Here is a 52,118-nt window from a genome sequence, read left to right on the forward strand (position 1 = left end):
ATCAAATTTTTAATTTTATTCATTAAAACTAGAATTTTATTCAAATACTTTTGACAAGAACATATTACCCAACATGACCTTTTATATACTAAAAAGCTATACAAGGTAAGTTATACAAGGCTCATACAATCAAAATCTTTAGACAACATACAATTCAAATCCTATAATAATCCTAATTCTTGCAACACTTCGAATCTTCGCACGTTGTCGTTGTCTAGAATCTAGTCACATACATATTTTTTCCTAAATTCGAGCAACTCTTCTTGAAAATAAACACATCGCACTTTAGAAATTAACATAACACCACAATTTAGTGATTAATCCACACTCATTTCACAAAAGTTATTTGCTTTAGACAACCCAAACATTAAGAAAAACATTATCAGTAACAACATGAAAAAACCTTTAGTTCATGGTGCTATCAACCTCCACAATGTGAAAACCCCAAACCTTGGAGAAAGGAAACACATTTAGCCGTTGATGGTGCCAGACAGAGGAGAAGAGGCAAAATGCAACATTGGGGACGAAGAATGCTGCCAACGAAAACAGATACAGAGCAAAGAAAGGGGGAAATGCTAGCCACAACCGTGCTTATCGGACCAACACACTAGTATAAAAATAGTGTATATCGTCACGCGTTTCACGTCTAACCACTGAATAACCAACGTTAAAAATGATCGGTGACATTTTTGTAAATAAATGCAATTATTAAACGTCATTTAGAATTGTAATTCGACGTAAAAGGATATAAAACATGGAATGCCCCAGCGATAGATGTCAAAAGGTTTGTGAATTAAATAAAAATTTGAGCGGGAGATTGAAAATTCATTCACTTTATCTTAGTACGCAAGACCCTCTTCTCTTCTCAAACTTTCTTGAACGAAGTTTGACGACCATCACATGTAATCTTTCTTTTATTTGATAAATATGCATTTTATTTATGATTTTCGTTTGTTTTGACCGATTATTTTCGTGCTTTTGTTCTTCATAGGTGCATTATGCTTTCTCTGTCACCGGTGACAACACTTTATTCCAACAAACCCACCTTTTGAAGGTTAGTTTTCGTTTTCGTTTTGAAAAACTTATTTATTGAACTTGTTTTTGTTTTTTTGTTGAACTTGTTTGTTGTTGTTTGGTTGAACTTGTTTGTTGTTGTTTGGTTGAACTTGTTTGTTGTTGTTGTTTGATTGAACTTGTTTTGTTGGTTACTGTTGTTTGTTGTTGATTGAACTTGTGTGTTGGTTATTGTTGTTTTTCTGCTTTTGAGATCTCGTAGAGTTGTAAAAAAGGATCACAATTAATTAAAAAAAACAAAAAAAAAATTGATTAACGTCATATATTAACAAAATTTGACGTCGTATATTTACAAAATTCGACGTTAATTTGACGTCGAATTTTAAAAATTTGATGTCAATTTAACGTCTCATAATATGATATCGTTTGCGAATTAATCGTTAAAAACCCAAAATATTCGATGTTGTACGCGATTTTTGTACTAGTGACTTCAGCACTGATAGAGAGAGCAAGAGCAAGAGCAAGACAGAAAGATATACTCAAGGTTTTGATGGAGAGACATTGAAAAATGGTGGAGATATGGTGAACCAATGGTGCTTTTCGCGAGACCAAGGAGAAACACGCAAGGTTCTCTGATATAAAAGCACGAAAAGTTTTTTTCCTTCCAAAATAACTCTCATTCACCTTTTTTTTTTAAAAAGAACATTAAAAAAACCAACCAATAAGTGTCACGTGTAGTTGTTAAAAATTTGGCAAAAAAATATTGTCAAAGAAAACATTTTCCATATATATATATATATTCATATATATATATATATATATATATATATATATATATATATATATATATATATATATATAACAACACTATGAAATTTATTCACACACTAAGAGGAGTAAAATACCACTTATTAAACCACAAGGCCCATCACGAAAGAAACACAACAAAGTAGTACAAGATCAAAATTGCAGAACACTCATAAAAATTAAATATAAACACCTGTGTCTCCTACTGTAAGAAAAACTATTCTTAAATGCACTAAAGTTTTTGAAACTTGCATGTCATCCTATAATTTATCATAGAACAAGGAATGGAAAAAAGAATTGGTTCTTTATGGAAGGAAAAAAAATGTCTGCAGCAATAACGAATGGCCAACGAAAACTCAATCAAAAACATCTCGTTATCCTTAATCAAAAACAATAAGGCAGGACCAACGCAATAGTAAGACACAACTCGACAAAAGTAGATATACCAAGCATACCATTCAACGTAAGATACACAAAAATTTTACTCAACCAGAACAAAAAGATATAGAATCAACATAAAAGTTTCGCACATCATAACAATCACAAAACAGAAAAGTTTAACTCCTTATACCTTTATGAAGTCATAATTGATATATTTATAAAGTCATTACCTACAACGTTATTTCACTAATTAAGAAAGTTAATCAAAATGAAAGAAGAATAAATTTAAGTTTATGGAGAGTTTTGTTGAGTTAAACTTAAATTTTAGGGGTTTATTAATAATTTTGTTTAAATCTTATTTTATTAGTTTGGGTGTAGTAATATTTATTTTGATTTTGATAAAGATAAAAATGAGATAAGTAGTTTTGATTTTCCATTTATTTAAGTGTAATATTATTTTATTTTATTTTGTTGATATAAGATGGAGATAGATGAAGTATATTTTATTTTGAGTCTATTGATATTTTTTCTACAGTTTTTATTATTTGTACTTAGCCTAAGGCCCTATTTGTACCTATTTAAAAGTTTTTAAGGTTCAATTAAAATAACCACAGTGAATTGAAGAGTCCAATCATAGTATGGGTCATGTTTTTTTTCAATAAAATAACACAAGGAACAAAAAACATACCCGGATCCTTGTATTTTCGTCGTATTTCAATATATTTCTTAATCAAGATAGACATATTCCTTCCCAAATTTTCTACCTCATTATCTCCGGCAACGACCCCAAATTTGATACGTTGTCATTAAAGTTATCAAATTAATATTACTTTTCAAGGCAACTTCGGTATTGCTAAGTTAGTAGTCAACAAACTAGATAGGGTTAAAGTAACACCGAGTCGTTTTTCAACGAATACAAAATTGTTTTCCAATACTTTATTCTTATGGAGACTCTGAAAGATTAGTAAATGTTGTCCAATGGTTAAAAACAAAAGTGAAAAGTTAAGCTAATGAAATTAATGTTTGAAGAATGTTTGAGTTTATTGAAGAACAAATAAGAAACTTAGAAACAATTAAAATAAGATAGACTAATTCCAGTCCTTTTCCAAGATAGATTCATTATCGAATTAAAGTACATTCGTAATTAATTTGAGGGCGATCTTACAATTAATCAAAGTAGATTCTCAATTAAATGCAAGACCTTTCTAGATTATTCAAAATAAATTCAACCAAAGTACATTCTCAATCGAATCCTATTGTGTTTAATCATGTATATTCTTAAACCTCCTAACCAAATTAAAAGTTAATTAATCAAAGTACATTTTCAATTAATTATAGTTGAAATTCTACCACCAATCAAAGTACATTCTCAATTAGTAGCAAAAACTTGTTTAATCATATAAAAGTTCCTAAATTCAATCAAAGTATATTCTCAATTAAACCTATAAACTCTTGAACTCATATGATCACACTAGTGCAGCGAGGGGCTTTTACCGCGGTTGATTTTCACTATACGTCGCGGTTCATGAACCGCGGCATATTCAGCCGCGATAGTAAGTCAGACACTTTATGCCGCGGTTCTAACCGCGGTATATAGGCTGAGGAATATGCCGCGGTTCCCTAGACAACCGCGGCATAAATTCATTTTTTTTAAAAAAAAAAATTAAAAAAAATTAAAAAATGCACTATATGCCGCGGTTCAACCGCGGCATATAGGCCGACGAGTATGCCGCGGTTGGCGTCAAAACCGCGGCCATATGTCTCGTTTTTTTTAAAAAAAAAAAAGCACTATATGCCGCGGTTGTGGTAGAACCGCGGCATATTCCCCTTATATGCCGCGGTTGTGGTTAGAACCGCGGCATATTCCCCTGCAGTTTTTTAAAATAGCAGGTCTGTTTTTGTGATATCCACTACCACAAAAACAGACCTGCATATAAAAACATTTACAGAAATTCAATTTCAACAGAACAAACACATGTTCAAATGTATTTCAACATCAAATAAAGTAGAGAGTGTAAGAAAATTCTATCTAATCAAATGCATTGTTTAAATCTAAATCTAAGAGCTATTGTATAATCTAACTATATACTTCGCAGCAGCGTTCCTAATGAATAGTAGTGACTTCTCAGGAACTGGTGTAGTAGTCTTGAATCTCTGCAAAAGACAATTCATTTTAATTAGTGTATATGAATTCAACATTTGTTAAAAAATCAAAATTTGTTAAAGTTAAATATTACCGTTTCCCAGCTTCTTGTGATGTGAGAACGAACAATATGGGTCATCCAATACATTACATAGTATCCACACTCATATGACCCATTTTGTCTGTTACACTACAATATATCATCACAGTTGATAATAGTTAGTGAATAACATTTGTTATAAAACAATTATAACAAAGTATGACTTTAGCATATGTCAAACCTTGAGAGAAATCCAAGCAATCTTTCTACTCTTAACAATTGATCTCCCGTCCATCATCATACTTGCTGGAATAGAACTGTATATAAAAAAATGTTTTAGCATTCAGTTATATAACAAAGAAAGTCCAAACATTGAGGTTCTTACCAATCAATTGCTTGTCTGAGTTGTGTGGGAGGAGGCCTGTGCAATGAGCAGAACCACAAAGCATAGTTGTCTTGCACATACATAACAAGAAGTTGCCAATGGCGCCTGAAATTCATAATAACGTAACTATTAAATATTAAAATCACATATGGAACATTATTATGTTAACAAAGTTCACTTACCCGGATATATAAGGCAAAAAGTATATTTTCTTGCCCCTTCGAAAACTGCTTATCATTCTCGTGTTGATATGATCAAAATCATTTGATTCATGAATGTCTTGGGGATCAATGAATCCATAATCATCAGAACGCCCCAACTTATTAGTGACCCCAGACATATACCTGAAATCAAAAATTAACTTTGATATAAGGATACTTGATATATAAATCAATTTTATATATAAATAATTGGTCATAGACTTACATCGTCCATAGTTGAATAATTGAAATATTCAACTCTTGTGTTCCCGACGCAAGCTCACGGACATCTTGGCTATTAAGGTATATTGGGACCTCAGAGCCATGCCCAAATACATTAGCATCATACTGAACCTCCAAAGGCTTATCATCAAGGATGTCAGCAAGTAGATGCAATGAAGAAAGAGGGTCATCCTCAGATAGAGGAATCTTCTGTTGTTCCTGCGTCTGTTGTTACATGAAAAGATAAGATAAGTTTTGACATCAAAAACCTTTAAAATTGAGAAGTGTAAAGAAGAATTTCATACCGAGGGGTCAGAAACTGGTTTAACCAAAAATTTAGGCCAAGTGATAAACGACTTATATGCTTGTTCCACAGTGAAAATCTCTTCCGTGGACAGTGGAACCGAGGCATCTGGCATGATCATTTCATCCACTGATACCTTCACCTCATCCTCTAATAGTTGCATACCATGACATACAGTCGCTGACCTAAACTCTGTTCCACGAGCTACCAGCACCATCTCATCTTCTTCTAAAATGTATAGCAGACATGGACTACCATCGTCCATGTCATCCTCTGGGATGGCTGATGCGGAACAACTTCCTTTGCCGCTTCTCCCTGTCAGAGTAAATGTTAGATTATACAAGAGATAGAAATAATTGCACATAAATGTTTATTAAGTTTACCTGTGGGAGGGGGAGGGACCACATGTTCCTCTATAGGAGACTGCATCGGGCGCATGCTCTGAAACTGCTCCTGGTAGAGCATCTGGAATTCAGCCCTCACCTCGGCCCTGATCTCCTGCATAAGGTCTTGTCGGACCTTTTTTGTGATCTCTTCTGTCATCCTTTGTGTATCGCTGTACGAATATGAAGGCTGACGAGAAGAGCTCCCAAAATAATCCGTAATGCCTACTCCAGGACCTGCAGCACGTACACGTCCAGGGTGCTCAGGTCGTCCAATTGCAGCAGCAAGAATATCCTGGCGACCCTCTGGAGTGAATTGGCCTTGGGAGCTCTGCTCAACCAAGGCGTCCTGTAACATTACAAAACACCATTATTCTTTAAATAGTTTAATGTAGTATGTATAATGACAATATTCATTATTTTAGGAACAGTGATAACTTACAATTTTTTCAGAAATCTCTCGTGCAGTGTCGGAAGAGTAGGTGCCCGATGGTCGCATACGGGCCAACTTCCATTTCTCATGTCTAGACGGTGGAGAAGGAGGCTGAGGAGGGCTACCACTCTGAGATGGTGGTATAGCATCTGCCTTTTGCTTGAGGATTTTCTCCTCAAGCTTCCTATACCCACCACGAGATAATAGGTGGGGGTTTTTGTTCTTAGCACTTGTTCCTTGTGCTTTGCTTCTAATTGCCTGTCACATACACATTAATTAATGAGTTCATATGATATATATTTGTTAATGAGGAATTGAATAATATGAACTACACTAACCTGCCATTCCTCTGACATCCGACTCTCTTTAAAAACCCGCCAAGTCTCCTCATCAATGGACTTATATGCATTACATGGAGTTTTATGTTTAAGGTGTCCAAAGATGTACCTTGATGTCAACTTGCTTTTAAAGTTTCTGAAATTTTCTGCAACAGTTGACAAACACTTATTTCTAAGTGTTGGGACATTTGGAATGTCAAATGTCATCTGAAAAAAACATAATAAAGTTGTATTAGTACAAAATTATCAATATAAACAAATTATAATTCAAATGCTATTAACTAACTTACCAATATATCTTGCCAAATAATGTTCCTATCACCCTCGGACACATGATCAAAAGATGGAATGAGAATGCTAATCTTATTACGTGCCACTACTCCAAGGTATGATCGGAAGTCATCTGCATGGGGGCCAGTTGCCACACCCGTGGTGACATTCACATTCACCGGAGTTCTTTCACCACTATTTTTCCTGATTAATAGTTGTTTCATCCTAGTGGGTCCTCTAGTGGATCTGGGTGGGGGAGCCTCATCCCCTGAAGAATGTGGATGATCAGCCATATATCTGTCAAAATAAATAACAACATTAAATTTTCTTTCAAGACTTATGTAATATCATATAAATTAACAAAACATGTAATAGTACAGAAATTGAAAATTCATACATAAAGATATGGATTCATCATATGTATATTCCCTCATCATGATCTGACCGAATTGCATGTACATCATCGTCAACTACAGATTGGTCATCCAACTTTGTTGTAGTTTGAAATGAATGGTTGTCAGCAATATCAATATTAATTAGATTGTCTTCGTTAACTTCAATTTGTTTTTTGCCTTGAAGAGCAACATACCAATGGTCAGACGAAGGATCTTTGACATAAAAAACTTGAGATGGTTGATGTACCATGATAAACGGTTCGTCTCGATAACCCACCTTGCGAAAATCAACCAGTGTCATACCCGAGTCATCTATTTTCACACCACTCTTATTGTCAAACCACTTACACTTGAACAATGGAACGGAAAACTTGGTGTAATCAACCTCCCATATCTCTTCTATTATACCATAATATCTCATTGATCCAAGTACAGGAGATTGATCTTTTGATGTGGAAAATTGAAGTGACTCAGCTTCTAAACTGACTCCACTATTTTGTACTGTGCTTTTATCATCCAAAGTCTTCGTATAGAATGTGCAATTATTGACTTCATAACCTGTACAACACACGACATCAAACTTCAAACCATTTGCAAGCCACAATAAAGTTTCAGAAGAATGTGGCTCTTTGTCAATTTCAGATTTGAACCAAGACATAAATGTTTTGTTATGCTCCATCAATTGCCATTTCTCTGATTGTCTTGGATTTTTATTCTTAACAATGGCTTTGTGTGCTTCCAAAAAAGGGATCACCTCATCTGTGTTGTTCAATATATAAAGATGCGCTTGCAACAATTCTTCGCGATCTTTTGTCACCACATTGACACCTCGGATGCTTTTACTTGTAGAAAATTTATTCAACCATGCTGTGCGAGGAACTCCTATTGGATTCGTTGATGTCATGTAATCTGAACAAAACTCGATACTTTCTTCAGCAATATACCTTTCAATCATCGAACCTTCAGGATGATATGGATTTTTAATGTACCCTTTCAAAATCTTCATATAACGTTCAATAGGATACATCCATCTTAAGTATACCGGTCCGCACAACTTGATTTCTCTAACCAAATGAACAAGTAAATGTACCATGATGTCAAAAAAAGATGGAGGGAAAAACATCTCTAGTTGACACAAGATGATAACAATCTCGCCTTGAAGTTCATCTAACTTTGTAGGATCGATGGCTTTACTACATATTGACGAGAAAAATGAACACAACCTGTTTATGGTGTGCCTAACATTTTTGGGCAAAATTCCACGAATAGCCACCGGTAACAACTGTTGCATTAAGACGTGACAATCGTGAGACTTCATGCCAACAAGCTTTAAGTCCTGCATTGACACTAAACTCTTCATATTTGAAGAGTATCCTTGTGGTACTTTGATACTCTTTAAACATACACAAAAACTTATCTTCTCTTGTCTAGACATTGTGTAACAAGCAGGGGGCAAATAAGTACGTTTACCAATCTCCTTCGGTGCCAACTCTTCTCGGATATTCATGTCAACCAAATCCAAACGAGCATTCACTCCATCTTTTGTCTTTCCCTGAATGTTGAGTAATGTACCAATCAAGCTATCACACACATTCTTTTCTACATGCATCACATCTATGCAATGTCGAACATCTAACTTTGACCAATATGGAAGATCAAAGAATATTGATTTCTTCTTCCAAGGGGTCGTTACAGATGACTTCTTCGATGTTTTCCCAAATACATGATGTATTTTATTAACTTTTTGAAGAACTTCAAGGCCAGTAAGTGGATTTGGTGCTTCGTCCCTCTCTTGATCTCCATTGAATGCTTTTTTTAACCTTCGATATGGATGATTACGTTTTAGAAATCTCCGATGACGCAGATACACCGTCTTTCTTCCATGTTTCAATTGATGAGCTGCAGTGTTTTCTTCACATATAGGACACGCTTTATGACCCTTGACACTGTATCCTGACAAATTACCATAAGCAGGAAAGTCATTAATGGTGCAAAATAACATTGCACGCATCATAAAAGTCTCTGAAGCGAATGCATCAAATATTTCAACCCCGTCAACCCACAAAACCTTCAAGTCTTCAACTAGTGGGCTTAGATAAACATCTATGTCATTTCCAGGCTGCTTTGGACCAGATATCATCATAGACAACATCATGTACTTCCTCTTCATGCACAATGCAGGAGATAAGTTGTAAATTATCAATATAACTGGCCAACAACTGTGATTGGTACTCAGATTACCAAATGGGTTCATTCCATCAGTGGCTAAAGCAAGCCTAAGATTTCTACACTCTTTACCAAATTCGGGGAATTGTCGATCAATATTTTTCCATTGCTTTGAATCAGCTGGATGACGAAGCAGCCCGTCAATTTTTCTCTCATCTGCATGCCATCTAAGATTTTTAGCATCTTTGGGATTCGCAAAGAAACGCTTAAGTCTGGGCACTATTGGAAGGTACCAAACTACTTTCAAAGCAGATCCATTTTTTTCTATCTGACCATTATCTTCACTATTGTTTTTTGACTTGTATCGTGATAAGCCACATTTTGGACACTCTGTCAAAAATTCAAACTCTTTCCTATACAAAATGCAGTCATTGGGACAAGCATGTATCCTTTTATACTCCATACCCATTGGACAAAGAATTTTCTTCGCATCATAATTACGAGTGGGTAGTGTATTTCCATCTGGCAACATTTCATTCAACAACGTCAACAGTTCTGTAAAACTCTTATCAGTCCATCCATTGCTCGCCTTCAAATTCATGAGCCTTAACACCGCTGACAAACGTGTGAACTTAGTTGAACCGACATACAAAGGTGTTTCTGCATCAGTCGACATCGTCTCATACACATGAGCTTTGGCAAAATTTTCTGCTCCAACATCGCGGATCATGTCCTCCAATTTGTCTTCATCCGGTCGATCTTCTTCCATGGTGGAATCAGTAACATTTACACTTTGAGAGTCAGTGGGAAAATCCATTTCTTCGCCGTGCCAGATCCATGTTGTATAGCATCTTAGAAAACCATCACATATAAGATGTTCTCTAATTTGAGTTGCGTTCAACTTTCTCTCATTCAAACAGTTCACACAAGGACATCTAAACTTCACTTCATCATTAGTTCTCCCCTCATTACGTTGCGCAAATTGTATAAATTCCTCTACACCTCTCTCGTACTCAGCACTAATACGTGGTAAATTAATCCAATTTCGATCCATATTCCTAAATATTACATAAATAATATTTTAAGGTTTATAAATAATACAAGAACTACAACACACATTACCAAAACTATAGCAAAAACCATATCATACATTACCAAAACTATAACAATTTCATGCACTATCAAAATTAAAGCAAAAATTATACCAAAACTATAGAAACTTCATACATTACCAAAACTATAGCATTATGCAAAAATTAATGAAGCAATCACGTTAAAAATGCAAATGGACATAAATACCTGGAAGAGGAACGGCGGCGGAGAGGGTGAAAAACGCAACACAACGGCGGCGGCGGCGGAGAGGGTGAAAAACGCCAGAAAATCACGATTTTGAACGGCTAAAACTCGTTTTTAAAGTAAAAAACGAATAATGACCGAACAATTTTGAGTTTAAACGGTTAAAAACGCAAAATCTGAGATGAAGGGTGGTTCGGAGGAAGAAGAAACGCGAAATCAGAGAGAACGCGCGAGGAAGACGATGCACTGTTCCAAGTTTTGTTTTTTAACTCTGAACGGGGGAATCTACCGCGGTTCACTACTTAACCGCGGTATAAAAGGGTTATATGCCGCGGTTTAACCCCCAACCGCGGCATATACTAATTTAAAAAATTATCAGAAATGGCATTTTTGAAATTATATTCAAACTATATGCCGCGGTTCAGCGGGCAACCGCGGCATAAACATCGAAATATTTCAAATTAATATTAAAATAATTTCATATAGGAGAATATGCCGCGGTTCCCCAGAGAACCGCGGCATATACCCCTGAAACGTGTTCAACACAACTGTCTCCCCAACTGCCTTTCAGAGAATTTCAGAAGTTACAGGGGGTATATGCCGCGGTTCTCTGGGGAACCGCGGCATATACCCCCTGTAACTTCTGAAATTCTCTGACTGGCAGAGAAGTTGAGACGTTACAGGGGTATATGCCGCGGTTCCCCAGAGAACCGCGGCATATACCCCCTGTAACTTTTCAAATTCTCTGACCCAGTCAGCACCTGCAATAAATTGGCAGGGTATATGCCGCGGTTGTGCAGAGAACCGCGGCATATACTCTGTTATTAAATTTTTTATTCATACGTGGCGTCAAAGGCAATGGTTGACTGGGGTATATGCCGCGGTTCCCCGTAGAACCGCGGCATATATGTTCGTTTTATTTACAAAACTGCCACCGCGCACCATTATGCTGCGGTTTTCGTTGAACCGCGGCATAATGTGCGCTGTAAAAACCCGATTTTTTACTAGTGTCAATATGCATGTAAATTCAAACACCTTATGATGCAAAAATTATTATTTTTAATGTTATTGAGAGATGGAAGACACAGAAAAAGGATAACTCAAATCACTAATCAAAAGAAACAAATACATTAATATAATGTACCAATTCAGGGTGTCACGAATCGTATTTAAAGTAAGATGTTTCAAAATCCTTTTAACGCTAAAAACAGTCCTAATTAAATATTTCAACATTTAAAACATGCATAATTAAAACAAGGTTTAAACCCTCATTTGGTCCTCATATTTGTGTGCCAATCTCAAGTGGGTCATCATGTTTTTTTCGGTCTCAATCGGGTCCTTAAACTTGTTAAAATGAGTTAATTAAGCCCACTCCGTTAATTTTTCAGTAATGTCGTTTGCCTTTGATTACATGGTGCACAGATAATGAACTCAGTTTAAAATATTTAAATACGTGGATAATAGTTATTTGAAAAAAATGAAAAAAATAAATATACGTGGCAGGGAATGAGGGATTTTGCTGTTGATTGGCTTTTTTTTAAGTTAAATAGAAAAACTGAAATGGGAATTAGGGATTTCATGAGTAAGGGATTTTGTTGGGGTGAGTGAGTGTGAGAATTAGGGCTTGGTAAAATGTTTGCAAAGACGAAGACAATCACGTTGTGGTGGAGGAACGGAATTGAAAGTGGGCTACGAACAGGACTGTTAATACCCAATTTCGTCCGGGTAGTTAAAAATGTATATAGAGTTAAGAAGGGATAATAAGATAAAGTAGACGAGCAAAGATAAATTTAATACGAAGTCTCAAAAATGATTTTGTTCCGTTTTCCTTTTTTTTATTATTTTTGTCCTTTTGTGTTTATTTTGTTTCGTCTATTCATTTTCTCTTCTATTTATATTTTATTTTTCTTTATTTCATTTGGTTTTATTTTATTTTATTTTATTTTATTTTACTTTATTTTATTTTATTATATTTTATGTTATTTTATTTTCTTTTTATGTTATTCCATTTTGCTTTATTTTATGTTTTTTTTATTTCCGTTTTTTTAGGGTTTATTTTTATGTATTCTACTTTCTTATTTTATTTTTTATTATTATTATTTTTGTTGTTTCCCTTTTAATCTCGTTTTTATTTTTATTTTTTAAAAAAAAAATTTCAAGAAAAGGTTATCTTTTATGTAAAAATTTGCACTGCAACAAAAAAAAAAGTGAAAGAAAAAGCAAAGGGAAAAATAAAATCCCAAGGTCAACTCTTTCCCTCCTCTGAAGTCAGTTGCAGTGAATGCTTAGAAAGTGTTTGCGTGGTGGCAGCGTGAAAAAGTGCTTTGTTTTTCTTGCTGAAATTCTTAAGCGGCAACGGCAGACATACATGGAAGAGGAAAACGTTTTGAACGGGCATCAAGCCAACGGCAAAATGAAACATGAAAATATGAAAAAAGAGAAAAAGGAAATCGGGCGCCAGAGAAGATCCCAGGGGTACAGCAGGAGGAGGGGGGTTTGTTTTTGAAAAGGGGGATAATCACATTGGAGAGACACACGGACCACCATCACTTAGAGAGGGAGAGACCTTAGACGAAGAGAAAGGAGAGTAAGCAACGAGTGTTAGGTGAACCTAGCTATCTACCTCACTTTCCGGTACCTGCGAGATCATTTGGGGTTTGGTTACTGAAAAAGAAGTTCGTCCGAGGAGAGCAAAGGGGATTAAAATCCAAGAGGAAAGACATCTTGAAGCTGCGAAGGTAAGTCTTCATGTACCTAAGCTCTTTGGTCATGCTCCACGTATATATGCTTTCCTTAGATACACTATCCTCATGCGTGCTGAGTGTGAATGATTGATGCTGGATCAATGTATATATTTGCGTTTGTTCCCCTTCCTCTGTTAACCAAAACTGCACCCAAAATGCAGTTTCGGTGCTTTCATTTATTTAACTAACGATAGAAGATCGGCATACACTTCCCTAACGTCAACACTGCATATCCCTTTAGCACCCATTAACACACAGGAAACACGTAAGTAAAGAGTAAACAGCAGCAGCAAATATAGTTCTCGTCCCATCTCATACCTCTATCAAACGAAATGGATAAACCAAATCTCAAATCTAGTATAAACTCAAAGCTTGTCCCTGGAATATAATTGTTATATCTTGCGTCTTCAATCTGAGATAGCAGGTTAACCTTTCGAGCTCCATGCCTAATTCCCCCAGGACCCATGATCCCAGTATCATGCCTCAGATGTTCGTTATCTTCGACCTGTAACGCAAAACACCCTTCCAGTCACCTTCTCCTTCCACTCCCATTTTTCATAGACCGGGGACTAAGCCTTCAGGCCTCCCTTCATTTCCAATCATCATTACCAGCAAAGGATTTGAACCCCTGAAGCTCGAAAGAACATTCAATAATCATCTCACACAAAATTGATCTCTTTTTATCCTCATGACCATCATTTTCACTTGCCCATTGAATCGTCTCCCTCAATATCCATTCATTTTTCATTTTGTCCTCCATCTGGTTCAATACATGAAAAACAGAGAAGAACTCATTCGGTTTCTAACCTCAACCATGTTTCCCATCACATAAACTCATCTCAGCACCCAAAACAGAAAATAGATATCAGAGGGGTATGGGAATAATCGTCGGCTGCAAGTTCTAATCTCAAACGGAGGAGGAGAGATTTCGCCTCGACTGGCGACGGCTCCGGTGGCTCGCAGCTGCCAGTCGGATGGAGGTTGGGCGTGCGGCGGGGGCTGGAAGCAGTAACGCCGTGGCCGCCGTTCGGTTTCGAGCACTTGCTGTCGCCGGCGGTGTCAAGACTGGTGGAAGTCGTCGGAGCTGCGGTCAGTTCTGACTAAGGCGTGAGCACACCGGCAGCGAGTAGAGAGCGACCTTGGATCTCTGGAGCTGAGTATGAGTGTTGGGAATGAAAGGGGAATGCTGAACCCCTAGGGGATTCTAGGTCAGAAAGGCGACCCTGGGCCTGTGCTAGGAAAAGCCCAAAGGTGGACTTTACGAACGCTCGTTACTCCCTCTTTTCGAACGCTCGTTAATCCCTCTTTTCGAACGCTCGTTTTTCAACCCTTTCCGAACGTTCGTCATTCGGCCCCCTTTCCCAGCGTCCGTTTGCCAACTCCCCAACGAGCGCTCGTCCCCAACGAGCGCTCGTCATTCAGCCCCTTTCCCAGCGTCCGTTCGTTAATTCCCCAACGAACGCTCGTCCCAACGAGCGCTCGTCCACAACGAGCGCTCGTCATTCAGCCCCTTTCCCAGCGTCCGTTCGTCAATTACCCAACGAACGCTCGTCCAAACGAACGCTCGTCCACAACGAGCGCTCGTCATTCAGCCCCTTTCCCAGCGTCCGTTCGTCAATTACCCAACGAACGCTCGTCCAAACGAACGCTCGTCCCCATCGAGCGCTCGTCATTCAGCCCTTTCCCAGCGTCCGTTCGTCAATTACCCAACGAACGCTCGTCCAAACGAACGCTCGTCCCCATTGAGCGCTCGTCATTCAGCCCTTTTCCAGCGTCCGTTTGCCAACTCCCCAACGAGCGCTCGTCCCCAACGAGCGCTCGTCATTCAGCCCTTTCCCAGCGTCCGTTCGTTAATTCACCAACGAACGCTCGTCCCAACGAGCGCTCGTCCACAACGAGCGCTCGTCATTCAGCCCCTTTCCCAGCGTCCGTTCGTCAATTAACCAACGAACGCTCGTCCAAACGAACGCTCGTCCCCATCGAGCGCTCGTCATTCCGCCCTTTCCCAGCGTCCGTTCGTCAATTACCCAACGAACGCTCGTCCAAACGAACGCTCGTCCCCATCGAGCGCTCGTCATTCAGCCCTTTTCCAGCGTCCGTTTGCCAACTCCCCAACGAGCGCTCGTCCCCAACGAGCACTCGTCATTCAGCCCTTTCCCAGCGTCCGTTCGTTAATTCACCAACGAACGCTCGTCCCAACGAGCGCTCGTCCACAACGAGCGCTCGTCATTCAGCCCCTTTCCCAGCGTCCGTTCGTCAATTACCCAACGAACGCTCGTCCAAACGAACGCTCGTCCCCATCGAGCGCTCGTCATTCGGCCCTTTCCCAGCGTCCGTTCGTCAATTACCCAACGAACGCTCGTCCAAACGAACGCTCGTCCCCATCGAGCGCTCGTCATTCAGCCCTTTTCCCAGCGTCCGTTCGTCAATTCCCCAACGAACGCTCGTCCCAACGAGCGCTCGTCCACACCGAACGCTCGTCATTCGGCCCCCTTTCCCGGCGTCCGTTCGTCAACGAACGCTCGTCCAAACGAACGCTCGTCCCCATCGAGCGCTCGCCATTCAGCCCTTTTTCCAGCGTCCGTTCGTCAATTCCCCAACGAACGCTCGTCCCCATCGAGCGCTCGCCATTCAGCCCTTTTTCTTATTTCATTTTATTCTATTTTGTCTATCTTATTTCATTTGTTTTATTTATTTCTTTTATTTTTATTTTATTTATTATTTTATTTTCTTCTATCTAGTCATTCTACATATTTACTTATCCTAAAATATATATTTAATAATGCAATATTTACAATTTAAATAAAGGAATTTATCAAAATACGTTTTAAAGGTTTAGGCACATGTGTGATCGCACGCATCGTCCTTGTGCTGAAAACCTTTTCTCTTTCTTAATTAAAATTACAAAAAAATACGTTTCAAGGGTTTAGGCACATGTGTGATCGCACGCATCGTCCTTGTGCTGAAAACCTTTTCTTTTTCTTAATCGAAATTACAAAAAATGTTTTAAAGGTTTAGGCACATGTGTGATCGCACGCATCGTCCTTGTGCTGAAAACCTTTTCTCTTTCTTAATTAAAATTACAAAAAATACGTTTTAAGGGTTTAGGCACATGTGTGATCGCACGCATCGTCCTTGTGCTGAAAACCTTTTCTCTTTCTTAATCGAAATTACAAAAAATGTTTTAAAGGTTTAGGCACATGTGTGATCGCACGCATCGTCCTTGTGCTAAAAACCTTTTAGCTTTCTTAATTAAAATTACAAAAAATATGTTTTAAAGGTTTAGGCACATGTGTGATCGCACGCATCGTCCTTGTGCTAAAAACTTTTTCTTTTCCTTAAGTAAAATTAACCAAAAAATATGTTTTAAAGGTTTATGCACATGTGTGATCGTACGCATCGTCCTTGTGCTAACAACCTTTTCTCTTTCTTAAACAAAATACAAAAAAGGTATAAAATCTTCAAAAAACCCGAAAACATCAACAATTTTAAACAACAAATAGTCTTGCTAGCCAGAACTACGTTATCCTTGATTCTCCATCAAAAATGGAGATACGTAGGAGCAAGGCCAGTCCTTGTCAGGTTCACTTCCCAAAATCCAAAATCATTTCAAAACAATTTCCAAACAAATTTCTCAAATAGTTTCCAAAAGAACTACGTAACCCTGATTTCTCATTTTGAATGAGAATACGTAGGAGCAAGGTCAATCCTTGTCGGGCCCAAAAAAACTAAAAAAATATATTTTGTTTATTTATAAATTTTATTTTAGAGGATAGTTAAACATTTTGAAAACCACATCATATTCGTGCATTTAGTTAAAGGTACTGCCTTAAGGCAGGCGTTGTAGGGTGTTAATACCTTCCCTACACGTAACCGACTCCCGAACCTAGAATCTGGTTCTTGTAGACCACGCTTTATCGTTTTATGGTTTTTTCGTAGTTTTCCATAATAAACTATGGTGGCGACTCCAAATCTCTTTTCGAAACACTTTCCTTTTTTGGATCGTCGTCCCGTCGCGATTCCGGTTGCGACAGATGGCGACTCCACTGGGGACTGCTAGAGAGTCAAACCATTTAATTAGATGCTCGATTCTGATGTGGTTTTGCTTTATGTTTTCCTTCCCATTTTCTTTATCTATGTTTGATATTTTGAATAATTGCATGAGTTGCTTGGATTGTCCTATATTGAACCCCAGGGTAGAAAACATGTTCATATCTGCCTGGGAATTTTTCTGGTTGTTTTGCAGGTGAGGGTTTGGGTATGCATTGCATTCTCCCTTCACACACACACTTTGTGCATATCATGAGTGGGGCCCTATACCCGGGTCTGAGCGTAACTTAGAATTAGAGGAGTTGTGTAGCGGTGTCATTCTGGGATGTACTTCCTGTCTGGCTATCGTGAGAACTCCAGCTAGAGTCTGTTCTCTTCACTTGTGTCTCCTCATCTAGTTGATTACTCGACTGTTGTGGAGATGCTATGAAGGGGGCCATAGCTCTAGTGACCATTGACCTCTAGGTTCAGGAGACCATCCTTGTGAAATTGCATATATTTGACCTCGGATCCAAGCCATTAAACCTTTATTAGGGCACAAAGGGAGAAACGTATTCTTGTAATCCTCACGCTGTTCGTTCTCTTTCGAAAATTATGTTATTGCATTTTCATGCCATGCATGCATTTGATTCATCGTGTTGTTTTATTATCATGTATCATATTCATGCATCATTTAGTAACATGTTGGTTTTAGGGGAAATCACAGGTATACTCTTGACTTCACACGAGATGGATGCTGGCACCAGATCTGATGCTACACTGCATACCAACTCCGCCATTTTAAGAAAGAAGTCTAGCCTAAGGACACATGTTGGAAATTTGACCGGGTTGATAAATTTAGGCCAAAGACTCAAGACCATACAAAGAGAAGCCTTCGGGAGGAAATATGGGAATTTGTTGAGTTTAATGGAGGTGAAAGTACAGTTGCCCGCTATTACAGCTCTAGCTCAGTATTATGATCCTCCACTGAGATGTTTCACCTTCCAGGACTTCCAGCTGGCGCCAACCGTAGAAGAATTTGAGCATATTCTGGGTTTGCCATTAGAGGGTACCAAGCCATATCAGCACTTGGAGCATCATGCCTCTGTTTCTACCCTTGCTGCTATAATGAAAATACAGCCCAATGAATTGGAGAATCGGTTAATAACGAGACATCAAATGCGGGGGCTGACGCAAGGATACCTTGAACAGTATTTGCACGACCTGGGCAATAGGGAAGAATGGGAGACCTTCATGGATGTACTAGCCCTCACTGTGTTTGGCATTGTCCTGTTTCCCAAACTGGAAGACTTTGCAGATTACACTGCTATTGATGTCTTCGTGGCAAAAAAGACAAGATCAGAAAACCCTGTAACAGCAGTCCTCGCAGATGTGTATGGGACTATGAGTTTTTGCCATGAGAGAAAAGGGAAGAAGATTCTTTGTTGTTTGCCGGCGTTATATGCATGGATGACGACACGAGTATTTAAGGGGGTAATCGATGTTAGGAGCTCATCTGAGAATCTATCGCATCAAGGAGGTAATGGGTGGGCTCTTTTCTTTGCCGGTTTGAGAGAAGGAAACGTAAAGTGGCGCCTTCCTTGGCTCGAGACTAAACCATCTATCCAACATTGTGGCAACTTCCCTAACATACCTCTCATAGGCACTAGGTATTGTATCAACTACAACCCCGTTTTGGTCCAGAGACAGTTCGGATATCCTATGAAGGGAGCGCCTTCACCAGATTATCTCACAGCCTTCTTCGTCTACTATGAGGACGGACATTGTACTGAAATGTTGAGGAGGGTCAGAAGTGCCTGGGAAAATGTGGTGCGAGCAGAGAAGGACCTGAGGATTGGAGTGATGGATAGCAGGGTTAGTTATCATACCTGGATTCTGGAGAGGGTAAGAGAAGTCAAGTTGCCTTTCAAGCCCATCAATGATCAACCGGCGAGTGAAGGAACATCCCAAGCCCCAGAAAGTGAAGAGGTGAAACAGCTGAAGGCTGAGGTGGAGAAATTGAGGGTGAGGAATGCTAGGTTGGAAAATGAATTACAGAAGGCTCGCAATGATTTTGTGGATATGAGGAATGATAACGAAGAAAAGTCACGGGCTTATGAAAACATTGTCAAGAGCCAGAAGGCAGAGAGAGATTATACATTCTGAGTAAAACAGGATCTTGCGGTCGCAAGTAAGGAGCTATCCATGAGGGTGAATGAGAAGAATGTGGCTTCAGAAGAGGGCAGACAGTGGAAGCAACTCTATGAAGAAGCCAAGAGGGATAAAAGGGAAGCCCTAAAAAGACTAAGGGAAGCGCAAGTCCAAGTGCAAGAGGCGGGGCATCAAATGAAGGAAATGGCTACATCATTTGAAGCGGAGTTGAATCAGGAGCGCTGGAAGCTGGCAGAGGCTGAAGGGGAGTATCGAGCCATGTTAAAGCAGATGGAGGATTACATCGAGGAGCAGGAGGAGCGATGGAGGTCGATAGAATTTGAAGAAAGGCATCAGGCCTTGATAAAGCGAATGAAAGACCACATCGCAGAGCAAGAAACGGCCGTAAGGCATTGGAAGGAAAGCTTCTCTCAGTTGACTGCTTTGGCAAATGGGGCAATTGAAGACATCCCTAGAATGGTGTCGGAAGCTGAAGCGAGTACCCACTTTTATAGCCCACCAGTAGAAATAGAGCTTTTTATTAATCACTGTAAACGGTTGATAGACGAGATGAAATCCCTCATCACTCGGGCTAGGAATTGATGTATTTAAAGATCTTTATGATTTGTTTCCTTTAAGAAATGTAATGAACTTGTTTCCCTTTAAATGAAAGGTGTGGGATGTTGTTTAGCATCTGCTTGTGTTAATTTCCATCAGTGATGTCATTACAATCTTGTGATTTCCCCCTATTACTAGCATGCATCATCCTTTCTTTTGTTCAGCATGTTTCATTTCCATCTAATTAATTAAAATAATAAAACAGTACAAGTGAGGGAAACAACGGCCAATTTTCCACGACATCCCTACAGAACTCGAGCCAATTCAAGAATTATGGAAAGCTGGGAGGAGTCGCAAGAATCCATCAAAGCCGAGGTTAGCCAGTTGAAAGACCAGGTCGGCCAAATCTTGGCTGCCCTTGAATCCTTGAAAACTACTGCAGAGTCTTCATCTGCACAGATCGGGGGGAATGCCCATTTTTATCCCCCATTGTTGAACACTGCCAATCAATCGATACCTTTCCCGCCCTATGGGTTACCCCCAGGTTACACTCCTCCTGTAGGAGAGTACTCAGAAGCTGAGTACGCTTCATTCTCATTCCCCGCGACTGTCAATATACCACCGATCGGCACTCAGGGACCTGTCTTAGTGTCGGCTCCCATGGGGAGCACGAGAATGAATGAGACCAACACCACTGATGGAGTTCGGGTGACTCCAGTACCGCCTGTGGTTACTAGGGAGGATTTTTCAGCCGAAGCTGCACCACACGCCACGGTGGTTGGGGGATTCGGTGGCCTCGTCGGAGCTAAAGGCAGGTTGGAGGTTCTTGAGGAAAGATTAAGGGTCATTGAAGGGGTGGAAAGCTACGGTTTTGGAGATATTGCAAGGCTAAGTTTGGCTCCTGGTGTGAAAATACCGCATAAGTTCAAGGCGCCAGAGTTTGAGAAGTACAAGGGTAGCACATGCCCTAAAAGCCATCTGACCATGTATTGTAGAAAGATGGCTGCGTATGCTTATGATGACCAGCTACTCATCCACGTTTTCCAAGAGAGTTTGGTTGGGGTTGCGTCAAACTGGTATACCCATTTAGAGCCCTCTAGAATCCGTTGTTGGGCGGATCTAGCTGACGCCTTTGTGAAACAGTACGTGTACAACACGCATGTTGCACCGGACCGTCTGCAGTTGCAAAATATGGGGAAGAAAGATAATGAAACTTTCAAGGAATATGCTCAACGATGGAGAGAGCTAGCTGCGCAGGTCGAGCCGCCTCTGTACGACAAGGAAATGGTGGCGATGTTTGTGAACACGCTCCAACCACCGTTTTATGAACACATGGTCGGGAACGTGTCCTCCAATTTCGCTGATATCGTCATAATAGGCGAAAGAATAGAAATTGGGTTGAAGAATGGGAAGATCGCGGGTGGCCCGTCTGCGGTAGCAAACTCTAAAAAGCCCAGCTTCAATCCAGGAAAGAAGAAAGAAGGAGATGTGCATGCGACATCGATGATGCCTGCATGGAGAGGTCAAGCCCCTATCCACAATTATAGACCACACCTGGGCCAACCTCCATATGCAGCCAATGCAGCTTTTGCTCATCCAATTAGACCTCAACAATAACAAGAATTTTATCAACCGCAACCTATCACAAACAACGCCTGGAGGACTGGGACAGGCGCGAATCCAAATCCGAATGCGGGTCAAGGTACTTACCCGAGAAAAACCCAAGAAAGAAAATTTGTTCACTTCACCCCCATCCCTACGACTTACACTGAATTATTACCCCACCTCGTCAAAAGGGGTCTGGTGGCTATATGTCCGATGATGCCTATGCAACCTCCGTACCCCAGGGGTTATGATGCCGATGCCAAGTGTAGTTATCATGGGGGAGGAGTGGGTCACTCAACTGAGAGATGTATGGCCTTCAAACATAAAGTACAGGCCCTAATCGACGCTGGGTGGCTGAAATTTCAAGAAGATAAACCTAACATTGATGATAATCCATTATCCGGACATGGGAGTGCCTCGACAAATGCCATTGAGGTTAAGAAGCATGAACTGATAAGGGATGCAAGTGAAATCCGAAGTTCCAGAAGGTTTATTTTCAAGGAATTATTGAAGTTGGGATTTTTAAACGGTGATTATGATTTGGGAAAAGCATGTGGATTCCATCCATGCGCTGAACACTCTATCGATGAATGTGTTGAATTTGAAGAGTTTCTGCAAGATCTGCTTGATAGAAATTTGATGCAAGTGTACTACGAGGATAAGGATGAAGAGGTGTTTGCACAAACCGGTATGGAGCCTGATGTAACCCTGCCAGAGCCGTTGGTAATTCGTTTCACTCGGACCACCCCTGCACCAGTTATTCAAGGAAGACCGTCCGTCGTCATCCATACACTAGTTCCTTTTCCTTACAAGAGCGAGAAAGCTGTTCCTTGGAGGTATGGAACACACGCATTCGATGAAGGACAATGTGTTGAAAGTCAATTCCTCGACCAAGATCCAGTTATTGAAAATATATCAGGCATCGGCGGAATGACAAGGAGTGGTCGAATCTTCACGCCACCAAACCTGATGGGAGAAGGAACTAGCAATAATGAAGCACCGGTGGCCGCGAAAGTTAAAGAGCTCTTAAAGGGGAAAGGGGTGCAGGCCGAAGAGACCCCCGACAAGGAGGACAAGAAAGAAATATCCGACGAAGAGGCTGGAGAGTTTTTGAAATTCATACAACAAAGTGAATATAAAGTGGTGGAACAATTGAATCGTATGCCAGCCCGGATCTCTCTGTTAGGATTGCTCATGCACTCAACCTCCCATAGAAAACTGCTGATGAAGATACTGAGCGAAGCCCATGTAGAACAAGGTATTTCCCTGAACAAATTCGAGGGCATTGTTAGCAACATCACTGCTAATAATTACCTCACCTTCACCGATGAGGAAATGCCTGCTGAGGGGAGAGGGCATAACAAGGCTCTCCATGTCTCCGTGAAATGCTTGGACCACGTCATAGCGCGCGTGCTGGTGGACAACGGATCCTCCCTGAATGTCATGCCCAAAACGACACTGGAGAGGTTACCTTGTGACGGAATGCATATGAAGCCAAGTTCTATGATTGTGAGAGCGTTTGACGGTAGCAAGAGGGAGGTCATGGGCGAAATAGAGTTGCCGGTCCAGGTTGGCCCATGTGTCTTTCAAATAACCTTCCAGGTCATGGACATCCTCCCAGCCTATAGTTGTCTATTGGGTCGCCCATGGATCCATTCTGCGGGAGTTGTACCTTCCACACTGCACCAGAAATTGAAATATGTCATGGGAGATAAGCTGGTGATAGTTTCTGGAGAGGAGGATCTCCTTGTGAGTGGGCCATCCTCCGCCCGTTATATAGAAGCAGCCGAGGAAGCTCTCGAGACAGCTTTCCAATCATTGGAGATCGTGGGAAACACCTATGTGGAACCATTTCCAGTAAACCCATATTTGTCACGTGCCTCTATCATGGCGGCCAAGGTCATGCTGAAGGAAGGCTATAAGTACGGGAGCGGTTTAGGCAAGAAAAGGGCAGGGGCGGACATTCCAATTGGAGGTGGTCGAGAACAAAAACAGGTATGGCCTAGGGTACAAGCCCAGCAAGGGGGATAAGAAGAGGCTGATCGAGGAAAAGAGGGAGCGTAGTCTGGCTCGGATAGAACGACGGGAACCAAGGGCGAGGAAGATTCACATTGGTGATATCAAGGAGAGTTTTCGCAGCGCTGGATGGGTGAACACTAGCCTTATAGCGGTCTTGGAAGAGGAAGCTGGATCTGAAAGCTCAAACTTCGTGTGGGCTTGCTCACCAGATGCGCGGCTCAGCAATTGGAAGACTGTGGATTTACCTGTGATTTTTAATTCGAACGAAATGTAATATATTAATTGATCCTATCGCTTTACCCGGAGCTTTAGGATTCATGACTTACGGGTTGACGCTTTTATTTTGCTTTCAGTGTGATATTTGAATCGTGCTTACCCTCATTTAGCCTCCTCATCGTTTTGTTTTTGTTTATTTATTCTTTTTTCAAAACTTAAATAATGCAGATATGACAATGAATATTTTGAAAATAACAATGTCGATATCCCTAATCTGGAGCACCCTGTCGATGATACGGAAGATGATTATGAAGATGGTTCGAAACCCTCTCCAGAACTAATGAGGTTAGTGGAGCAAGAGTCTAAAGAAATAAAACCCTATCAGGAGGATGTCGAAATACTCAACTTGGGTGAGGAAGACGAGATTAAAGAAGTAAAAATCGGTACTACCATGAAAGAGGAGGTAAGAGAAAGGTTGCGTGTCCTATTGAAGGAATTTAAGGACGTGTTTGCTTGGTCGTACAATGATATGCCTGGTTTGGATACCGATATCGTGCAGCATAAACTCCCTCTTAAGCCCGAATGCCTCCCGGTCAAACAGAAGCTAAGAAGAATGAAGCCTGAGATGTCTTTGAAAATCAAGGAAGAGGTGCAGAAGCAATTTGATGCAGGGTTTTTGGCTGTGGCGAAATACCCGCAATGGGTGGCGAATATCGTACCAGTACCCAAGAAAGATGGTAAAGTTCGAATGTGCGTTGACTACCGTGATTTGAATCGTGCAAGTCCAAAAGACAACTTCCCACTACCGCACATCGACACTCTAGTCGATAATACAGCCAAGTTTTCGCTATTTTCGTTCATGGATGGTTTCTCAGGATATAACCAGATCAAGATGGCGCCAGAAGACATGGAAAAGACAACCTTTATCACACTGTGGGGAACTTTTTGTTATAAGGTGATGTCCTTTGGGCTCAAGAATGCCGGGGCAACATATCAAAGGGCGATGGTGGCACTTTTTCATGACATGATGCACAAGGAAATCGAAGTTTATGTGGATGACATGATTGCAAAGTCCGAATCGGAAGAAGAGCACATTCTCAACTTGAAGAAATTATTTGAGAGATTGAGAAAGTATAAACTCAGGTTAAACCCCGCCAAATGCACGTTTGGAGTGAAATCTGGGAAATTGTTGGGTTTTGTGGTTAGCCAAAAGGGGATAGAAGTGGATCCTGATAAGGCGCGAGCGATAATAGAAATGCCTGCGCCTAGAACAGAAAAGGAGGTTCGAGGTTTTCTGGGTAGATTGAACTACATTGCTAGATTCATCTCCCAATTAACCGCTACATGTGAACCAATGTTCAAGTTGTTACGAAAGGATCAAGCTGTAGTTTTGAATGAGGACTGTCAAGCCGCTTTTGAAAAGATCAAACGATACCTGCAGGACCCTCCCGTATTACGTCCACCTGAACTAGGAAGACCACTCATTTTGTATTTGACTGTGTTGGATAAGTCAATGGGCTGTGTGTTGGGTCAGCACGATGAAGCTGGGAAGAGAGAGCACGCTATATACTACTTGAGCAAGAAATTCACAGACTGCGAACAAAGATATACGTCGTTAGAACGAACTTGTTGTGCATTGGCGTGGGCTGCTCATCGCTTAAGGCAATACATGTTGAGTCACTCAACCTGGTTGATATCCAAGGTAGACCCTATCAAGTTCATTTTTGAAAAGTCTGCTCTTACTGGAAGGATAGCTCGGTGGCAGATGCTGTTGTCAGAATATGACATCGTGTATGTTACTCAGAAATCCGTCAAGGGTAGTGCGTTAGCAGAATACCTGGCTCATCAACCCATCAGCGATTATCAGCCAATGCAGCCCGAATTTCCCGATGAAGATATTATGGCTCTATTTGAAGAAGGCAGAAAAAACCGAGACGAAGAAACGTGGACATTATTATTCGATGGAGCCTCGAATGTGATGGGGCATGGCATAGGGGCAGTTCTCGTCTCTCCAGAGCAGCAGTACATACCAATGACAGCAAGGTTATGTTTTAATTGTACAAATAACATTGCAGAATACGAGGCCTGCGTTATGGGTATTCGGGCGGCAATAGAGTTCAAAGTAAAAATTTTGGATGTGTATGGAGATTCAGCTTTGGTCATCCACCAGTTGAAGGGAGAGTGGGAAACCAGGGACGCAAAATTAATTCCTTACCAAGCTTACATCAGAGGATTAATGGAGTATTTCGATGCCGTCACATTTAACCATATACCGCGAGAAGATAATCAATTAGCAGACGCATTGGCTACTTTGTCATCAATGTTTGAAGTCGACCAAAATGCAGAATTGCCAATGATTGAAATGAAGAGCCATGCAGAGCCAGCGTATTGTCACTTCATCGAAGAGGAGGTGGATGGTAAACCTTGGTATTTTGATATCAAGCATTATCTTAAGACCCGAGAATACCCTGAGAAAGCATCTGAAAATGATAAAAGGTCGTTAAGGAGGTTGGCTGGCAGCTTTATTTTAAACGGGGATATTTTATACAAGAGAAATCATGACATGGTTCTCCTCAGATGTGTGGATGCAAAGGAAGCCGAATTGTTATTGAAAGAAGTGCACGAAGGTACATTTGGCACACACATGAATGGGCATTCAATGGCCAGGAAGATCTTGAGAGCTGGTTATTTCTGGTTGACCATGGAAAATGATTGTTGTACACACGTGAGGAAGTGCGAAAAATGTCAAATGTATGCAAACAATATCAATGTGCCGCCCACGACCTTGAACGTGTTGTCTGCGCCGTGGCCATTTTCGATGTGGGGGATAGATGTTATCGGAGCTATAGAGCCAAAAGCGTCAAATGGACACCGTTTCATACTAGTCGCGATCGATTACTTCACCAAGTGGGTTGAGGCTGCTTCTTATGCCAACGTGACTAGAAAGGTAGTGACCAAATTCATAAAAAAGGAGTTGATCTGCAGATACGGGTTACCTAACCAGATTATCACTGATAATGCCACCAACCTGAACAACCAGATGATGGCGGGGTTATGTGAGGAGTTCAAAATTCATCATCTCAATTCTTCCCCTTACCGTCCAAAGATGAATGGGGCAGTAGAGGCTGCTAATAAAAATATCAAGAAAATTGTGCAAAAGATGGTAGTCACCTATAAAGATTGGCACGAAATGCTTCCTTTTGCTTTACATGGATATCGTACATCAGTACGAACGTCAACTGGGGCAACACCTTTCTCGCTTGTGTATGGCATGGAAGCAGTACTTCCATTTGAGGTGGAAATCCCATCTCTACGAGTTTTAATGGAAACCCAATTGGAGGAAGCTGAGTGGGTTCAAACTCGGTTCGACCAGCTCAATCTCATCGAAGAAAAGAGACTAACAGCGGTGTGCCACGGACAATTGTACCAAAGAAGAATGAAAAAAGCTTTCGACAAAAAGGTGCGCCCAAGGGAGTTCCACGAAGGCGAACTGGTGTTAAAGAAGATTTTGCCTATACAAAAGGATCACAGAGGCAAGTGGACCCCAAATTATGAAGGACCATTTGTAGTAAAAAGGGCATTCTCTGGAGGGGCACTAATCCTCACAAGGATGGATGGAGAGGAGTTACCTTTACCGGTTAATTCTGATGCAGTAAAAAATTTTACGCGTGATGATTCCGCGATAGGGGATGCTACTAAGGGATATTAACGTTGTTTTTGAATTATGTCGTATTCTGTGTTGCTTCATTCAATAAATGCCATACGGTTTTATCCACTATTCAACTTTTACGCTTTTTTCTTTCGACACGATTCATGTCGCACTGGGTTTTAAAGTAAAGTAAGGAAAAAGGAAAGTGATAATAATTAAAGCATCACGGGTATATCCATCGAGCACAAACTCGTTCCTGGGGGATGTCGTGCGAAAAAAATAAATAATAAATAAGAAAAAGGACACATGTTGAATTCGTTGTTAATAAAGTCAGCCGAGGGCATAGTACTTTCGAAAAGTAAAAGCAAATGAAGTTTTGAAAAATGCTAGTGTTGAGTCTTTTCCTGATTCATAGTAACTAGTGTTCTTTTCCTACTGAAGCATCTGCATTCATACTACTTGAACCCCTAGCTTTCTCGTTCCCCTTTAAAATGGAGGATTGTCATGGATATAAGACTGGGACAGTTTTCATCATGATACGCGTGCACAATGATCTGTTGATCGGGGAGAAAAGTAAAAAAAAAAAAAGAAAAAAAGCAAAAAAAGAAAAGAAAAAGAAAATTAAGTTGATTTGTCAATCGCTGCAGAGTTTCACTTCAGGTTTAAGGTTGGGGGAAGTAAGGCAAGTAAGCTTCAGAATGACGTGTGGCCATGTTCTTCACTCAAGTGATAAAAGAAATTTATCCAGTTGCACCCCCTTTGAGCCGTAAGTTATAATTGTTTTTCTTCATCACCCTCAACAAGAATCATTGGCGTATCGATGTCAATCCAAAGGAACGTCAAGGGCATCCAAGTCAAGGAGAAGATTTGTGGAAAAAGAGAAATGAAGAAAGAAAAGTTTCAAAAAGGGTCACAGTAGAGGCAACGAGATGAATAAAGAAAAAAAAAACCAAAGAAAAAAGAAGAAGAAAAAGACAACAAAAACGAAAAAACAAAACAAAAAATGATGAAAAATAAAAGGACGTCCGAAGTTCCAAACTCCTAGAGACAGTTGACTCGACACCTTGCAGATGATTCTTGTTAAGACAATTCGACCGTCAAACACTTATTTGGGCCTTCATTATCCGTTTCTTTCAAAACCCTTTGACCTTTAGCCACGATACAAGCCAATTAAAGTCCACGCTGACTGAAGAATGTTTGTCCTGATTTTTCTCATGAACTTAACTCTGGAACGAAATGATGTGGTGAATGACACGATCACTAGAAGAAAAGAAAAGCATCACAAAGGAAAATGAAAATATAATGTGAAGTCTCCCCGTCAAGAGAGAATCGTCAAACTAGGGCATTCCTTCCTACCTGGACCTGTCCACCTCCCCAAATCACACTTATTGTGCACAACAAAGTTGGGGTAGGCCTGTAAGCCTTGATTGTTGAAATATTAACGACACCCCCGCGGATGGGGAAAGCACGAAAGCTAATGTTTCCCCCAAACCATCATCCACAAACCATCATTCAGCCATCCACTTTTCATAATCACTTCTCACACTCTCTCGGGTTCAAGCTAGTTTGGATTGCAAAAAAGCAATAAAGGGAATTTGAACTAATAGTTACACTCTTTTCCTCTTCATCAAAGGACTCACCATTTCTCGACATTATTTTCAATGAATGCATTTTGAATGTACATCGAGTTTGATGACAATATTGACAACGGGTTCCAAACATGGAATTTTTCAAAAAAAATAATAACAAATAGTGAAAAAAATGGAAAGAAAGAAAAGAAAAAAGCGAGAACAAATGAAAAGAACGGAACAAATGTCTATGTGTTTGTGCATTCATGCATCCTCATGACATTATGTCATGCATCCTCATGACATTATGTCATGCATCTCAAAGGAAGCGGGGAATTGTTCGAAAACCCTTATGTTTTTCTCGGTTTCTACTGATTCTTCAAGTGTGTTGAACCCAGGTTTTAACGGCCCTCTGCAAGGCAATGGTCAGGTCCAGATTTTTGTTTTTCTAATGACCCTCTGCTTGGCAATGGTCGAATTTAAGTTTCTTCTGCGATGTTGGCCCTCTGCAAGGCAATGGTCAAGTCCAGATTTTTGTTTTTCTAATGACCCTCTGCTTGGCAATGGTCGAATTTTAGTTTCTTCTGCGATATTGACCCTCTGCAAGGCAATGGTCAAATCCAGGTTGTTGTTCTGCGGTATTGGCCCTCTGCAAGGCAATGGTCAAGTCCAGATTTTTGTTTTTTCTAATGACCCTCTGCAAAGCAATGGTCAAATCCAGGTTGTTGTTCTGCGGTATTGGCCCTCTGCAAGGCGATGGTCAAGTCCAGATTTTTGTTTTTTCTAATGACCCTCTGCTTGGCAATGGTCGAATTTAAGTTTCTTCTGCGATGTTGGCCCTCTGCAAGGCAATGGTCAAGTCCAGGTTTAGGTTTTTTCTAACGGCCCTCTGCTTGGCAATGGTCGAATCCAAGTTTTTGTTTGGTGAATCGCCCCTCTTTGGGCGTCGGCCAAACTTTTTGCCGCGTTGTAATCTCCTCCCTAAATTTGGTCATTATATGCTCGAATTGGTCGTTATTCTCCCTTTTAAACCCAGACGAAATTAGTATTTCTATCTTTACTTATCTTTTACTCTAATAATATAAAAACTTTGTTTTGACATATTATCCAGTAAAATCTAAGTAAAGAGGGGCAGCTGTTAATACCCAATTTCGTCCGGGTAGTTAAAAATGTATATAGAGTTAAGAAGGGGTAATAAGATAAAGTAGACGAGCAAAGATAAATTTAATACGAAGTCTCAAAAATGATTTTGTTCCGTTTTCCTTTTTTTTATTATTTTTGTCCTTTTGTGTTTATTTTGTTTCGTCTATTCATTTTCTCTTCTATTTATATTTTATTTTTCTTTATTTCATTTGGTTTTATTTTATTTTATTTTATTTTATTTTACTTTATTTTATTTTATTATATTTTATGTTATTTTATTTTCTTTTTATGTTATTCCATTTTGCTTTATTTTATGTTTTTTTTATTTCCGTTTTTTTTAGGGTTTATTTTTATGTATTCTACTTTCTTATTTTATTTTTTATTATTATTATTTTTGTTGTTTCCCTTTTAATCTCGTTTTTATTTTTATTTTTAAAAAAAAAATTTTCAAGAAAAGGTTATCTTTTATGTAAAAATTTGCACTGCAACAAAAAAAAAAGTGAAAGAAAAAGCAAAGGGAAAAGTAAAATCCCAAGGTCAACTCTTTCCCTCCTCTGAAGTCAGTTGCAGTGAATGCTTAGAAAGTGTTTGCGTGGTGGCAGCGTGAAAAAGTGCTTTGTTTTTCTTGCTGAAATTCTTAAGCGGCAACGGCAGACATACATGGAAGAGGAAAACGTTTTGAACGGGCATCAAGCCAACGGCAAAATGAAACATGAAAATATGAAAAAAGAGAAAAAGGAAATCGGGCGCCAGAGAAGATCCCAGGGGTACAGCAGGAGGAGGGGGGTTTGTTTTTGAAAAGGGGGATAATCACATTGGAGAGACACACGGACCACCATCACTTAGAGAGGGAGAGACCTTAGACGAAGAGAAAGGAGAGTAAGCAACGAGTGTTAGGTGAACCTAGCTATCTACCTCACTTTCCGGTACCTGCGAGATCATTTGGGGTTTGGTTACTGAAAAAGAAGTTCGTCCGAGGAGAGCAAAGGGGATTAAAATCCAAGAGGAAAGACATCTTGAAGCTGCGAAGGTAAGTCTTCATGTACCTAAGCTCTTTGGTCATGCTCCACGTATATATGCTTTCCTTAGATACACTATCCTCATGCGTGCTGAGTGTGAATGATTGATGCTGGATCAATGTATATATTTGCGTTTGTTCCCCTTCCTCTGTTAACCAAAACTGCACCCAAAATGCAGTTTCGGTGCTTTCATTTATTTAACTAACGATAGAAGATCGGCATACACTTCCCTAACGTCAACACTGCATATCCCTTTAGCACCCATTAACACACAGGAAACACGTAAGTAAAGAGTAAACAGCAGCAGCAAATATAGTTCTCGTCCCATCTCATACCTCTATCAAACGAAATGGATAAACCAAATCTTAAATCTAGTATAAACTCAAAGCTTGTCCCTGGAATATAATTGTTATATCTTGCGTCTTCAATCTGAGATAGCAGGTTAACCTTTCGAGCTCCATGCCTAATTCCCCCAGGACCCATGATCCCAGTATCATGCCTCAGATGTTCGTTATCTTCGACCTGTAACGCAAAACACCCTTCCAGTCACCTTCTCCTTCCACTCCCATTTTTCATAGACCGGGGACTAAGCCTTCAGGCCTCCCTTCATTTCCAATCATCATTACCAGCAAAGGATTTGAACCCCTGAAGCTCGAAAGAACATTCAATAATCATCTCACACAAAATTGATCTCTTTTTATCCTCATGACCATCATTTTCACTTGCCCATTGAATCGTCTCCCTCAATATCCATTCATTTTTCATTTTGTCCTCCATCTGGTTCAATACATGAAAAACAGAGAAGAACTCATTCGGTTTCTAACCTCAACCATGTTTCCCATCACATAAACTCATCTCAGCACCCAAAACAGAAAATAGATATCAGAGGGGTATGGGAATAATCGTCGGCTGCAAGTTCTAATCTCAAACGGAGGAGGAGAGATTTCGCCTCGACTGGCGACGGCTCCGGTGGCTCGCAGCTGCCAGTCGGATGGAGGTTGGGCGTGCGGCGGGGGCTGGAAGCAGTAACGCCGTGGCCGCCGTTCGGTTTCGAGCACTTGCTGTCGCCGGCGGTGTCAAGACTGGTGGAAGTCGTCGAAGCTGCGGTCAGTTCTGACTAAGGCGTGAGCACACCGGCAGCGAGTAGAGAGCGACCTTGGATCTCTGGAGCTGAGTATGAGTGTTGGGAATGAAAGGGGAATGCTGAACCCCTAGGGGATTCTAGGTCAGAAAGGCGACCCTGGGCCTGTGCTAGGAAAAGCCCAAAGGTGGACTTTACGAACGCTCGTTACTCCCTCTTTTCGAACGCTCGTTAATCCCTCTTTTCGAACGCTCGTTTTTCAACCCTTTCCGAACGCTCGTCATTCGGCCCCCTTTCCCAGCGTCCGTTTGCCAACTCCCCAACGAGCGCTCGTCCCCAACGAGCGCTCGTCATTCAGCCCCTTTCCCAGCGTCCGTTCGTTAATTCCCCAACGAACGCTCGTCCCAACGAGCGCTCGTCCACAACGAGCGCTCGTCATTCAGCCCCTTTCCCAGCGTCCGTTCGTCAATTACCCAACGAACGCTCGTCCAAACGAACGCTCGTCCACAACGAGCGCTCGTCATTCAGCCCCTTTCCCAGCGTCCGTTCGTCAATTACCCAACGAACGCTCGTCCAAACGAACGCTCGTCCCCATCGAGCGCTCGTCATTCAGCCCTTTCCCAGCGTCCGTTCGTCAATTACCCAACGAACGCTCGTCCAAACGAACGCTCGTCCCCATCGAGCGCTCGTCATTCAGCCCTTTTCCAGCGTCCGTTTGCCAACTCCCCAACGAGCGCTCGTCCCCAACGAGCACTCGTCATTCAGCCCTTTCCCAGCGTCCGTTCGTTAATTCACCAACGAACGCTCGTCCCAACGAGCGCTCGTCCACAACGAGCGCTCGTCATTCAGCCCCTTTCCCAGCGTCCGTTCGTCAATTACCCAACGAACGCTCGTCCAAACGAACGCTCGTCCCCATCGAGCGCTCGTCATTCGGCCCTTTCCCAGCGTCCGTTCGTCAATTACCCAACGAACGCTCGTCCAAACGAACGCTCGTCCCCATCGAGCGCTCGTCTTTCAGCCCTTTTCCAGCGTCCGTTTGCCAACTCCCCAACGAGCACTCGTCCCCAACGAGCGCTCGTCATTCAGCCCTTTCCCAGCGTCCGTTCGTTAATTCACCAACGAACGCTCGTCCCAACGAGCGCTCGTCCACAACGAGCGCTCGTCATTCAGCCCCTTTCCCAGCGTCTGTTCGTCAATTACCCAACGAACGCTCGTCCAAACGAACGCTCGTCCCCATCGAGCGCTCGTCATTCAGCCCTTTTCCCAGCGTCCGTTCGTCAATTCCCCAACGAACGCTCGTCCCAACGAGCGCTCGTCCACACCGAACGCTCGTCATTCGGCCCCCTTTCCCGGCGTCCGTTCGTCAACGAACGCTCGTCCAAACGAACGCTCGTCCCCATCGAGCGCTCGCCATTCAGCCCTTTTTCCAGCGTCCGTTCGTCAATTCCCCAACGAACGCTCGTCCCCATCGAGCGCTCGCCATTCAGCCCTTTTTCTTATTTCATTTTATTCTATTTTGTCTATCTTATTTCATTTGTTTTATTTATTTCTTTTATTTTTATTTTATTTATTATTTTATTTTCTTCTATCTACTCATTCTACATATTTACTTATCCTAAAATATATATTTAATAATGCAATATTTACAATTTAAATAAAGGAATTTATCAAAATACGTTTTAAAGGTTTAGGCACATGTGTGATCGCACGCATCGTCCTTGTGCTGAAAACCTTTTCTCTTTCTTAATTAAAATTACAAAAAAATACGTTTCAAGGGTTTAGGCACATGTGTGATCGCACGCATCGTCCTTGTGCTGAAAACCTTTTCTTTTTCTTAATCGAAATTACAAAAAATGTTTTAAAGGTTTAGGCACATGTGTGATCGCACGCATCGTCCTTGTGCTGAAAACCTTTTCTCTTTCTTAATTAAAATTACAAAAAATACGTTTTAAGGGTTTAGGCACATGTGTGATCGCACGCATCGTCCTTGTGCTGAAAACCTTTTCTCTTTCTTAATCGAAATTACAAAAAATGTTTTAAAGGTTTAGGCACATGTGTGATCGCACGCATCGTCCTTGTGCTAAAAACCTTTTAGCTTTCTTAATTAAAATTACAAAAAATATGTTTTAAAGGTTTAGGCACATGTGTGATCGCACGCATCGTCCTTGTGCTAAAAACTTTTTCTTTTCCTTAAGTAAAATTAACCAAAAAATATGTTTTAAAGGTTTATGCACATGTGTGATCGTACGCATCGTCCTTGTGCTAACAACCTTTTCTCTTTCTTAAACAAAATACAAAAAAGGTATAAAATCTTCAAAAAACCCGAAAACATCAACAATTTTAAACAACAAATAGTCTTGCTAGCCAGAACTACGTTATCCTTGATTCTCCATCAAAAATGGAGATACGTAGGAGCAAGGCCAGTCCTTGTCAGGTTCACTTCCCAAAATCCAAAATCATTTCAAAACAATTTCCAAACAAATTTCTCAAATAGTTTCCAAAAGAACTACGTAACCCTGATTTCTCATTTTGAATGAGAATACGTAGGAGCAAGGTCAATCCTTGTCGGGCCCAAAAAAACTAAAAAAATATATTTTGTTTATTTATAAATTTTATTTTAGAGGATAGTTAAACATTTTGAAAACCACATCATATTCGTGCATTTAGTTAAAGGTACTGCCTTAAGGCAGGCGTTGTAGGGTGTTAATACCTTCCCTACACGTAACCGACTCCCGAACCTAGAATCTGGTTCTTGTAGACCACGCTTTATCGTTTTATGGTTTTTTCGTAGTTTTCCATAATAAACTATGGTGGCGACTCCAAATCTCTTTTCGAAACACTTTCCTTTTTTGGATCGTCGTCCCGTCGCGATTCCGGTTGCGACAGATGGCGACTCCACTGGGGACTGCTAGAGAGTCAAACCATTTAATTAGATGCTCGATTCTGATGTGGTTTTGCTTTATGTTTTCCTTCCCATTTTCTTTATCTATGTTTGATATTTTGAATAATTGCATGAGTTGCTTGGATTGTCCTATATTGAACCCCAGGGTAGAAAACATGTTCATATCTGCCTGGGAATTTTTCTGGTTGTTTTGCAGGTGAGGGTTTGGGTATGCATTGCATTCTCCCTTCACACACACACTTTGTGCATATCATGAGTGGGGCCCTATACCCGGGTCTGAGCGTAACTTAGAATTAGAGGAGTTGTGTAGCGGTGTCATTCTGGGATGTACTTCCTGTCTGGCTATCGTGAGAACTCCAGCTAGAGTCTGTTCTCTTCACTTGTGTCTCCTCATCTAGTTGATTACTCGACTGTTGTGGAGATGCTATGAAGGGGGCCATAGCTCTAGTGACCATTGACCTCTAGGTTCAGGAGACCATCCTTGTGAAATTGCATATATTTGACCTCGGATCCAAGCCATTAAACCTTTATTAGGGCACAAAGGGAGAAACGTATTCTTGTAATCCTCACGCTGTTCGTTCTCTTTCGAAAATTATGTTATTGCATTTTCATGCCATGCATGCATTTGATTCATCGTGTTGTTTTATTATCATGTATCATATTCATGCATCATTTAGTAACATGTTGGTTTTAGGGGAAATCACAGGTATACTCTTGACTTCACACGAGATGGATGCTGGCACCAGATCTGATGCTACACTGCATACCAACTCCGCCATTTTAAGAAAGAAGTCTAGCCTAAGGACACATGTTGGAAATTTGACCGGGTTGATAAATTTAGGCCAAAGACTCAAGACCATACAAAGAGAAGCCTTCGGGAGGAAATATGGGAATTTGTTGAGTTTAATGGAGGTGAAAGTACAGTTGCCCGCTATTACAGCTCTAGCTCAGTATTATGATCCTCCACTGAGATGTTTCACCTTCCAGGACTTCCAGCTGGCGCCAACCGTAGAAGAATTTGAGCATATTCTGGGTTTGCCATTAGAGGGTACCAAGCCATATCAGCACTTGGAGCATCATGCCTCTGTTTCTACCCTTGCTGCTATAATGAAAATACAGCCCAATGAATTGGAGAATCGGTTAATAACGAGACATCAAATGCGGGGGCTGACGCAAGGATACCTTGAACAGTATTTGCACGACCTGGGCAATAGGGAAGAATGGGAGACCTTCATGGATGTACTAGCCCTCACTGTGTTTGGCATTGTCCTGTTTCCCAAACTGGAAGACTTTGCAGATTACACTGCTATTGATGTCTTCGTGGCAAAAAAGACAAGATCAGAAAACCCTGTAACAGCAGTCCTCGCAGATGTGTATGGGACTATGAGTTTTTGCCATGAGAGAAAAGGGAAGAAGATTCTTTGTTGTTTGCCGGCGTTATATGCATGGATGACGGCACGAGTATTTAAGGGGGTAATCGATGTTAGGAGCTCATCTGAGAATCTATCGCATCAAGGAGGTAATGGGTGGGCTCTTTTCTTTGCCGGTTTGAGAGAAGGAAACGTAAAGTGGCGCCTTCCTTGGCTCGAGACTAAACCATCTATCCAACATTGTGGCAACTTCCCTAACATACCTCTCATAGGCACTAGGTATTGTATCAACTACAACCCCGTTTTGGTCCAGAGACAGTTCGGATATCCTATGAAGGGAGCGCCTTCACCAGATTATCTCACAGCCTTCTTCGTCTACTATGAGGACGGACATTGTACTGAAATGTTGAGGAGGGTCAGAAGTGCCTGGGAAAATGTGGTGCGAGCAGAGAAGGACCTGAGGATTGGAGTGATGGATAGCAGGGTTAGTTATCATACCTGGATTCTGGAGAGGGTAAGAGAAGTCAAGTTGCCTTTCAAGCCCATCAATGATCAACCGGCGAGTGAAGGAACATCCCAAGCCCCAGAAAGTGAAGAGGTGAAACAGCTGAAGGCTGAGGTGGAGAAATTGAGGGTGAGGAATGCTAGGTTGGAAAATGAATTACAGAAGGCTCGCAATGATTTTGTGGATATGAGGAATGATAACGAAGAAAAGTCACGGGCTTATGAAAACATTGTCAAGAGCCAGAAGGCAGAGAGAGATTATACATTCTGAGTAAAACAGGATCTTGCGGCCGCAAGTAAGGAGCTATCCATGAGGGTGAATGAGAAGAATGTGGCTTCAGAAGAGGGCAGACAGTGGAAGCAACTCTATGAAGAAGCCAAGAGGGATAAAAGGGAAGCCCTAAAAAGACTAAGGGAAGCGCAAGTCCAAGTGCAAGAGGCGGGGCATCAAATGAAGGAAATGGCTACATCATTTGAAGCGGAGTTGAATCAGGAGCGCTGGAAGCTGGCAGAGGCTGAAGGGGAGTATCGAGCCATGTTAAAGCAGATGGAGGATTACATCGAGGAGCAGGAGGAGCGATGGAGGTCGATAGAATTTGAAGAAAGGCATCAGGCCTTGATAAAGCGAATGAAAGACCACATCGCAGAGCAAGAAACGGCCGTAAGGCATTGGAAGGAAAGCTTCTCTCAGTTGACTGCTTTGGCAAATGGGGCAATTGAAGACATCCCTAGAATGGTGTCGGAAGCTGAAGCGAGTACCCACTTTTATAGCCCACCAGTAGAAATAGAGCTTTTTATTAATCACTGTAAACGGTTGATAGACGAGATGAAATCCCTCATCACTCGGGCTAGGAATTGATGTATTTAAAGATCTTTATGATTTGTTTCCTTTAAGAAATGTAATGAACTTGTTTCCCTTTAAATGAAAGGTGTGGGATGTTGTTTAGCATCTGCTTGTGTTAATTTCCATCAGTGATGTCATTACAATCTTGTGATTTCCCCCTATTACTAGCATGCATCATCCTTTCTTTTGTTCAGCATGTTTCATTTCCATCTAATTAATTAAAATAATAAAACAGTACAAGTGAGGGAAACAACGGCCAATTTTCCACGACATCCCTACAGAACTCGAGCCAATTCAAGAATTATGGAAAGCTGGGAGGAGTCGCAAGAATCCATCAAAGCCGAGGTTAGCCAGTTGAAAGACCAGGTCGGCCAAATCTTGGCTGCCCTTGAATCCTTGAAAACTACTGCAGAGTCTTCATCTGCACAGATCGGGGGGAATGCCCATTTTTATCCCCCATTGTTGAACACTGCCAATCAATCGATACCTTTCCCGCCCTATGGGTTACCCCCAGGTTACACTCCTCCTGTAGGAGAGTACTCAGAAGCTGAGTACGCTTCATTCTCATTCCCCGCGACTGTCAATATACCACCGATCGGCACTCAGGGACCTGTCTTAGTGTCGGCTCCCATGGGGAGCACGAGAATGAATGAGACCAACACCACTGATGGAGTTCGGGTGACTCCAGTACCGCCTGTGGTTACTAGGGAGGATTTTTCAGCCGAAGCTGCACCACACGCCACGGTGGTTGGGGGATTCGGTGGCCTCGTCGGAGCTAAAGGCAGGTTGGAGGTTCTTGAGGAAAGATTAAGGGTCATTGAAGGGGTGGAAAGCTACGGTTTTGGAGATATTGCAAGGCTAAGTTTGGCTCCTGGTGTGAAAATACCGCATAAGTTCAAGGCGCCAGAGTTTGAGAAGTACAAGGGTAGCACATGCCCTAAAAGCCATCTGACCATGTATTGTAGAAAGATGGCTGCGTATGCTTATGATGACCAGCTACTCATCCACGTTTTCCAAGAGAGTTTGGTTGGGGTTGCGTCAAACTGGTATACCCATTTAGAGCCCTCTAGAATCCGTTGTTGGGCGGATCTAGCTGACGCCTTTGTGAAACAGTACGTGTACAACACGCATGTTGCACCGGACCGTCTGCAGTTGCAAAATATGGGGAAGAAAGATAATGAAACTTTCAAGGAATATGCTCAACGATGGAGAGAGCTAGCTGCGCAGGTCGAGCCGCCTCTGTACGACAAGGAAATGGTGGCGATGTTTGTGAACACGCTCCAACCACCGTTTTATGAACACATGGTCGGGAACGTGTCCTCCAATTTCGCTGATATCGTCATAATAGGCGAAAGAATAGAAATTGGGTTGAAGAATGGGAAGATCGCGGGTGGCCCGTCTGCGGTAGCAAACTCTAAAAAGCCCAGCTTCAATCCAGGAAAGAAGAAAGAAGGAGATGTGCATGCGACATCGATGATGCCTGCATGGAGAGGTCAAGCCCCTATCCACAATTATAGACCACACCTGGGCCAACCTCCATATGCAGCCAATGCAGCTTTTGCTCATCCAATTAGACCTCAACAACAACAAGAATTTTATCAACCGCAACCTATCACAAACAACGCCTGGAGGACTGGGACAGGCGCGAATCCAAATCCGAATGCGGGTCAAGGTACTTACCCGAGAAAAACCCAAGAAAGAAAATTTGTTCACTTCACCCCCATCCCTACGACTTACACTGAATTATTACCCCACCTCGTCAAAAGGGGTCTGGTGGCTATATGTCTGATGATGCCTATGCAACCTCCGTACCCTAGGGGTTATGATGCCGATGCCAAGTGTAGTTATCATGGGGGAGGAGTGGGTCACTCAACTGAGAGATGTATGGCCTTCAAACATAAAGTACAGGCCCTAATCGACGCTGGGTGGCTGAAATTTCAAGAAGATAAACCTAACATTGATGATAATCCATTATCCGGACATGGGAGTGCCTCGACAAATGCCATTGAGGTTAAGAAGCATGAACTGATAAGGGATGCAAGTGAAATCCGAAGTTCCAGAAGGTTTATTTTCAAGGAATTATTGAAGTTGGGATTTTTAAACGGTGATTATGATTTGGGAAAAGCATGTGGATTCCATCCATGCGCTGAACACTCTATCGATGAATGTGTTGAATTTGAAGAGTTTCTGCAAGATCTGCTTGATAGAAATTTGATGCAAGTGTACTACGAGGATAAGGATGAAGAGGTGTTTGCACAAACCGGTATGGAGCCTGATGTAACCCTGCCAGAGCCGTTGGTAATTCGTTTCACTCGGACCACCCCTGCACCAGTTATTCAAGGAAGACCGTCCGTCGTCATCCATACACTAGTTCCTTTTCCTTACAAGAGCGAGAAAGCTGTTCCTTGGAGGTATGGAACACACGCATTCGATGAAGGACAATGTGTTGAAAGTCAATTCCTCGACCAGGATCCAGTTATTGAAAATATATCAGGCATCGGCGGAATGACAAGGAGTGGTCGAATCTTCACGCCACCAAACCTGATGGGAGAAGGAACTAGCAATAATGAAGCACCGGTGGCCGCGAAAGTTAAAGAGCTCTTAAAGGGGAAAGGGGTGCAGGCCGAAGAGACCCCCGACAAGGAGGACAAGAAAGAAATATCCGACGAAGAGGCTGGAAAGTTTTTGAAATTCATACAACAAAGTGAATATAAAGTGGTGGAACAATTGAATCGTATGCCAGCCCGGATCTCTCTGTTAGGATTGCTCATGCACTCAACCTCCCATAGAAAACTGCTGATGAAGATACTGAGCGAAGCCCATGTAGAACAAGGTATTTCCCTGAACAAATTCGAGGGCATTGTTAGCAACATCACTGCTAATAATTACCTCACCTTCACCGATGAGGAAATGCCTGCTGAGGGGAGAGGGCATAACAAGGCTCTCCATGTCTCCGTGAAATGCTTGGACCACGTCATAGCGCGCGTGCTGGTGGACAACGGATCCTCCCTGAATGTCATGCCCAAAACGACACTGGAGAGGTTACCTTGTGACGGAATGCATATGAAGCCAAGTTCTATGATTGTGAGAGCGTTTGACGGTAGCAAGAGGGAGGTCATGGGCGAAATAGAGTTGCCGGTCCAGGTTGGCCCATGTGTCTTTCAAATAACCTTCCAGGTCATGGACATCCTCCCAGCCTATAGTTGTCTATTGGGTCGCCCATGGATCCATTCTGCGGGAGTTGTACCTTCCACACTGCACCAGAAATTGAAATATGTCATGGGAGATAAGCTGGTGATAGTTTCTGGAGAGGAGGATCTCCTTGTGAGTGGGCCATCCTCCGCCCGTTATATAGAAGCAGCCGAGGAAGCTCTCGAGACAGCTTTCCAATCATTGGAGATCGTGGGAAACACCTATGTGGAACCATTTCCAGTAAACCCATATCTGTCACGTGCCTCTATCATGGCGGCCAAGGTCATGCTGAAGGAAGGCTATAAGTACGGGAGCGGTTTAGGCAAGAAAAGGGCAGGGGCGGACATTCCAATTGGAGGTGGTCGAGAACAAAAACAGGTATGGCCTAGGGTACAAGCCCAGCAAGGGGGATAAGAAGAGGCTGATCGAGGAAAAGAGGGAGCGTAGTCTGGCTTGGATAGAACGACGGGAACCAAGGGCGAGGAAGATTCACATTGGTGATATCAAGGAGAGTTTTCGCAGCGCTGGATGGGTGAACACTAGCCTTATAGCGGTCTTGGAAGAGGAAGCTGGATCTGAAAGCTCAAACTTCGTGTGGGCTTGCTCACCAGATGCGCGGCTCAGCAATTGGAAGACTGTGGATTTACCTGTGATTTTTAATTCGAACGAAATGTAATATATTAATTGATCCTATCGCTTTACCCGGAGCTTTAGGATTCATGACTTACGGGTTGACGCTTTTATTTTGCTTTCAGTGTGATATTTGAATCGTGCTTACCCTCATTTAGCCTCCTCATCGTTTTGTTTTTGTTTATTTATTCTTTTTTCAAAACTTAAATAATGCAGATATGACAATGAATATTTTGAAAATAACAATGTCGATATCCCTAATCTGGAGCACCCTGTCGATGATACGGAAGATGATTATGAAGATGGTTCGAAACCCTCTCCAGAACTAATGAGGTTAGTGGAGCAAGAGTCTAAAGAAATAAAACCCTATCAGGAGGATGTCGAAATACTCAACTTGGGTGAGGAAGACGAGATTAAAGAAGTAAAAATCGGTACTACCATGAAAGAGGAGGTAAGAGAAAGGTTGCGTGTCCTATTGAAGGAATTTAAGGACGTGTTTGCTTGGTCGTACAATGATATGCCTGGTTTGGATACCGATATCGTGCAGCATAAACTCCCTCTTAAGCCCGAATGCCTCCCGGTCAAACAGAAGCTAAGAAGAATGAAGCCTGAGATGTCTTTGAAAATCAAGGAAGAGGTGCAGAAGCAATTTGATGCAGGGTTTTTGGCTGTGGCGAAATACCCGCAATGGGTGGCGAATATCGTACCAGTACCCAAGAAAGATGGTAAAGTTCGAATGTGCGTTGACTACCGTGATTTGAATCGTGCAAGTCCAAAAGACAACTTCCCACTACCGCACATCGACACTCTAGTCGATAATACAGCCAAGTTTTCGCTATTTTCGTTCATGGATGGTTTCTCAGGATATAACCAGATCAAGATGGCGCCAGAAGACATGGAAAAGACAACCTTTATCACACTGTGGGGAACTTTTTGTTATAAGGTGATGTCCTTTGGGCTCAAGAATGCCGGGGCAACATATCAAAGGGCGATGGTGGCACTTTTTCATGACATGATGCACAAGGAAATCGAAGTTTATGTGGATGACATGATTGCAAAGTCCGAATCGGAAGAAGAGCACATTCTCAACTTGAAGAAATTATTTGAGAGATTGAGAAAGTATAAACTCAGGTTAAACCCCGCCAAATGCACGTTTGGAGTGAAATCTGGGAAATTGTTGGGTTTTGTGGTTAGCCAAAAGGGGATAGAAGTGGATCCTGATAAGGCGCGAGCGATAATAGAAATGCCTGCGCCTAGAACAGAAAAGGAGGTTCGAGGTTTTCTGGGTAGATTGAACTACATTGCTAGATTCATCTCCCAATTAACCGCTACATGTGAACCAATGTTCAAGTTGTTACGAAAGGATCAAGCTGTAGTTTTGAATGAGGACTGTCAAGCCGCTTTTGAAAAGATCAAACGATACCTGCAGGACCCTCCCGTATTACGTCCACCTGAACTAGGAAGACCACTCATTTTGTATTTGACTGTGTTGGATAAGTCAATGGGCTGTGTGTTGGGTCAGCACGATGAAGCTGGGAAGAGAGAGCACGCTATATACTACTTGAGCAAGAAATTCACAGACTGCGAACAAAGATATACGTCGTTAGAACGAACTTGTTGTGCATTGGCGTGGGCTGCTCATCGCTTAAGGCAATACATGTTGAGTCACTCAACCTGGTTGATATCCAAGGTAGACCCTATCAAGTTCATTTTTGAAAAGCCTGCTCTTACTGGAAGGATAGCTCGGTGGCAGATGCTGTTGTCAGAATATGACATCGTGTATGTTACTCAGAAATCCGTCAAGGGTAGTGCGTTAGCAGAATACCTGGCTCATCAACCCATCAGCGATTATCAGCCAATGCAGCCCGAATTTCCCGATGAAGATATTATGGCTCTATTTGAAGAAGGCAGAAAAAACCGAGACGAAGAAACGTGGACATTATTATTCGATGGAGCCTCGAATGTGATGGGGCATGGCATAGGGGCAGTTCTCGTCTCTCCAGAGCAGCAGTACATACCAATGACAGCAAGGTTATGTTTTAATTGTACAAATAACATTGCAGAATACGAGGCCTGCGTTATGGGTATTCGGGCGGCAATAGAGTTCAAAGTAAAAATTTTGGATGTGTATGGAGATTCAGCTTTGGTCATCCACCAGTTGAAGGGAGAGTGGGAAACCAGGGACGCAAAATTAATTCCTTACCAAGCTTACATCAGAGGATTAATGGAGTATTTCGATGCCGTCACATTTAACCATATACCGCGAGAAGATAATCAATTAGCAGACGCATTGGCTACTTTGTCATCAATGTTTGAAGTCGACCAAAATGCAGAATTGCCAATGATTGAAATGAAGAGCCATGCAGAGCCAGCGTATTGTCACTTCATCGAAGAGGAGGTGGATGGTAAACCTTGGTATTTTGATATCAAGCATTATCTTAAGACCCGAGAATACCCTGAGAAAGCATCTGAAAATGATAAAAGGTCGTTAAGGAGGTTGGCTGGCAGCTTTATTTTAAACGGGGATATTTTATACAAGAGAAATCATGACATGGTTCTCCTCAGATGTGTGGATGCAAAGGAAGCCGAATTGTTATTGAAAGAAGTGCACGAAGGTACATTTGGCACACACATGAATGGGCATTCAATGGCCAGGAAGATCTTGAGAGCTGGTTATTTCTGGTTGACCATGGAAAATGATTGTTGTACACACGTGAGGAAGTGCGAAAAATGTCAAATGTATGCAAACAATATCAATGTGCCGCCCACGACCTTGAACGTGTTGTCTGCGCCGTGGCCATTTTCGATGTGGGGGATAGATGTTATCGGAGCTATAGAGCCAAAAGCGTCAAATGGACACCGTTTCATACTAGTCGCGATCGATTACTTCACCAAGTGGGTTGAGGCTGCTTCTTATGCCAACGTGACTAGAAAGGTAGTGACCAAATTCATAAAAAAGGAGTTGATCTGCAGATACGGGTTACCTAACCAGATTATCACTGATAATGCCACCAACCTGAACAACCAGATGATGGCGGGGTTATGTGAGGAGTTCAAAATTCATCATCTCAATTCTTCCCCTTACCGTCCAAAGATGAATGGGGCAGTAGAGGCTGCTAATAAAAATATCAAGAAAATTGTGCAAAAGATGGTAGTCACCTATAAAGATTGGCACGAAATGCTTCCTTTTGCTTTACATGGATATCGTACATCAGTACGAACGTCAACTGGGGCAACACCTTTCTCGCTTGTGTATGGCATGGAAGCAGTACTTCCATTTGAGCTGGAAATCCCATCTCTACGAGTTTTAATGGAAACCCAATTGGAGGAAGCTGAGTGGGTTCAAACTCGGTTCGACCAGCTCAATCTCATCGAAGAAAAGAGACTAACAGCGGTGTGCCACGGACAATTGTACCAAAGAAGAATGAAAAAAGCTTTCGACAAAAAGGTGCGCCCAAGGGAGTTCCACGAAGGCGAACTGGTGTTAAAGAAGATTTTGCCTATACAAAAGGATCACAGAGGCAAGTGGACCCCAAATTATGAAGGACCATTTGTAGTAAAAAGGGCATTCTCTGGAGGGGCACTAATCCTCACAAGGATGGATGGAGAGGAGTTACCTTTACCGGTTAATTCTGATGCAGTAAAAAATTTTACGCGTGATGATTCCGCGATAGGGGATGCTACTAAGGGATATTAACGTTGTTTTTGAATTATGTCGTATTTTGTGTTGCTTCATTCAATAAATGCCATACGGTTTTATCCACTATTCAACTTTTACGCTTTTTTCTTTCGACACGATTCATGTCGCACTGAGTTTTAAAGTAAAGTAAGGAAAAAGGAAAGTGATAATAATTAAAGCATCACGGGTATATCCATCGAGCACAAACTCGTTCCTGGGGGATGTCGTGCGAAAAAAATAAATAATAAATAAGAAAAAGGACACATGTTGAATTCGTTGTTAATAAAGTCAGCCGAGGGCATAGTACTTTCGAAAAGTAAAAGCAAATGAAGTTTTGAAAAATGCTAGTGTTGAGTCTTTTCCTGATTCATAGTAACTAGTGTTCTTTTCCTACTGAAGCATCTGCATTCATACTACTTGAACCCCTAGCTTTCTCGTTCCCCTTTAAAATGGAGGATTGTCATGGATATAAGACTGGGACAGTTTTCATCATGATACGCGTGCACAATGATCTGTTGATCGGGGAGAAAAGTAAAAAAAAAAAAGAAAAAAAGCAAAAAAAGAAAAGAAAAAGAAAATTAAGTTGATTTGTCAATCGCTGCAGAGTTTCACTTCAGGTTTAAGGTTGGGGGAAGTAAGGCAAGTAAGCTTCAGAATGACGTGTGGCCATGTTCTTCACTCAAGTGATAAAAGAAATTTATCCAGTTGCACCCCCTTTGAGCCGTAAGTTATAATTGTTTTTCTTCATCACCCTCAACAAGAATCATTGGCGTATCGATGTCAATCCAAAGGAACGTCAAGGGCATCCAAGTCAAGGAGAAGATTTGTGGAAAAAGAGAAATGAAGAAAGAAAAGTTTCAAAAAGGGTCACAGTAGAGGCAACGAGATGAATAAAGAAAAAAAAAACCAAAGAAAAAAGAAGAAGAAAAAGACAACAAAAACGAAAAAACAAAACAAAAAATGATGAAAAATAAAAGGACGTCCGAAGTTCCAAACTCCTAGAGACAGTTGACTCGACACCTTGCAGATGATTCTTGTTAAGACAATTCGACCGTCAAACACTTATTTGGGCCTTCATTATCCGTTTCTTTCAAAACCCTTTGACCTTTAGCCACGATACAAGCCAATTAAAGTCCACGCTGACTGAAGAATGTTTGTCCTGATTTTTCTCATGAACTTAACTCTGGAACGAAATGATGTGGTGAATGACACGATCACTAGAAGAAAAGAAAAGCATCACAAAGGAAAATGAAAATATAATGTGAAGTCTCCCCGTCAAGAGAGAATCGTCAAACTAGGGCATTCCTTCCTACCTGGACCTGTCCACCTCCCCAAATCACACTTATTGTGCACAACAAAGTTGGGGTAGGCCTGTAAGCCTTGATTGTTGAAATATTAACGACACCCCCGCGGATGGGGAAAGCACGAAAGCTAATGTTTCCCCCAAACCATCATCCATAAACCATCATTCAGCCATCCACTTTTCATAATCACTTCTCACACTCTCTCGGGTTCAAGCTAGTTTGGATTGCAAAAAAGCAATAAAGGGAATTTGAACTAATAGTTACACTTTTTTCCTCTTCATCAAAGGACTCACCATTTCTCGACATTATTTTCAATGAATGCATTTTGAATGTACATCGAGTTTGATGACAATATTGACAACGGGTTCCAAACATGGAATTTTTCAAAAAAAATAATAACAAATAGTGAAAAAAATGGAAAGAAAGAAAAGAAAAAAGCGAGAACAAATGAAAAGAACGGAACAAATGTCTATGTGTTTGTGCATTCATGCATCCTCATGACATTATGTCATGCATCCTCATGACATTATGTCATGCATCTCAAAGGAAGCGGGGAATTGTTCGAAAACCCTTATGTTTTTCTCGGTTTCTACTGATTCTTCAAGTGTGTTGAACCCAGGTTTTAACGGCCCTCTGCAAGGCAATGGTCAGGTCCAGATTTTTGTTTTTCTAATGACCCTCTGCTTGGCAATGGTCGAATTTAAGTTTCTTCTGCGATGTTGGCCCTCTGCAAGGCAATGGTCAAGTCCAGATTTTTGTTTTTCTAATGACCCTCTGCTTGGCAATGGTCGAATTTTAGTTTCTTCTGCGATATTGACCCTCTGCAAGGCAATGGTCAAATCCAGGTTGTTGTTCTGCGGTATTGGCCCTCTGCAAGGCAATGGTCAAGTCCAGATTTTTGTTTTTTCTAATGACCCTCTGCAAAGCAATGGTCAAATCCAGGTTGTTGTTCTGCGGTATTGGCCCTCTGCAAGGCGATGGTCAAGTCCAGATTTTTGTTTTTTCTAATGACCCTCTGCTTGGCAATGGTCGAATTTAAGTTTCTTCTGCGATGTTGGCCCTCTGCAAGGCAATGGTCAAGTCCAGGTTTAGGTTTTTTCTAACGGCCCTCTGCTTGGCAATGGTCGAATCCAAGTTTTTGTTTGGTGAATCGCCCCTCTTTGGGCGTCGGCCAAACTTTTTGCCGCGTTGTAATCTCCTCCCTAAATTTGGTCATTATATGCTCGAATTGGTCGTTATTCTCCCTTTTAAACCCAGACGAAATTAGTATTTCTATCTTTACTTATCTTTTACTCTAATAATATAAAAACTTTGTTTTGACATATTATCCAGTAAAATCTAAGTAAAGAGGGGCAGCTGTTAATACCCAATTTCGTCCGGGTAGTTAAAAATGTATATAGAGTTAAGAAGGGGTAATAAGATAAAGTAGACGAGCAAAGATAAATTTAATACGAAGTCTCAAAAATGATTTTGTTCCGTTTTCCTTTTTTTTATTATTTTTGTCCTTTTGTGTTTATTTTGTTTCGTCTATTCATTTTCTCTTCTATTTATATTTTATTTTTCTTTATTTCATTTGGTTTTATTTTATTTTATTTTATTTTATTTTACTTTATTTTATTTTATTATATTTTATGTTATTTTATTTTCTTTTTATGTTATTCCATTTTGCTTTATTTTATGTTTTTTTTATTTCCGTTTTTTTTAGGGTTTATTTTTATGTATTCTACTTTCTTATTTTATTTTTTATTATTATTATTTTTGTTGTTTCCCTTTTAATCTCGTTTTTATTTTTATTTTTAAAAAAAAAATTTTCAAGAAAAGGTTATCTTTTATGTAAAAATTTGCACTGCAACAAAAAAAAAAGTGAAAGAAAAAGCAAAGGGAAAAGTAAAATCCCAAGGTCAACTCTTTCCCTCCTCTGAAGTCAGTTGCAGTGAATGCTTAGAAAGTGTTTGCGTGGTGGCAGCGTGAAAAAGTGCTTTGTTTTTCTTGCTGAAATTCTTAAGCGGCAACGGCAGACATACATGGAAGAGGAAAACGTTTTGAACGGGCATCAAGCCAACGGCAAAATGAAACATGAAAATATGAAAAAAGAGAAAAAGGAAATCGGGCGCCAGAGAAGATCCCAGGGGTACAGCAGGAGGAGGGGGGTTTGTTTTTGAAAAGGGGGATAATCACATTGGAGAGACACACGGACCACCATCACTTAGAGAGGGAGAGACCTTAGACGAAGAGAAAGGAGAGTAAGCAACGAGTGTTAGGTGAACCTAGCTATCTACCTCACTTTCCGGTACCTGCGAGATCATTTGGGGTTTGGTTACTGAAAAAGAAGTTCGTCCGAGGAGAGCAAAGGGGATTAAAATCCAAGAGGAAAGACATCTTGAAGCTGCGAAGGTAAGTCTTCATGTACCTAAGCTCTTTGGTCATGCTCCACGTATATATGCTTTCCTTAGATACACTATCCTCATGCGTGCTGAGTGTGAATGATTGATGCTGGATCAATGTATATATTTGCGTTTGTTCCCCTTCCTCTGTTAACCAAAACTGCACCCAAAATGCAGTTTCGGTGCTTTCATTTATTTAACTAACGATAGAAGATCGGCATACACTTCCCTAACGTCAACACTGCATATCCCTTTAGCACCCATTAACACACAGGAAACACGTAAGTAAAGAGTAAACAGCAGCAGCAAATATAGTTCTCGTCCCATCTCATACCTCTATCAAACGAAATGGATAAACCAAATCTTAAATCTAGTATAAACTCAAAGCTTGTCCCTGGAATATAATTGTTATATCTTGCGTCTTCAATCTGAGATAGCAGGTTAACCTTTCGAGCTCCATGCCTAATTCCCCCAGGACCCATGATCCCAGTATCATGCCTCAGATGTTCGTTATCTTCGACCTGTAACGCAAAACACCCTTCCAGTCACCTTCTCCTTCCACTCCCATTTTTCATAGACCGGGGACTAAGCCTTCAGGCCTCCCTTCATTTCCAATCATCATTACCAGCAAAGGATTTGAACCCCTGAAGCTCGAAAGAACATTCAATAATCATCTCACACAAAATTGATCTCTTTTTATCCTCATGACCATCATTTTCACTTGCCCATTGAATCGTCTCCCTCAATATCCATTCATTTTTCATTTTGTCCTCCATCTGGTTCAATACATGAAAAACAGAGAAGAACTCATTCGGTTTCTAACCTCAACCATGTTTCCCATCACATAAACTCATCTCAGCACCCAAAACAGAAAATAGATATCAGAGGGGTATGGGAATAATCGTCGGCTGCAAGTTCTAATCTCAAACGGAGGAGGAGAGATTTCGCCTCGACTGGCGACGGCTCCGGTGGCTCGCAGCTGCCAGTCGGATGGAGGTTGGGCGTGCGGCGGGGGCTGGAAGCAGTAACGCCGTGGCCGCCGTTCGGTTTCGAGCACTTGCTGTCGCCGGCGGTGTCAAGACTGGTGGAAGTCGTCGGAGCTGCGGTCAGTTCTGACTAAGGCGTGAGCACACCGGCAGCGAGTAGAGAGCGACCTTGGATCTCTGGAGCTGAGTATGAGTGTTGGGAATGAAAGGGGAATGCTGAACCCCTAGGGGATTCTAGGTCAGAAAGGCGACCCTGGGCCTGTGCTAGGAAAAGCCCAAAGGTGGACTTTACGAACGCTCGTTACTCCCTCTTTTCGAACGCTCGTTAATCCCTCTTTTCGAACGCTCGTTTTTCAACCCTTTCCGAACGCTCGTCATTCGGCCCCCTTTCCCAGCGTCCGTTTGCCAACTCCCCAACGAGCGCTCGTCCCCAACGAGCGCTCGTCATTCAGCCCCTTTCCCAGCGTCCGTTCGTTAATTCCCCAACGAACGCTCGTCCCAACGAGCGCTCGTCCACAACGAGCGCTCGTCATTCAGCCCCTTTCCCAGCGTCCGTTCGTCAATTACCCAACGAACGCTCGTCCAAACGAACGCTCGTCCACAACGAGCGCTCGTCATTCAGCCCCTTTCCCAGCGTCCGTTCGTCAATTACCCAACGAACGCTCGTCCAAACGAACGCTCGTCCCCATCGAGCGCTCGTCATTCAGCCCTTTCCCAGCGTCCGTTCGTCAATTACCCAACGAACGCTCGTCCAAACGAACGCTCGTCCCCATCGAGCGCTCGTCATTCAGCCCTTTTCCAGCGTCCGTTTGCCAACTCCCCAACGAGCGCTCGTCCCCAACGAGCACTCGTCATTCAGCCCTTTCCCAGCGTCCGTTCGTTAATTCACCAACGAACGCTCGTCCCAACGAGCGCTCGTCCACAACGAGCGCTCGTCATTCAGCCCCTTTCCCAGCGTCCGTTCGTCAATTACCCAACGAACGCTCGTCCAAACGAACGCTCCTCCCCATCGAGCGCTCGTCATTCGGCCCTTTCCCAGCGTCCGTTCGTCAATTACCCAACGAACGCTCGTCCAAACGAACGCTCGTCCCCATCGAGCGCTCGTCTTTCAGCCCTTTTCCAGCGTCCGTTTGCCAACTCCCCAACGAGCACTCGTCCCCAACGAGCGCTCGTCATTCAGCCCTTTCCCAGCGTCCGTTCGTTAATTCACCAACGAACGCTCGTCCCAACGAGCGCTCGTCCACAACGAGCGCTCGTCATTCAGCCCCTTTCCCAGCGTCTGTTCGTCAATTACCCAACGAACGCTCGTCCAAACGAACGCTCGTCCCCATCGAGCGCTCGTCATTCAGCCCTTTTCCCAGCGTCCGTTCGTCAATTCCCCAACGAACGCTCGTCCCAACGAGCGCTCGTCCACACCGAACGCTCGTCATTCGGCCCCCTTTCCCGGCGTCCGTTCGTCAACGAACGCTCGTCCAAACGAACGCTCGTCCCCATCGAGCGCTCGCCATTCAGCCCTTTTTCCAGCGTCCGTTCGTCAATTCCCCAACGAACGCTCGTCCCCATCGAGCGCTCGCCATTCAGCCCTTTTTCTTATTTCATTTTATTCTATTTTGTCTATCTTATTTCATTTGTTTTATTTATTTCTTTTATTTTTATTTTATTTATTATTTTATTTTCTTCTATCTACTCATTCTACATATTTACTTATCCTAAAATATATATTTAATAATGCAATATTTACAATTTAAATAAAGGAATTTATCA

The 52,118-nt window shown here is 41.7% G+C and overlaps 6 protein-coding genes across 6 annotated transcripts; all 6 read left to right on the plus strand.

Moving 5' to 3' along the window:
• Nucleotides 1–14,495: 14,495 nt before the first annotated feature.
• On the plus strand, nucleotides 14,496–19,716 carry LOC128195252 (uncharacterized). Its single transcript, XM_052872487.1, has 2 exons — nucleotides 14,496–14,610; nucleotides 18,266–19,716. Exons 1-2 carry the CDS (start codon nucleotides 14,496–14,498, stop codon nucleotides 19,714–19,716), a joined length of 1,566 nt encoding a protein of 521 aa, XP_052728447.1.
• Nucleotides 19,717–22,080: 2,364 nt separating this feature from the next.
• Nucleotides 22,081–23,895, plus strand: LOC108318774 (uncharacterized). The gene has a single exon (XM_052872488.1). The coding sequence runs from the start codon at nucleotides 22,081–22,083 to the stop codon at nucleotides 23,893–23,895; it is 1,815 nt and encodes a 604-aa protein (XP_052728448.1).
• A 456-nt stretch (nucleotides 23,896–24,351) lies between these two features.
• On the plus strand, nucleotides 24,352–29,741 carry LOC108323631 (uncharacterized). The gene has a single exon (XM_017556108.2). The coding sequence runs from the start codon at nucleotides 24,440–24,442 to the stop codon at nucleotides 27,806–27,808; it is 3,369 nt and encodes a 1,122-aa protein (XP_017411597.2). The 5' UTR covers nucleotides 24,352–24,439; the 3' UTR covers nucleotides 27,809–29,741.
• Nucleotides 29,742–32,469: 2,728 nt separating this feature from the next.
• Nucleotides 32,470–37,606, plus strand: LOC128195253 (uncharacterized). The gene is made up of 2 exons (XM_052872489.1): nucleotides 32,470–32,584; nucleotides 36,156–37,606. Exons 1-2 carry the CDS (start codon nucleotides 32,470–32,472, stop codon nucleotides 37,604–37,606), a joined length of 1,566 nt encoding a protein of 521 aa, XP_052728449.1.
• An 876-nt stretch (nucleotides 37,607–38,482) lies between these two features.
• On the plus strand, nucleotides 38,483–41,785 carry LOC128195254 (uncharacterized). Its single transcript, XM_052872490.1, has one exon. It carries the CDS (start codon nucleotides 38,483–38,485, stop codon nucleotides 41,783–41,785), a length of 3,303 nt encoding a protein of 1,100 aa, XP_052728450.1.
• A 455-nt stretch (nucleotides 41,786–42,240) lies between these two features.
• LOC128195256 (uncharacterized) lies at nucleotides 42,241–45,698 on the plus strand. The gene has a single exon (XM_052872491.1). It carries the CDS (start codon nucleotides 42,330–42,332, stop codon nucleotides 45,696–45,698), a length of 3,369 nt encoding a protein of 1,122 aa, XP_052728451.1. The 5' UTR covers nucleotides 42,241–42,329.
• Nucleotides 45,699–52,118: the final 6,420 nt, after the last annotated feature.

The sequence above is a fragment of the Vigna angularis genome, chromosome 2 (assembly GCF_016808095.1).
Source record: "Vigna angularis cultivar LongXiaoDou No.4 chromosome 2, ASM1680809v1, whole genome shotgun sequence".
NCBI classification, from domain to species: domain Eukaryota; kingdom Viridiplantae; phylum Streptophyta; class Magnoliopsida; order Fabales; family Fabaceae; genus Vigna; species Vigna angularis.

Coding starts and splice junctions, on each gene's coding strand:
- LOC128195252 (XM_052872487.1), top strand. CDS start 14,496: ATGGAGGTTGGGCGTGCGGCGGGGGCTGGAAGCAGTAACGCCGTGGCC. Junction 14,611..18,265: donor TGGAAGTCGTCGGAGCTGCG/GTCAGTTCTGAC, acceptor TGTTGGTTTTAG/GGGAAATCACAGGTATACTC.
- LOC108318774 (XM_052872488.1), top strand. CDS start 22,081: ATGCCTATGCAACCTCCGTACCCCAGGGGTTATGATGCCGATGCCAAG.
- LOC108323631 (XM_017556108.2), top strand. CDS start 24,440: ATGAGGTTAGTGGAGCAAGAGTCTAAAGAAATAAAACCCTATCAGGAG.
- LOC128195253 (XM_052872489.1), top strand. CDS start 32,470: ATGGAGGTTGGGCGTGCGGCGGGGGCTGGAAGCAGTAACGCCGTGGCC. Junction 32,585..36,155: donor TGGAAGTCGTCGAAGCTGCG/GTCAGTTCTGAC, acceptor TGTTGGTTTTAG/GGGAAATCACAGGTATACTC.
- LOC128195254 (XM_052872490.1), top strand. CDS start 38,483: ATGGAAAGCTGGGAGGAGTCGCAAGAATCCATCAAAGCCGAGGTTAGC.
- LOC128195256 (XM_052872491.1), top strand. CDS start 42,330: ATGAGGTTAGTGGAGCAAGAGTCTAAAGAAATAAAACCCTATCAGGAG.